General features: G+C 38.0%; 2 protein-coding genes across 4 annotated transcripts; both read right to left on the reverse strand.

Annotated features, from left to right (window-relative positions):
• Positions 1-9721: 9721 nt before the first annotated feature.
• On the reverse strand, positions 9722-47200 carry ATF2 (activating transcription factor 2; the record flags this gene model as incomplete). Of its 3 annotated transcripts, XM_079538832.1 has the most annotated exons (11): positions 9722-9948; positions 16525-16630; positions 23124-23330; positions 24341-24490; positions 33427-33513; positions 33679-33793; positions 34083-34261; positions 39989-40117; positions 42076-42194; positions 44691-44787; positions 47153-47200. In XM_079538832.1, 11 exons carry the CDS (start codon positions 47198-47200, stop codon positions 9722-9724), a joined length of 1464 nt encoding a protein of 487 aa, XP_079394958.1. The 3 variants fall into 3 exon arrangements, with proteins under 3 accessions (XP_079394958.1, XP_079394959.1, XP_079394960.1); XM_079538833.1 differs by lacking the exon at positions 33427-33513; XM_079538834.1 differs by lacking the exon at positions 44691-44787 and having other exon boundaries at positions 47153-47177.
• Positions 47201-60584: 13384 nt separating this feature from the next.
• Positions 60585-63595, reverse strand: ATP5MC3 (ATP synthase membrane subunit c locus 3). The gene is made up of 5 exons (XM_079538748.1): positions 63575-63595; positions 63421-63502; positions 62468-62545; positions 61917-62110; positions 60585-60821 (listed from the first exon to the last, which is right to left on the reverse strand). The coding sequence occupies exons 2-5, from the start codon at positions 63457-63459 to the stop codon at positions 60707-60709; spliced, it is 426 nt and encodes a 141-aa protein (XP_079394874.1). The 5' UTR covers positions 63460-63502; positions 63575-63595; the 3' UTR covers positions 60585-60706.
• Positions 63596-72089: the final 8494 nt, after the last annotated feature.

A 72089-nucleotide genomic window follows, 5' to 3' on the forward strand; every position in this document is an offset into this window, starting at 1 on the left:
ATAGCTTCTGTTAAACAAACAAGCTGTTTAAATCAAGTATTATTCCTAAAGAGGAGACAAACCACTCTTGGAAGTAATAGTGGGGGATTTAATTAGGATTGGAGATTTTCAGAATTTACTAACTGATCTCCCAGTCCCAAAATAGTTATAGTGAACTGCAAGTTTGCAGCAGTAAGATTCCTTATGAAGGGACAGAATTATCTGATCCCTTTGAAGCCCTTTTATCTGTGCCAGAAAGCATAATTTATTATGTGGTTTCCGTAACTGATGTCACCATTTTGCTGGGGAGAGGAGGGCAAGGAAAGGGGAAAAATGAATGTTATTTCCTTTTTCTTTAGTAATAAAATAGATGCATCCCTTGATCGTGAACATTTTGCTTATTGTCAGCTAAGACATGTGGAAAGTACCTCACAAAGCAGAAGTAAATTAGCAGATATCCAGGTCCTAAATTGGCAGTGCCAGAAACAATTACTAAGACTTGGCGTGTTATTGATTCTCTTGATAGGACTATAAAATGTATTGGTTATTTAGACAACTCTGTGCAGCATGAGAAAAGCAAGGTGGTTGTAAGACACAGGGAAAGCTGGCTTTTATTGTGATGGTTTGTGTGTGACCATAATTGCAAAAGAATGAGTGGGTTTCTGCTCCAAGAGGCCAAAGCAATGCACTATGCTACATGTAAGCCCTGTATCTAGCATCCTATACTCTGATCACCCTTGTTCACTCATAGAAGATGGAGTTGCATTAGAATTCTGGCCCTTACCTTCCAGGTGAAGTTCCTAGGGACTAACACAAGCCAGTGATGACCTCCCCAGTGCTGGCAGTGGCACCTGGATGAAGTTTAGCTCTGCAGCTGAAGCCTGCTGGACCTTTGCACTGTAATGGCAGAGCTCATGTGGGTACAAGACATGGCATGGAGCTTGGGCCCGCATCCCTTGGAGCTGAGGACTTTGGCTCTCACTAGCTGCTACTGCCAGGAGCCCAGCAAAGACCATTTGCCTGCTTTTTCTAATGTGGTTTCTTTTGTATCCACAAAATCTTTACCAGAGGCAAAGAAACAGATGAATATGAGCATAGAACAAGGAGGAAAAAGGAGGACAAAATGCCCTTTTAATGCAGAAAATCCTCTCTCTTCCTCCACCCCATTGCTTCAAATGAACTTTTCACCTCCCACACGGAACTCTGAGCCCTGGGCTACCTGCAGCCCTGCCAGCGACCAGGCCCCGCTCCTCTGCTACATGAGGAGACCTGAGCTCCTGCTGGGCACTCCCACCACATACCACAGATGAATAAACAAAAGTAGAAAAACCCTATCATGACATAGAGCAAAACCACCAGATGAATGGGAGTACCCCCTTGGGTGGGCTCAGGCAGAGTGTCACCGATGGGTCCAGCCCCCAGACTAGGGTCACAAATACATTTCAATATCGTTTGAGGAAAAAAGTATTCCTTGTTCTTGCTGTAATAGCAACGCTGTGGCTGGCTCATGGCAGAGACCTTTTCTGAGAGCTCCCTGCCCAGAGAGAGATGCAGAAGTGGCTTCCAGCATCTCCTCATATAGCATCAGCCACACCAGAAGTGCTGCATACTACCATTGGGTAACAGTGAGACGCAGCCTGCCAGCTATGCTTGGAAGCTTATCCGATCCTTAGCAGGGGAAAGCTCAGCTACTTGCAGAAGGACAGAGGAAGGGAGGGAGGGAGCTTTCCAGAAGCACCGAGACAGACAGTGCTGCCCCATACGTGTTGCTCCCCAGCCTCTTCTGCCCCTCTCAGGCACAGAAAAATACATAAAAACTTTTTGATAATAAAAAGAACGCATTTACTCAAAAATATTGAGCAGTTACCACTAGGTGGCATTTTGTTCCTGAGCAATTAGAAACTCCCACATTTTGAATTACTTGTTACAGACAGCAGGAAATAGCAGGAAATGAAATTACTTACCTCATTCGGTTAATAATTTATTATCCATCATCTTGTATAAGGAAGACATCACTAATACAAGATAATTTTACTTGCAAATTTATAAATCCCCTTTAACTACAGACTGCAGCTCCCCTCCGGCCCCCTCTGCTTGGTAGATGAGGAGCAGAGTCGCAGTCAGCACTTACCAAAAATCTTGACCACATTTTTAAATGAAACACAAATGTAAGCCAGCCCTCAGATTTGGAGCATGCCACAGACATCTGCCAGAAATGCTTTGCTCCAGTAACTGTGCGCTGCATTTCCTGTGTTATTTTTGGATAAAGCCTCAATACAAATTGCAGTACCAAAATCATTCCCACTTAGGACTAGAGCTGTTACAAGCCCCAGTTACAGACATGATACTTTGAGCCAGGTCATTTGAATTCCAACGAGGAGAAGCAAGCTGTGATGCACAGATGACATTTCCATTCTCCATCTTTGCATGGTAAAACACACCATGCTCAGAAGTGCAGTGCAGTTGTACTTTCCATACCGTGAAGTGGGGTGGGGGTGGTTTGTTCAGTGTCCACAAGCTGCTCAATACCAGATGAAAACAAAACATTTCCTTTAATGTACAGCAAAATGTAAGACTGAGAGGAGAACTACCAACTTTGAAGGAGAAAGACTAGTGTATTTAATTCTTACTTGTGGAATGTCAAAACAGCATCAATAAACATAATTTAATGTTGCTTACATGCAGGTCTACGCAATATCTTGGCGATGTTTTTTCTCACTAAATTGTCATAAGTACCACTGCACTACGTGCAATTTGTTCAACAGTTAATCACAGCACAACTCAGCAGCATGGATGCTGACTGCTGCTTAACTGAACGCGGATATGGCAACACCACAGAACCTGTGAAGCAAAGGAATGCTAGAGGGGACAGGAATGAAGGAAGGGCTGCCTGCTGGATGCCCAGTCAGCTAGGCTGCAATGAGTTCCCAGGGAAAATAAGGGAAAAAATAAAAGCAGTTTCTGGATGCAAGGCATTTCAGGTCAAAAGCAATCCCTGAACCAAACTCTTTTATCTTCTACATAAAGCATTTTCTATGGCAGAGAACAAAGTCTAAGCTCTCCACAATGCAAGACCTGCTCAGAGAGGACTGATACCCTTCTTCCATTCAATGTCTCTCCTCAGGATTCTACATTAGCCCTACAAAACTGCCTCCTAGTAAGCACTGTTTTTGCAATTAATTTAATTTTCCACTGGAATTCTGAAGGAAAAAACAATCTCAAAACCAAACCCCAAAGACATTCCACACATGCTGTTTGAAAACCAAACGTGGTGTAATCATAGCCACAGGATGGCTTAAGTTGGAAGGGACCTTAAAGATCATCTGGTTCCAAACCCCCAACCAAGTTTGTTCACTTTTGGAAGACACTCAGTGCATCTGAAGCAAACATTTCACACCAGCTCTTCAGCTCCAGCAGCCACAGCAATCAGTGCTGCTGCTGTCAAGGGAAGGTAGCAAAATCTTTAAGGATGGAGCCTTACGGCAGCACTCAACCCACAAGTGCTCATTTCATTGACTTTTGACCACCAGAAGGTCTAAATTGAGAAAATATTTAGGCAAAAGCTTCACTGCTGACAGTGAGCCGCTACGAGGCCTTAGGTATGTCAGTGGCTTCTGAGGAAAGAAGTGCAATTTTGAGTTACAAAGGAAGAAGAAACATGATCTGTGTGTCAGGAGCCACTGCAGTCCTTTACATTCAACTTTTCTTAAGATAGAAGAACAGATGGTGACTAGCAACTGGTTAAATCATGTTCTGATCTCTTGTTTGGGAAATGTTGATTACAGAAGTTGCTTTAGCTTAAGTTAAATAGTTTTTAAAACTGTACTGCAAAATTCTAAGTGTCTTTGTATTGGTTCAGAAAGAACATACTTTTTTTTTTTTTTTTAACCTTTACTCTTTTTTACACTATTACTCTTTTCTCAAGCAACATGTGCTGAACTGAAATAAATCAACAAATATCAAAAGAAAATTCTCTAAACGTTTGTGTTTATACCAATTTAACGTTTGTGTTTATACCAATTTAACTATACCAAAGCAGAGACATTTAGGCAGACAAGATCCCCAGTGTAGGAGGAGGCAATGCAACACCCCAGCACCCAGATCCCTGGATAACAACTTTTACACAGCATGCAGGAGACCGCTGTATAATTTACAGAAGAAAAAGGAGTTAAGTCCTATTAGAACAAAGGTTTGGGTAAACTGGAAGAGACAGCATAATGAAACCTTTTATGTATTCACAGACACGAGTCGCAAAATGTGACCTTACTACTTTGACATCAAGTGTTAAAAATGTTCCCATTGCACAGTGAAACATACAGCATCTGTTCTTCATTTACAAGGATTGTCTATTTCTTTTATTTCAGCAAAACATTAGCTCTTTAAAATAACTCTGGTGAAAGGGATACAGAAAACAGGAAAACTGAAATATTGGCTTGGTTTTGAAATCATAGCCATGCTGACTACAGTTTGTTGGCATTTTATGGATAACTAGAATATTATGTAACCTTTAAGAGCATCTTGCTCAGTGCAGTCACGAGCAATATGATGTTCTTACTACTTACCCCAAGTGAGATCAAAACATTTGATAACAACATTATAAACATTTTGAAATAACAAATAATCACAGAGTGTATCCTAGGATCAGAGGAAAAGGTTGGTATAAGAAGTAAAACATAGTATGTTTTCCACAGGAAATAGTTAACAAGTTGTAATGACTTTCTCTCCGTTTCATTTCTGCAATTTATTCAGAAAGGCAATTTGTTGTGTTTGCTGCTAATGCCAAAGGCTCATTCTCTCCACTTGTCTCCTTCTTCTCCTGATGAGAACCTGAGATGTATGACTTGGATGTGATTTTTCATTTCACTTTTAATGATAACAAAACAAATTAGCAGCTTTCTAAAAACTATCAGCCAGGGATTTATTAGACAGTACCTGCCTCTGTAATGGCCTAGGATGAGCGGTTCAGATCCGGGGAAAGAAATACTATTTACATACCAAGCAAATAGCAGCCTGCTGCAAAACAAGAGAAAGAACTTTTCAGGTAGCGAAAAGAAAACACAAGCTAACTTTTGCCTTATGAGTATCTCAAAAGACACACATCACAGTATTCAGGCCCCCTGGGGACAGACTGCAGTAGATGGATGTGTAACAGCTCACGCTTGCATTTGATACGTTAAGCTCACCACAGGCAGGAGTTACACGAGGAAAACTTCCTTCCCTGCAATTCTACTCCTCTGAAGCCATCTACATGACAGCTCCTGTTCCCAAAGCTCATCTGCTCAGTTGAGTGCTGACTGATCTCCCTGAGCTGCACAGTGCTATTCTTTAAGCTCATTAATCATAAGCTGGGAGCACCACCAGGCCTGTTGGCCAAAGCCAACAAATAGTACCAGCTCCCTACTTTGTGTGCTAGGGATATTTAAAATAATCACTACATTTTTCTGATTAAATATTCACTTCCAGATTAAATCTGCTACCTGTAGTTTATTTAAAAACTTTTTCCCTCCCCTTCCCTCAAAAACAAATAGGAAGAAGTGCTTGGAAAAACATGTTATTATAAAAATGACAACAGATGATGGACAGGACTTTGAGCAAGGTTTAAAGCTTGTTAGAGAGTTAATATAGCCAAGGAAGAATCAATGTGCAAAACCAAGAAATTCCACACTGAGTATATACATGTTCTTTCATGGGCTTATCATTCAGAAAAATATTTTGGAGAGAAAGAAAGTGAAAAGCAAGAAAGGTCATGGTTATAAATTTTGTGGGTTAGTTAAAAAAAAAGTCACACTGAAAACAGGAATTATAAGGACAAGAAATGTTCCCTTAATTAAATAATAAAAAACTTTGAAAATCGATTTTTTTTCATGATGGTGCCATCCATATCTACCCTATTCAGTGTTATATGAGGCTGGTTAAGTAAATCCTACCTACATGACTGTTGACACAGCGGATAAAAATAAATGTAAAAGGAAAATACTACTGTAAGCTATCTAACACTTCATGCTCTGCAATGTAAATGAGCACAGTCAAAATTATCTCTACTGAGGGAGGCAACAGGCAGCGCATAAATGCAAACAACCTTCATTAGACACATTGTCATGAGTATATTAATCATGTCAAGAAGCATTGCTGGAGTTTCCTTCAGCACAATTTAACATACCTTACTTTATTAGGATGCACTTAATTTCACCGTGTTTTCTCCTCATTATCATTTATGATGACCAATTAAAATGTTTGTATCTGCCTCTAGGCAAATTACTTCTGTAATTTCGGTAGCTGAAATCACCACTCATCCAACACTTGTCATCTACTTCCATCAGTGTAGTATCTTCATATCTTTATTCGCCCAGCCTATATTAGCATTTTAAAAAGAAAAAGCTTACTTGGATATTTACGTGTAAAATCAGAATAGATTTTTTTTTGTTTCTTCTTTTTTTTTTTTTACAGTGGAGACAGTAAAGAGTGGATATTTCTTTTTCCTCAGTTGCCCTCTGTCACAGTTTTCATGATTCTTCCTTGAAATGATGACCATAATTCATAGTTAAAGAAAAGAATCATAGAATGTTTTTGGTTGGCAGGGACCTGAAACATCATCTAGTTCCAACCACCTGCCATGGGCAAGGCTGCAGACATCTAGATCAAGAGGATGCCCTGTATGCTTCTCACAATGGGCTCAAAGTTACATGCAGTTTAATTTCATTTCCTTTGTTGAAAAGATGCGATAATTTCAAGTACATGGCAGTTTTACTTCCTTTTTTCCTCCAATGCTCCCACCACAGTCAAGAGCTTTTCAAACAATAACAGGATGTGGCACCCTGTCTATCATGTTTCCAACATTCATAAGTAAGATCAAACTACTTTTCATATCGTAGCAAACAAATACGAGGGTGTGATTTCTTCTCAACCTCCCACAACAAAACTGTGAGCAGTTCATCTGTTATTTCTTAGTTTCACGAGTATTAAGGTAAGATTAAGATACCTGAAATGTTAGCAGGAAATTCTAGTTGCACACAACACCTTCGCAGTGGCACTCACTGCGACCAGAGATGGCTGAGCAATGCCTCTGATCACCGAGCCGCTTGTGGACTCCTGTGGATTACTTAGGCTCCTAGAATTAAAGATATATGGCCAGCTCCTCAAAAGGTGCTGGGTGTCAACTTCAAAGCAATGAATTTGGTTTATTTCCAAAAGAACATTACGCATTCTTATTTTTGTAACGTTACTTTGACATTAGAGTAATAACTTCCAAATAAATGCTGATAAGTGTAGTGATAAAGAAATAAGTTCGAAGACGCTGCTGCCTTTTGGAACAATTATAATTTCATTAAAATAGGAACATAACTTAAAGATAGATTTTATTCTCTTTGATGATTTACTCATGCAAACTGCACATAAAAGAAAACAGTACAGTTTGTGAACATGTCAAATGTAAAGACCCAAAATGCTAAGTACAGAATTAGTGTGACATACGCCTCCAAACAGAATCCATGGTAGTACGGCTAATTACTGTTTTCTATTTGCTGAATACAGATTTTAATGGTTCTTTTTCCAGCCCCACTGTTAAACTCATTAACTGTTTACACGTCTCCTATACACTTATCAAGACTTACTTTTACAAGCGTGACAGCTGTTATAAAAAAAACTTCACTTATATAAATATGATTTAAAAAGCTTTTGTGTTTAGGAGAGCAAATTATAGCACAATCAATAAGGCCTTGCCTCGTCCACCAAAACTACAGTGAAAAGTGACTGTATAGCTTTCCTGCAGAATTCACATTTTGTGCCTTTGCAATCCATTTCCTTCTCACAAGATGTCCATTATAGGTTACCATCCCGGAAATGATCAATAACTTACTGTTTATTCCTGAAATTGGGAAAGTAAGACTTCTAAACGCATGAGGGTATCAACTCAACTTCCTTAGTTTACAATACAAAATACTTAGAATCCTTGTTATTTGCATGCTTAAAGCCCTGCAACGATAGATATATGACCTAGATATCTCTTTGTCCAGTTTCGTGGTAGTACGGTTGTATACATACTGTAGAAATCATGATTTTCCTGTGGATCAATCACATTTTTTAGATTTTAAACTGAATCAAATAGAAATCTGATGGCACTGACACTTAAAAACACGTAGTATAGTGTGGAGAAGGAAGAGCAAATGAACTACACAACCCATTATAAATGCATTAAATCTTTGTTATATACATAATGGAATCCTGCTTTACTGCCAGTTGCTACTATGCATCTGTTTTTGCTATTATACAAAGTTTTCCCACCTGAAAGCACACATCTATATTTTTTTTAAACAACTTAATCTATTGTAAAATATTGTACTGTATTTTGAACATGAATACAGAATCAAAATAGATAATGGCACATTTAAAAAACTCAATATCCTACAGATGATTGGATAATGAGAAAAAGTGTACCTACAATCATTTCATCAGAAACAAACTACATCATGGAATGTTAGTTATCCAAGTTTGCACAGTAAATAACATTTTAAAACTGCAATCACCTATCAGCCAGCATCACATTGAAGGCATCTTTAAACATTCAAGCAAAAGACTGCTGGCATTAACTACTGAACCATTCTCACGCACACACCACACACACCACATTATAATTACATTGTTTCCAAGATACGGTAGATACTGATTTTTTTTTTTTCCACAAGAAAGGTATCAAAATTTTTGCTACTAAAAGATGACAGTGCTTACACAAGAATTAAGTACAAGTTAGCTTGCAAATACAAGACAATGACAAAAAAAAGTCTTGAGTTGTCTGAAGGATTTTAGGCTATTCAGGCATCCAAAACCATGAGTAAACTCTGTCTGCGACTCAAAAATCCACCAAATATCATCTTACTTTGGAATACTAAGTATTCCATACTTGATAACCCCGTACTTTACAATATGCTTACTGGTTTCAGCCAAACAACAAAGGGTAGTTACAGATATCTATGCTTACTGAAGAAATAAAGCTCTCCTCCCCTCATAATGAAAGTGTTGGAGAGGGGAAAAAAAAAAAAAAAACAAAAAAAAAACACCTGACAAATTGAAAAAAAAAATCTATTTAGTTACGATCCTCATTTAGGACAGGTATGTGCATAAGAGTACTGTATTTCATATACTGTACTGGCCCTATTAAACAAATTAAAAACCCAACGGTTAAAAAGCCAACCAAAATGCTATACATAAAATAACCCAAACATTTTTCTCCCAATGTTCTTCCTCTCATAATGTGCAAAACAACAAAAAGGCAAAAAGACTAAAAGCAAATTTACTGTTACGGTCTTTCTCTTGCCTAGTGCTTTATGACCTTGCTCGTGTTACAAAGTCAATAGGGACTATGCAGAACTTTGGTATAAAATGTCACATAATATTACTATCACAGTCTGGGGGATGAACTTTAGTAACTCACCCCAATGTTTGTTGAAATAATACCAAATTAAAAATGAAATAAACCACGTTGTACTGTACATACACTTTACACATTAAGCACAAAAATAACTAGTAAACCTAACACTTAAGAGAAAAAAAGTCTTTTACAAAGAGACTTGTAACTGGTGTTCTGTCTCACCTTCACCTGCCAATCGTTAAAGCCAAATTTAGGTTTGAATTTTAAAACCGAGTAATTTTAAGCTACAATTTCTCCTAGCTGGAGACTGGTCTTTCATCGATTTCCCTTTAAAGTCACAAACGAATACCTAAGAAAAGGATGCAACCAAGTTCCTAATCAACTCCCCGAGGGCTGCGCCTGGGAGGGCGGCACCACACCGACCTGGGGAAGCCCGGGCTCCGAGCTCTGGTCCGCCAGCTGCGTGAGCACCGAGGTGGCCACCGCCTCTGCCTTGGAAGTGGAGCTTACACCGTTGGAAGTGCTGACGGAGCTGTGCTGAATAGCTTCCGTGTGTGGGCTGCTTGGCACTGAGACGTCTTCTGAGCTGTCATCTTTATCTGCAGCTTCAGAAGAGAAACTGGTTTAGTTTTCTTTTCCCTCTTAACACAAAACCACTTCCCACGCGACAGCAGTTCCCTCCTAAACAATCAGCATTCATGGTATCACTTAGCACAGCAAACTGCAAAACAATCTAATTTTCATTGCTTTTTTCTTTTTTAGACAACACTACTTCACATAAGCAAAGATGTGGATTGCATTATGGAGTATTCAGCAAACAAGAACATTTTCACATCTTCAAAACCATGATCAGTGCCATCTGATTCCCCACCTAGTAAATCAACTGCTGGGTACGGTGCTCACGCTGTGTCAATAAGCAGCACCAATAGATTGAAGGTGCTACCAGCTCTGCTGCTGCTATACGAATTTTTAATGGGTGCCATTTACTTCATTTGCTCAGTAGTGAAGAGACTGGTTCTGTGATCAATGATCATGATATCCTCTCTGAAAAAGGTGACATTTATAACCTCATACGTTAGACAATATTTCCACAAGTTTTCAGACCTCATTCTTTTAACATATTAAAGTTCAGTGACTTCTTTAGTGCACAGATGTCTCTCATTAGGATTTAAAATTATTTTTAAAATAAAAGTTCCAATATCTTTAGAAGTATTTATTCTTAGTATCTTTAAGAATAATTCACTTTGACTGAAGTGAGTTTGCCACACAGTTGCCTCATTTTTATCTCATGACAAAGGGTAAAGATTCAAAAAAATCTTACTATGCAAAATTAGAACTTACAAAATGAGCATGATTTAAAATGTCTCACAAAGATGTCCTAGCCATGCTAAAATTATCCTTCTTTTCCCCAGAATTTCAAGTTAGCCAAAGCATGATGCAAACACCATCAAATAAAAAGCTGAGTTAAAGGCTAAAAATCAAAAAGAAAATAAATCTACTGTTGTTCACACATCTAATTTTGAGTGAAGATCAAATTTAATTATAACTCTTCTGTAGCACTTTGTGCTATTTATTGTTCTTCAAGTCACTGCATAAAGCTTTTGTGAAAAATACTTAAAGTGAACATACAAATGAAAGACTGGGAAGTCATTTTAAAACACTACTGACCATTGTGTCATCTAACAACATAGACCTACACAGACAGAAGAAGCAAGAACCATTGTGGGTGGCACAACAATTGAACAAAGCTCGATTTTCCCTAGATTTGCTTTTGTAATCCTCTTCAGATTGCTTGAGATTGGCCTACAAAGTTGAGCTACACAGGGTAGAAGAGATAGGAAAAAATGACACAATAAAAGATACCATAGCCCCATTACCACACAAAACCAGGATAACAGCAGTAACCGAAATGAAAACAAAGCATGAAAAAACAATAATGAAGTTTATGATGCACTGGCGTTTATACGACATACTAGAAAATTCAGTAAATTAGCAAGTCCAGTCCACAACATAAACATCTTTGAAGCAACCCTATGCATACTAAGAACCCGCTCCTCACCACTGTTTATTACCAAGCACTTTCAGAAAAGAATGGTAAGGTCAAAGAAGATATGTTAGTAAGCAAAACAGCTGTATTCCTTTGCAGGAACTGTTGCCTGGTTGATGAACAAGGAAACAATTTCTCTTATACCCCTTCTACAAGTACAAGTTCATAATCATTCGAAAGCATCACAAAGTTCTTAATCACAAGATTACCTATGTTACAGATGGTGACTTTTTTTTTTTCTCCAGAAACTGATTTTTCTAATGTCCAAAGCATTAGATAGACAACATTGAGTTACCTCTGCTGACAATTACTACATCGTAAGATTACATGGCAGCTGAATACAGCAAGAAAATAATTATAGTACTTCTGAAATGTGTTATGATCTTTAATAGGATTTGTCCATGCAAGAAAAGGAAGAACACGAGTGAGTGCCAATTTAGTTCATACTATTGAACAGGATTTAATCTTTGCTACACTTAGCTGAGACTTGCAGGATCTGATGCAAAAACAAATAAAAAGGAGCACACGCAAACTTCCTTAAGAACAGAAAGGAATTCTTGTGCTACCTCCTGAAAAATACTGAATTACTAGTTATGAGAGCAGCACGTTTTTCCCTTCAGACAAAATGGAACAGCCATGAGCTGGACACTTGTGGATAAAGCCTCCCCACTATCACACCTGATACTCCTCTTCAGACTGTTGTTTCTTCTACGAATATCAACTTTCCCATCACCTTTTCTTTTTTGCTGATCCCTGATTTTCCTGGTGGCAAAATCCTCCTTATCCTCAAAAAAACCATGAGATTTAAACACTACAAGCCAGAGATAGAGCATGAAGATAATCTTTCAGTCAGAAGGAAGATCTTCCATTGTTCTGTACCTCTTAATATGTATGGTCTTAATGCAAAATTAACGTTTGTAATAACATCACAACAAGAAAAAACGTGAAGAGTTGACTTTCTAATTTTGGTTGGAAGATGATCTGAAGTGCAATGAAAGAACCAGTTAGGGTAACACTTATGACTACCACTGCACAACAGAAACTTCAGTATAGATGAGAAGATGAATATACTGCAGTGAAGAGATAAAAGGAGGTCATTCAGATATTTTCAGACACTGTGGATGTGGCAGGGAGATTACAACAGTCAGATGACTATGTGAGATACAGATCTAATGCTTGCTTATACTAATGACTTCCACTGGAGGTGTAAGTCCTTGCAATAACTGCAAAACAGTATTTTGCAATGAGGTACTACCCTGAAGAAGAACTTCTTTCATAGTCCTAAGTTGACAGGCACAGCAGCCAAAAACTGAACACAGAAGTCCATTTGAAGAACCAAAACAAAGCAAGAAAATGTATGCAATGAATACAGAGTATCCTCAGAGTCACCTCATTACAGATATTATTTGTCACCTTAAGCTCAAAGATAGATAATTAAAAAACAAAGACTTTCAGAAGAACAATGGACGATAAATTTAAATTCAGACAGATTTTCCTCCCTCATGCACTGGAGAATTTTCTTGCACAGCGTTGAAATTGAAGGGTGCAACTGATACATACCAAAATCATAACGTAGATAACAATGTAGAAGAGAGCCTGGACATTTTAATGTCTCCCCTGGTTTTGCCTCAAACCAAGGAAAATGCAAGATCCAAAGTAGAAGTGAATCTACAGAAATAACATTTGCAGCGTATTATAAGGCTTAAACTTTACAGACCTACATCACATGAACATTCCTGAAGGTTACACAGTTCCTAGACAGGAACTCTGTCTCACAAAAAGGAGCAAGTATTTCAGTAATGCGCTGCAAGGAGGGCTGGGCTGAGCTGCAGACAAGATTTTAAATAATACCAAACAGAACACATAGAAAACTTACAAGGATATGTAAAGCACCCTTGCACAATAATCAAAACTTGCTACCATTTACTTCTTACCATTGCTTACAGGCAGCTTTCAGCAACATAAGCAAAGAAGGAGTTGCAACTTCAGAATAAAAACCCAAATAATAATTCCCATATCCAGATCTAGTCCTCTGACATTCTCCAGAAAGGAAACCTTATGGTAATTGTCAACTACAGAGAGACTACAGAGGAACTCACTGGAAAATTATCATTTCTAGACTTGAGTTTGCTGCATCACTGCAAGGGCACATTCACAATTTTCTGAAGGATTGTTGCTTGCTTACACAGAACGGGCTGTAGAAACACCTGAATAGTTTGGGTTATCCAAGGTCTGAAACTGGCTAGTTACCCTCTACTGTTACTTTAAAACTAACTTGAAAAAGAATGCACAAAAAATTTCATTTTCTACCACCTGCCTTACAGTCTCTATCTTCTTTTACATTCAGTTTCATATAACTGATCCTGAAGACTATGACATCCTTTTGAAAAATATCTGAAACTTTTTTTTTTTCCTCCAACAGGAATTTTCACATTTTCTTTTCACAAGTTTTAGCTTTCTTGCTTTAAGTCCAGAAAAAAATAAAATAGAAAATACCTGCAAGTTGCAGAATACTTTTAGAAATAATCTGGTTTTGAAGAAGTAAAATGAAAAATAAATGGACCGTATTTAAATTCTTTGTATACACTACAATACCCCAGTGTTTAAAGATACATTCAAAAGCAGTACTATTTTTCATTAGGGAAAAAAAAAAACCCAAAAACTTAAACCATCTGAAAACACAAAAATTGAAACAATTTTGTCCACAATACCTTGAAGCACCATAATAATAATACTTTTTTTTTTTTTTTTTTTTTTTTGACCTTCTGTTTTTGGAAGTAGGCACAAGGCTTTTTAAATAATGAAAATATGCATTCAGAAGCAATTTTCAGAAGGGACATCTTCACTGTTACGCTTTCCTCACTTGTCATGAGGCAAAAAGGCAAAAATGTGCCTGAACAATCGGAGGATCTTGTAAGATATGTAAGTAGGTGTCAAAAACATCCTGCAAAGCAATAGATTATTTCTGCCTATACTACATCATAGGTGAAACCCTATTAAATTGTAGGCTTAGCTGTTAAAATACAGTCTACCCGGTATAAAATAGCACCATCTCAGCAGTGTGCAATACTCAGCACTGCAGGAGCAGTGTAATCTGGTGTCTTCAGTTTCTTCCACAGAGATCCTGTTAAACCGTTCAATACGTTCTTAAGCAATTGAACTTAATTTGTTTATTTAAAAATACTTTGCCAACACTGTTTTCAGGAACATGTAAGTTAGCTGAAACTATTTTTTCCACCCATGAATTATACTGTGGGTAAATCAGTTAGCCAACATGTTTTCCTAACAGTATGCACATGAAGATGATGTGACAACATTCTGTCAGAGGGATGTCATTACAGCCATCCTTTGTGCTGAACGCTGACTTTCAAAAAAATTAAAAAACAAAACTGAACAAAGACAAACAAAAAAACCCAGAAAAACCAAGGAAGTGAGCTATGCTGCCATTTTTCTCCTATTATTAGTTTTTTCTAAACTGTGGTCTTTTTTACACTGATCAGTGTTGTAGCACATATTCATTTTGTTTTCTTTAATAAATCAGGAATCTTATAATCCTTTTTCAGAGGACAGAGAGCATACAGTATCACTAAGAAGTCTGTCATTAGTATTTCACCAAAGAAATCCTTAGCATATAATTAGCTTGCCAGTCTAAGACTTATATTTCTGAATTTGCATTAAAAATATTTGAACGTGTATCCTCAAAACATCAAAATTCAAGAAACCTACAGTTGCTGCTCTTTTTGGGGCTTGGGGAGGGGATTGTTAGTTTTGGTTTGTTTTTTTTTTCCCAGAAAATCTTGCATGCATAATGTTATTCCCTAGTAGCTTCTGTATGAAATTATGTTGTGCTGTCAGATGGGAGCCATAATGGCCTCATCCCTGCAGCAATCATTGTTAATATAAATCCCAAACATATTTCCATACTGTTCCAATTTGCTCCAAGATGCTATTTTCTGCCTTGTCAAAATGACTGGAGATCAAAGGACCAAGATTTATAAGCTCAAAACTGACAAAATCAGTATTCCAAGTATACGTGGCAAGAGAGAGTTGCTAAATCTCCTGAATCTTTTAAATTAAAAAATATTGCCCATTCTGATGAAACTGCTTACAATGACTACAAGTAAAGATGGTGGCCATTAAGTTTTATCGCAAGCACCTGAGGATCTGTTTGCATGCAATACAAAATGTTCCTTTATTCTCCTGAATTACTGACACTGGCAAATTAAAATGAAGTGGCTACATATGGCAGAAACAATCTTCACATTTACAAATATCCTGAAATATCACTAAATCATAAAAACGAAAGCTGTGGGTTATATATTATGAATGTTGCCTAATGCATTCCCGGCTCAGTTACTTGTAACAAATTTGTGTACAATGGACAAAATTGGCCATTTATTCTACAGCAGCGGCAGCAGCTGGTTCTGGCACTGCGTATCATATCCAAAAATGAAGTTACAAGTCAGGAAAGCATAATTAACCTTTAAAATGCTGGAAGGATAAAAATCAAATAAGCAGCTTACAGTGAAAATATGTATTAGAAAATAAACGCTAACTAAAGCATTTGGTATTCCCTTCATATTTCCTTTTTAAAATGCCCCGTTAAAAGAGGTTGTTTAATGTGGAAATCAAAACAGCCTAGAAGACATTGTACAGTAGGAGGCACAAACCTGCATCTGATTACTTTAACAGCTTGACTGATCCTGGATGTTATGGTAAATGAGGACAGCTGTTGTATTACCTTTTCTGAAATCTCATTACTATAAAGAAAAAATCCACAAGGACCTTTCTCTGTACTAGGCTAAGATAAAGTATAAAGAAATGGTTTATCATGTGCTCTTAATACTTTAATTATATTTTCCAAAGCAGGTGTAGTAGCCTACAGTCCATATATGCTAATTACCACGTGCATTTATTAAACCAACATAAAACCCTGAATGATATGCAACAATTCAACTGAGAGGACCTAAATATTCCATATACATTCCTGCCTTATAATAACCTTTGAGATTAAAAAAGAAAATCTTTAGTATAATATTAGAAACGCACTTCTTATTTTTAATGTTGATTCAGTTCACTTTGGCAGTATTTCACTGCCGCAGACTAAGGCTATAGGTAATGGAACATTACTCACTATGATAGCCAGATTTCTTCTGCATGGCGGTTACAGGGCAATCTTTATGAGCCAGAAGAAGCTGTTTCAGCTGTGCCACTTCATTTCTCAGCAGGGTGACTTCATTCTAAAGGAGAAGAAAGTTATGTACTTTACCAGGCTCAAACTACACGCATTTTGAAAGTCAGTATTAAGTTTTATAGGATTTTCAGTTGATCATTTAAGGGTAAACAAAATACAAGAATTTTCCATTTGGTGTATGTACAGCAAAAATGTATGCTTTTTTTTTTTTTTAATCTTACAATACTTCTTATCTGAAACTTGATTAACTTTATGATTTCCTTAAATAGGAAACTCTTTTATGGAAAATACATGTTATTCAGTTTGCAGATGCAGAATCTACGTATACTCTTATTCACATGATCCTCTACTGTAAGACTCTCCTACAGATTTTTATGAATTCTAACCAGAGTAAATCTACATTTAGCTACCCTCGTTCAACAGATGCTACAAACAAGAATACACTTTTTTTTTAAGAAGCCTATGCAGCATTGATTTTGGCAACTACATTTGTACTTGGACTTCAAAAATCTCACATAATGGAAAATAATTTAGAAAATGTCTGTTGATTTTCACGTTTCTCCTTAACGATCATGTATAAAGCAAGTACTGTATGAAGCAGTAATTAAGAATGATGACAAAACCTAAGTGTCAGTCTATACCGCCAAAGAGGAGCATAATCTAGGAGACAGCACTTGCAGAATCTAGTGACAGTGCTCGTTCCCAGGCTGTGCCTTTCCACTACTGGGTGACCTTGAGGAAGGTCATTTTTCTTCTTTGTGCTGCAATTTCCCCATTTGTAAGATGGAGGACAATACTTACCTTCTCTGTAAAAGAATTTGATATCTATGAATGAGAAACAGTACATAACTATACCGACACTCCAAATTAAGAACAGTGTGGCATGGTGAGAGATTCATTTTCACTTAGAACATTAGAAAAACCAGTAGGTATCTACAGACTCAGGTTATCTGCAGTGCTTTATGAGCCTCACATCCTGATATGCAATATCTTTTCAGGGGTTAGTTTATTTTAAATGCAAGTCCTTTCCACTGATATGAAATACTTGAAGTTATTTAAACCATACAAATCTGCACACATAAGTAAAAAATGTATTACCCATGAATGCATGTGTTTATGCATTTGGAAGCAATTTAAAGAAAAGCAAACATAGAAAATTAGATTACAAATAAAATTATGTGGAAAAAAAACCCATGCAAATGTCGATCTGTCTGTGTAAGCTAAGGTAGTCCAGTCAGAAGAGATGAATGATAACTAAAAGGATTCTAAAATAATGAAAACATATTCAAGAATAGAATTTATTTGGTATACTTACACTAGGTAATATAATTTAAAAATACTGTAGCTAAAATATCAGATTCGGATGACACAGCTTTTCTCCGTGCCCTCTCCCTCTAATTAGAAGACCAATTTTATATCCGCAAAATATTCTTTAAAAAATTAAGGACTAATTTTCTGTTCAGTCATTTTACTGTGCCAAATATCCTTTGCAGGAATTTTAAAGCAAAAAGAAGAGCTGAGAGAAATTTGACTTCACTGATGTTTCTAATACAAGAGAACTGTGATTACAAAGAAAAAGGTTGTAAAGAAAAAAAACCAAAACCCACATCACCTACAAAGCTCTACCATCTGGAATTGTATGTCCTGAAATCCTGGGCTGTTAAGGGAGCACTCTACTTGTGCCTCCAGCTTTCAGTTCTCAGTTCACCATGTTATTTACTGTGGCTCCACATGTCTGGATGCCAACCAGGCAGCTGCACAGAGTTGATACAGCAAAGTGCTGATGCAGTTTTGAGATACTTCTTGATAATGTACAGAAGCAGCAATGTCCAAGAATATGAATCATACTTCCGTTAGTTTAAAGGAACACTGGCAAAATAAACTATCAAATCAAATTATTATTGATTTATTTGATAATTATTATCAAAAAAATATTCTGAAAGTTTCTACCTTCATCTCCCCCATTTAAGGAAGAATTTTATACATGAATAGCATATATAAAAATGAAGCAGCTGTTTACTAGTGTAAATAAATGTAGTATTCATGAAAAACAGTTGAAAAGGCAGTGCCTACCTAAAAGGAATATAGAAAAGCAAATACCTTATTTTAAAGCAGATTTGGAAAAAAAAAAAAAAGCAAAAAAAAAAGCAAAAAAAAAAAAAAAGCATTCCTATACTAACTTAAAAACTTGAGGCACGCTTCCTGAAAACAGAGCTAGCACTGTTAGTAACATCAACACTGTGCCAACAGCATCATATTCCACTTACAAACCATTCCTGAAAGCAGGAGAGAGTAAGTCCCAGACACACTTGGTATGTGGAATGTGAAAGAGAGACAAATCAATAGCTGTCATTTACATGCTACTAGTAACAGCCACTTTGGACTGATAATAAAAGTGGTTATTAGAATCAACGTCTATATACCTTGCAGTTTTCTTATCATGCATCTGACAATATGACATCCTTCCAGCTCTTTCAAAATATGTTAACAGGTGGCCTTTATGGAAAATAGGCTAACAAGAAGAAACACACAGAACAAACAATTCAACAGTTGGCACGAAGACACACTGAAACTTTTTGCACACAGAAGATGAACAGCCCTCTTCGTTTATTACGTCAAGAGCAGGTATCAGCCTTTCTTTAAACAAGCATGAAATATACTTCACATTCTACCTAGAAGAATTCTTATGTTCACATTTAAAAAGCATGCTAATATGGGAAAGCAGGATTCTGGGGGAAAGCACATCTATTTCCACCTGTATTCCATTTTTCAAGAGATATTTTCCCTTCTGTACATCACAGTACATTGCACTGTGTACAATATGTTCTTCTGCATCTGCCTATTTTCTCTACATTCGAAACACACGTGTAATAATGGGACCAGATTAACCCTTATTAAGCTGGGTGCTGGGCAACATTTGTGAGGTGTATTTACCAGGCCTATTACCAGAGACAGGCAAATGTGGCAGTTATGGGGATAATGGACTGTGCATTTATTTTTTATATAGCCTTCCTAAAGCAGCTTCTGTAGTACTAGCACAAACCATCAACTGATAAGGAATGTCTCCTAAAGCCCAGAAGGACCTCCTAAGGAAGACAGACCATTCTTCTACTAACAGAAGTAACACAAACTCACTAATTATTTGTCCTTTGGAGTTTTTAAAGTGGTAGGGATCAAATAGGGAACATGCTACAGACTTTGGAATCAGACACTGCAATACCACTGAGCAGCCACTGGGCACACATGGTCAACAGCTCCTTAAGAACATGTTACATAGCATACCATATTCAGGACAGGCACAGAGGCAACACAACAAAGTTTAACAATTCTCAGATCATTAAATGAGTCAACATATGAGTAGAAAACACAAAAAAGAAAACAATAAATATATTTCAAAAAGTTGGAGGCATGAAATAACATATGTAGCCCGTAGTATAGATTGATAAAGGCCAATCTAATATATGCTATTGACATGATTTCATAATATGAAAATATTTCATAATAATGAAATCTTCATTACAGTAAAAAAAAAAAAAAAGCTTGAATAAATTACATTCTCATACACAAATTCAACTAAGAAAGCAAAAAACTGTGGAACAAAAGAATATGTATCAACCCACTATAGCTCTTCAAATCTGTATGTACTGCTAGAGAGCTCCCAGTTTTAAAAACGTTGACATTAGAATCTGTGACACAAATATAAGATGAGAACTACTGTGTTGAAAGAAGTTGAAAGTGTTATGCGAAGCACTGCAATGCAATTCCTAGTCATTTTGGTATTAACTTATTTTTGTAATTATGACATCTCAGCAGGTCACTTAGATATTAAACAAGCACTACTAAACCCTGCCCACTCAGGCCACGAAGCTGTACTAAGGAAAAACTCCAAATGTAACAAGTTTACTATTAAATATAATGTAAGTGACCATTTCTGCCCACTGCGCTGATCAGCTATGTTAGATTATTAAGTAAAACATCACTATGGAAATTCAGGATGGATGAATGCTTTCACATAATAGTTTGTTTCTCTGACATTCAGTACTCTTCAAATCATTCTGTTCTTCATAGTTAACAGTTTTGCTTTTGGCAAATTAAGGAATCCCTTTTTCTTGAGTTATTACAGAATTATTGCTTGGAAATCCGGAAATGTTTTGGTTTCCAGATATGTAAACATATAAGTAAAAACCATAATCAAGATTTAGATGCAACTATAGGCCTAAGCAATGCATACAAATAAATACAGCAATATTTTACATGGGCAGCCACAGTTATTCTAACCGTTTAGGAGACATTAAGATCACTGACAAAGTCCCAGGATGAAACATGTTTTAGCATTTGCCATAAAACAAAGTGTAAAACATGATTTCCCTTCTGACTTTAGATTCTACTCTCACTCTGTATTTGTAACAAGAATTACATTGCGCTACAAACATCAATTTAGAAAAACTGCAACTGTTAAAGAAGAGAAAACCTGTGGCCTTCTCAACGAGACAAAGCTTTTTAATTTTTTTTCCCTAGATCATTACTGCTGCTATGGAGCACTTCTTAAACAGAGCATTAGCTTTCTTCCGTATTATTATCAGGTAGTATATTTGCATGCCTTTATATGGATGTGTTATTTTGATTAAAATACCTGCAAACAAGTCTGATTCTGCATTTTATCTATTATAGGATGTTTGAACATGCACAGAACGAAACCAGGATTGCTCTCTCTCTAATAAGCAAAAGACTACTATGTTATTTTGTAACTGTACAATACTAATGTTGCCGTTACAGTAGCACCTATAGCACCTACAGTAAATAAGGTGTGTGTGTATATAACTGTACAACAACTTTCATTATTGGTTTCAAACCCACTATGACAATTTGTTACCAACAAATGATGATAGGGTACTTTCATAGTTTTCAATTATAAAAATGGATACATACAAGTTAAAGGTAGTTTTGTACCAAAAACTACTTTCATTAAGACAACTGAAATACAGCCAATTGTTTTTGTTGTTTTTCTTCCTGCGAGAAAAGTACGCTATACCTTCACTTGTTCCTTAGATTCTTTAATCTATAGTGCTACATGTCATTTTGCAATTAGTGGATGTACAGCAAGGGCTATGACTACATTAAAGTCAGATTGTGAACAGGTATGAGAAGATTATATACTTGCAAGTAAGTTAAGTAACGCCATGATATCAGGCAGTGTTTCTAGAACACGATTAATAGTTTCACATTATATGCTTAGCTCTGAATTTCTTATATTTTACAATCTGATGCTGAAAATTTTTTAAGACAGACTAGATACGTTTTTTATTTTTAGGAAAAATTTCTTTAAGGTTGGACAAACACTGGAACAGGCTTCGTAGTGAGGTGACTGGTGCTCCATGCCTGTCAGTGTTCAAGCAGCATGTGGATAATGCCCTCAGTAACGTGCTTTGGTTTCATTTGGACTCAATGATCTTTGAAGGTCCCTTCTAAATGCACTCTTCTGTTCTAGTCAGGAAACTGAAGGTGGCCAATATTTTCTAATGCTGATTACAAGATAAAACATGCTCTACTATTCTGTGGTTGAGCTGGGACATCTTCATCAATAGCACCAAATGAGGGTTTTAATAGGAAAGATCTGTGAATTTGACTCACTGAACAACTCTAAGGAAATGAGACAAACTTTAAAATATCAAAATACTTTTTGTTGCATTTTCTAAACAAATGCTTTATTTAGGAAACAATATCAAGCTTTCCTTTCCATAATTCTTAAAATGATGCTTTCAGACTTTTTATTTTGAAACAATACTTCCTGCCAATTCTTGTGTGCTGTGGTAAAAAATTAAGAAAGCATATTTTAGTAGTAGTAGCAATTTAAACAAAAGGGTCACGGATTGTTTAAGGGGGAAAAATGCGTCAATGTGACAACTTTCCAATGAAACCTCTGATGGTGTGGAGAAATAACTGGTAATATATACTAGGCTACCCTCTTACAGTATACATCTCTCCCTCTCAGAGTTATGCACACTGGGAGGGCAGCGTGGTGAAATTTGCACTGACACTGCCTGTGCTGTACCTGTTCTGTGGACAAAAGAGGCCTTCAGTTTCCAGTGATGTCAATCAGGCACCTTTCACGAGCACTACATTCACTTTAAAGGAAAAAACAGTGAAGTTAAAAAGAACCAAAGGAAATAAAAGAAATATTATTTAAATAACTCAGACTGTGATAGAAATCGATAAGTCCAAGGCATTTTTTAAGGTAAGGCTATTAAGCCTTTACTCCAACATATCAAGTCACTTAGTATCACTGTCTGAAAGTTATTTAAAATGGAACAAAGGACAAATGGGAATGATCCTAAGTTTACACATCTTAAAATCAGAACACTCTTTTATATTCTTACTTTGCTGGAATATGCAATTCAATACTGGATTTTCAATTCTGACCTGAGACATCATTTAAAAGTAGCTTACATCTCTGATTTCATGCAAAGTTTAAGTTCCATCGATGCAGAATCACTGTCCAAGAGTGATTTAACCATCTTTACTCAAAATAGAAAGTATACCTGTAACTGGCCATTTAGCGAGCTCAGGTCCTCAGCCTTTTTCTCCAATGACTGTACCCAGACTTTCCGTTTCTGTCGGCACCTGGAAGCAGCAGCTCGGTTTCGCTCAAGAAACTTCCTTCTTTTTTCATCAGGGTCTTCATTAGCAGCTCTTCTTCGCCGACCACCTGTATTTGGTGTTTGTTGTGTAGGCTGAGCTGGTGATGCCTGAAAACAGCACGAAGCGTTAAAGAAGTTATCAGTGTAATAATAAGTCTTCAAGAGCACGGGGAAACAACCCAAAAACACATCGAAGCCTTACAGTAAACCTTGCTTTTATCTCACTGACCCTCTATTTAGGGACAGTGACTGTTTCCACTGCCATCTATCAATGTTTTCTTAAGAAACTGCTCTTCTGACAGGTTTCTTAGAAGCAGAATGGCAGTTGTCCAGGATTCACTTTGGAAACACCTCTTCCAGCAGCACCTCTAGCCTGACTTGGAGCTTTTGTCCCTTAGTTTCCTGTTTTCACCTGCCACCCCACAGGAAAACACTACCACTTCTAAGCTCACTAACCTCCTTTCAGTGCTCAGAAAGACACAGTACTGAAACTCTTCTTGTGGAAGCCCAAAAAGGACCTTAAAGCAATTAACACAAGTGTTATCCTTGATGCAGTTAAGAAGTTCAGAAAAGTGCTTATGATGTGAAATGCAGTAGACAGATGTAATATAAATGCAAAACAAAGTAAGCTGTTCTTTTTGATTATACAAAATCAGTGGTATAATTTTCACTTACTGCAAAAATTCCTGCTAGCACACTCCAAAAATCAGGAGTTAGTTTTAAATCTAAACAGACAGATAATACCTATTTTGAAATTATCACCTTGAATAATGCATTGCAGAAAGAACATTATAAACTCTTCATTACTACACAAATACTGATACGACAGCAAAATACATACTGTACCGACATAGCAATCTGGCAAAATTACATATAATCATCTAGAAAAGGCAGTCTGCTGCATAACTATATCTATCTATCTATCTATATATCTACCTATCTATATAAAAGGTGTTGCCAGCATTGCACCAGAGCAGTCAATTTCTCCCTCAAACCTCTAATTCTGAGAGTATTCCATAGAACTTGTTAAGCTCTGCTTTGTAAATCAACAGTAAAGAAAAAAGTTTTTATGTAACAAGGAACGGGGCAGGAAATGCATTTCCACTTTGTTGTCATACCGGTGTTTCAGTTGTTGAAGTTGCAGGTTGCTGTAGAGACTGTGGTCGCGGCTCATCTGACTGAGTCCTCACCAACCCACTCGGATGTCCCTTGGCAGTATCTCCATTTGTTACCTGAGGGTGCTGCTGGGTCAAGGCTGCTTTCAGTCTCTGAAAGAAAACAAAATTTCTTTTTCCCCTCAACATAATGGAAATATGGTAACATAATTACATAATCATAGGATAACTTGAGGACTTATGAATGATTTATATTAGTTACTTCCACTCCGCTTGGCAAACAGGAACTCCAACTCTATCACTACTGGATTTTTTGCTTGTTTTTCACAGGCTTTCAACAGCAATGTAGACATATATCTACTTGCAATCATAACTTCTTGCAATCATCATAACAACATCTCAGAAAGGACTGCAAGCTGCATGGAGAAATAAACAAAAGAACCTCCTTGGTGATGAACAGTTTCCATGCAGAGATGACTTGAAAGCATGAAGAAATAGTTGTTGTAACTGGTATTGTATTGCACTTGCAATGACACATGCAGAACCAGGAATACTGGCACAGTACTCAGCTGCAATATTTAGGTCTGAAGCTGGCTCATATATTTCCATTTGGAGTCCTTATTTTAAATATTGACAATTTCATAACAGTAACAATTTTCTATCACATTCCTTATACCAAACACATTTGTGTATAATATTAACAACATTTAGTTATTGTCTTTTTAATTAATTCTTGTTTCAAGGTGGTTTAGAATATGAAGTAAATGTCAATAAAGTACTAATTATTTAAAAAATGTCTTAAAAATGCTGGAGCTGGGCTGCATTTGGTCAGTCCAAAAAAACAAAGGATTTTGCATCCAGTCATGCAGACAGATACTCCATATCAGCTATCATACAGTATCCAGTGCCTCTCAGGATTAAGCCATTGGAATATAATGATAGCTCTCTTCTTCCCTGATAGGATTTCCTGGCTCCTGTTTTACATTTAAGCAACAGATTGCAGATCCACCTCTGCCAAAACTGCAAAAAATCTTTGTGATACGGCAAATTGACCCTCTAAGTAGTTGATTGTAGCCTCTAACCACCAGCAGCAGACATCCTGTTTGAAGACCATACAGAGAACTGAGAAGAATGAGAAGGTCCTAACATTAATTTGCTGGCTTCCTATTAGAGAAGCTTCAGTGACTTCTATTTACCAACGCAGTAAGCTTCTCTAGTAGCCTCTTTGATAGGAACTGCTCTATATAGAGTGTGACAGCACACATCACCCCACTCAAATTCTAAATGCACTTCTCGAAAACAAGAATGTAAGAGATCCCCAACAGCTCTGTATGGACACTCTGTATACCTTTACACATTATTCCTTCAGATAAATATTTGGCTTCTAACAGCCTAGCTCTGCCTGGTAATCCACGAACTGGAATCATTAAGCGGGACCTTTCAAGCACTTCCATCTTTTTAAGATCCACTACACTAGCAAAACACGAGTTAAATGATTCAAAACCTTTACACTGCAAAATAACAGTTGCACACAAATTCACTATGCATTGTGGTAGCTTCAAATTATAAACAGTCTGACTTTTGAGCTATTAATTAAAGAGTAGGAACAACAAACAGAGCCATACAGAGATACAGAGACAGTAAGTTTTGGGTTGGTTTAATTTATTGTGGTAAAATTACTGAAATAAGATGTCAGTTTGTCAACAGATCTGCCAAAGCTTTCTTAATGCTGGTTGGTAGTTAACATACTTTGGAAAAGGGAACAGATGAACTTATGTGTGTAACTCACAATGATGCAGGCTTTAGGGCAGGATGACACCATTTTTAAAGATAACATGCCCACAACTCTTAGTATGTATACTAAGATTTCCTGTACTCTGGAAATCCTAAGTCCTTTACAATAGTAAAGCAAACTGACAACTTGTACCTTCCCAATTCACCATGGAAACACAGGCTACCAAAAAAACTCAGTCTATGCCTCCATTTAAACAAGAATAGAATGGCCCCAGTACTTTCTAACTGAAACTACTGAAGCAAACTCCATGATCTAAGTATAAAAATGTTGATTTGAGGATCTTCTTCATCAAGCCACAAGATCAGGATACTGAGATCCCCATCTAACCTGGCTTTGCACATCTCCAGAGATGGGGCATTCAAAGCTTCGCTGGGCAAAATGTTCCAGGTGTTACCATCTATTAATAATTATTCAACCACAACGTAGTAACTTACCATACAAAGGCATTCTCCTCTTCCACTGTGATTAGATTTCATCCATCTCAACTGTCTGGATATGTAAGTTCAACAACAACAAGCTAAATTCTAATGTTTAAGGCAGTGTAGCATAAAACTTAAATAGTATGTGGATGGTCAGTGTGCCTGTTCAATTCTGTTTGTGGTTGTATGAGCAAATTTTGATGCAAGCATCCACCACACATACAAAAAAAAACCAACCACCAAAAAACTCTGTGAACTGTTGGAAATGCTTTGTAGCATTTGCAAAAAGCCAGCTCCTTAAATAAGTTTCACTGAACATATCCACTCTAGTAAAAGACTGGCTAAGGTCAGAAAACGTGGGAGATTAAATAAAAGTAATGAGTATTTGAGTAGGCTTTGAGTTTTGATGACTGTTTTTTGCGGTTTTTCTCACATAAGGCAAATAACTTATTATTGTCCAGGTTCATATTTTAACTCTTCATTTCTGTGTTACAGACATATTTACAAAGTTAGACTAAAAGTTGATGCTATTACATTTGTATGTTGCCCATTTAATTTGAAAATGGCAAAAGTAAAGTAAATATAAAGTACTACTTATAAAACATATAAGCATAGGGATATACGAATAAAGGAGAGCTTTCCATGTTGTAATGCTAACATTCAAATATTATTGTTTTGTATGTTAGTAAATACACTTCTTTTGAAAATTACATTGTTAAATCAAATTAGAAGCTTTTGGAAAAAAAAATGCAAAATCACTGGCTTTAGCTTTATATCACATTTTCAAAGTTGAAATAGTAGTTCATAAAAAAGTGAGAAATAACGTGGAAAGTATTATTACACATTCTCCAAGGATATTCAATTTAAGCATTTCATATCTCAGCAGGTAGTGCTGGAACAAAATACTGTGTGGATGTTGTACTTCCTGTGAATAGTGAGACATCAAACATTATGGGAATCTTGGGAATCTCAGTTTGAAAAATCCAGTATATTGAAACAAATATTAGCATAAACATACATCAGCATTAATGTGTGAGGAAAGTTGATAAAAAACTCAGTTTAACATTTTTTTTTGCTTACTATGGGCAACCTAGAAGTGGTATTTTCAAATAGCTTAATAGCCTTTAAAGTCTTGATTAGCAAGGTTTTATTGTTTATGTACATCTTTGAAAACAAATCCTCACTGCATTTGTCAAAATTTGGTAGGACTATAGATCACTCCATCAAGAGCTCATGGAAACAAGATAATATTCTCCAGAAACAATTCATGAAAACTCAGATCCATATTTCATATCTGCCACAAAAGCTCATCAGAGTAATAACCCTCCTTCTCCTGGGTGTTATCCTACCATCTGCTGCTCTATTACTTATCTTTATTTTGCAACTAATTAACAGCATAATCTTCTAAATTCAGCAAGTTAATTATCATTATTGTGGTCTTTGCAGCATCATCAGTCCTTATGAAGACTTGTCTCTCCACCCCCAGAGAACATATGAAAATGAAGTAGGTTGTGAGAGGGTCTGTTTCTTTAGAGTAGGCTCATTAGGTGTTTGCTGATTAGCTCGGCATGCAGAGAGACAGGTCAGAAGAATTCTGCTGAACACGGGGTCCCATACCGGGCTCAAGCAAGTTAATGCAGGCTTCTGAACATTTGCCAAGCTGCCCTGTCAATTCTCAGTAGAAACCTCCTGCAGAAAGCCCACTGGCTGCCCACTGCGTGCAAGCCATTTCTCAGTTTGTGACAAAAGATTTTACATGATGAGGGGAAGGAGGCAGGGGAATTGTTAGTGTAAAAGTTAGAACAACTTTTCTTTCACTGAGAAACTTCTGCAACCCACGCAGAAGGGTATGAACATTAGGTTTGCAGCCACAATCCATACACTCAGGAAAAAGGGATGCACTACAACTAGGAACAGCTCACGGCTCAGATTTAATCTCTGAAAGCATACAGTTTCAGATCTTCTCACAAACAGATCAGAAGCAACTATGCAGTACTTAGAATTACAAATTCTTATCATAGAATGGTCTGTGTTGGAAGGAACCTTTAAACACCATCTTGTTAACATCCAAGCACCCTTTACCTGAGAAGCTTCTTTGTTTTTGTAACAGCTATTACATCTAATTCTAACATTTTCTAAAATATTACAAGATTAATCTGTACATTTTATTTTACTAAACTATGTAGCATTTAGTTTGCTCTGCACAACTAATATGAAATCATGTTATAAAAGTGGACAATTTATTTTCAGAGCACTGCAGAAATGTGAAACCCATTTTCATTCCTACTGTCACTCCCAGTACAACAAGGATACACTCAAAAGAATACCAGCAGAAGACAAAAGGTTGTTCTTGAATGAAATCTCTAGTCATATTTCAATCAACTCTGCAGGCAACAAGAGTTACAGGTTCCAATCATACTCAAACTGCAGTAACAGTGCCTGTTACAGGTGCGAACGGAACACATATTTGCTACAGTAGCTTAACAGTGTACAATGAAATAAAAATGCAATCCAACTGTGCACAATTATCCCATAGCACTGACACACATATGGCATTGCATATGTAACACTGTATAGGTTGCAGTGATGAAGCACACACACAAGACTGTACTTAAAACATTCTTCCTCCACTATATTTTAGCTGTTTGAGTTGAGAACAGTATGCAACAAGGTCACCAACTGTCGGGATGTGGATTGTTACATAGACAATATAATATTTTTGTCTCGTGGCTTTTATCTTATCTGCTTTGTAGTTGCATTATTTGCAGTTGGTTGTTTTTTTTTTTCTATCTGCTATTACACTCAGTGAACCTGTTTTCATACGCAGCTGCTCCTCCACAGAATTCATGTGATTATTTAACGTCCAGCAACTTTAACAAAGAGAGAGCAGTGTTCCCAAAGTCATGACTCAATAACTCTCTTCACACGAAAAAATCAAAACTGTCTTTCTGAAGGAGTCTGATATCAGATTGAAAACATTTTGATCAAATTTTGATCAGAATTTTGATTATTGTGCGCTAAGCTGGGACACTATAATACAATGAAGAGAGCCTACTTAGAAACTGACTTCAAAAAGCTGTTCATTTTGGGGCTGGAGTGGGGGAGTTACTCAGCAACTATATTAGGTCTCTTAAGGGTTATAAACTCCCAGGACAGATGAAGGAAAGCCTTAATCGTGTTCCAGGAAGGCACCCTACACCAATTATGAAACAAGACTTCTGCAAGTGTTCTAAAAGCCTTTAGCTTTTAGAAGTCAGAAACTCAATTTGTTTTTACTGTAGTTGACTCATGATTTTATAAAAATAAATGTATGATGTTGTATATACAATTCGGTATATGCAGTTCACAAGTAGTTCACAAAAATAGGTATTCATAAAATAATAAGAAAATTTGGATATTTTAACATCAATCAATAGAAATTAAATTAAATATTAAATTCATATTTAAATGCCAAATCTCTACAATCATTGAAAGTAACAAAAATACAAATACAAAAATATATATATTTTTAAAGGTCAAAATTCTCACCTTCACTTTAAGGCAAAAATATAAATATCTGTAACTGTATCCTTTTGTAAACACTTAAGAGAGAAATGAAGAATTGAGATGAGGAATGAAATCAGAGCACAACAAGCTTTCTGATCATACTCTAACATATCTCAGCTGCTTGAAACATCATGCAAAAAAAAAGAATGGCAGAAATAACCTCTGTAAAGAATGGCACAAAGTATAAATGAAGGGAAGCTCCCGGTTCCCATCTTCAAGTGAAAAGCTGCTTCTAACATTTCTTCAAGAATTTTACCCCGAATCTCTGAAGCAGGTAGATCTGTGTTAAGAACACCTTGAAACAGTATTGTCATACATACGGACAGTAGAAAATGCAGACTATTGCATTAGGAAACGATGGGCTTTAAGGAAAAGTAAGGTTTGAACAATTATGGCCAAAAGCTTACATGACAAAACCCTCTGGAGCTGCACTGAACCTATGAACTTCTCCCATCTTGCAACTCATACATTATAAAACTTACCTTCGTATCTGCAGAGCAGATGCAATGTTACGAAGACAACTGAGCATTTATTTATTTTTTAAATATTTGCTACATATTCTGTTCCTACATTTTACAATGCAGTATGAAAAAAAATTTGTGAGAGATTGCAACATTTGTCTGTAAAGTACAAAAAATCTCCAACTAATAGACAATTAAAAAAGGAAAAAACCAACAGAAAATCCTGACTCCTATGCCCCGATTGCTGAGAGAGCAACATCACAGCTGTCCCTCTTCATTCAGTATTCCATTTAAAAATGCAGTAAGAATATCAGGCTGACAGGCTTCATCCCAGAGAAGTGGATGCAGTAACTGCTCCCTACCTTCTGCTTAAACATACCAATAAATCCATAAATTGCAGTCTACTGTTAGTAGATGAAACACACATCATTTGATCAGTGATTAAATTTAACTCAATAGAATAGTTTATATTTCACCTTTCAGGAGAACTATCAATAAAGTGAAAAGAAAACAAGTAGTTGCAAAAATAGGTAAGATTTCTTGTCTTAGCCCAGAACACAAATGAAAAATAGAACTGATACTATACCTTCGAAGAATTGGATCTGTTGCAAGCAAAAATATTTTTCAAGAGATATAAGAAAAAATTAAATAGAAGAAAGTACTTGGCATCACAAAAGGTTTGGATTTTTAAAATTAAATGGAACTTTACAGTTAATAAACCATAACATATCTGTCAACAATGCATCACATGGCAGAGTGAGTTAGTCTTCCTTTTGGAAGCTTTTCTGCAGAAACGTTAAAATTCTCATTAAGTTGCCTTTACTTGAGGAGCAATAAGAAATTAAGGTTTTTATTTTCATGAATAGGCACTATATAAAAGTATATGAGCATAAGAAACATACATAATTCTGATATTCTTGAATTCTGCTCATGCTTTGTATTAGGAAACAAGGAAAGAAAGAAGAAATAACTGCAAATATACTTTTTACAGTCTCATTTAAAAAAAAATATAGGCAATCACTGAAGTGCATATATTAGCTAAATTCTAACGAGAAGACTAACGAGACTATTAAATTTTAAGTCTAATGATCTTTGTTGTTCTTTGCATCCAAGTGATTGCTTCTTCCAGTGAGAGATCAAAATCTCCACTGCATACGTGTATTTTCTCCCCTGCTTTAAAGCTTCATAAGGACAGATCGCTCAAGAGTAATCTGCTTAAGAACCTAAATTCCAGCCCAACAATGAGAAATGCATATTAGATGATAATTTATCCTTATTTCACAAAACAAAACTTCACACGAGTCTCCTAATAACTACAAACGTGCAACATCTGTGGGCAAAACCAAATCTCATTTTCACTTTTTTAGCTTCTTCTCTCCTATATTTAAGATAAATTTCATCCCATCAGACCTGGTTACACTGAAGTTATTACCAGGCCCGGGGCCCCCAGCATAAGGAAGAAGCAGATTGAGAATAGGACACAAAGATGAACAGAGGGCTGAAGCAGCTCTCCTCTGAAGAAAGGTTGAGGGAGCTGGGCTTGTTCAGCCTGGAGAAGAGTATTTAAGTTATTGAAGGGAGATTATAAACAAAGGGAGAACAACTTTCTACACAGCCTGATATAAGACAAGGGCAAATTCTTTTAACCAAAAAGAGGGCAGATTTAGGTTAGACATTAAGAAGAAATTCTTCACTGAAAGGGTGGTATAGGAGGCTGCCCAGAGCGGTTCTGTATGCCCCATGTCTGTAGATGTTTCAAGGCCAGGTTGGACAGGGGCCGGGGCTCTGATCTGCTATCCACTCTGATGGGGGGTAGCAACCATGCCCACTTATGGAATTGGATGGGCTTTAAGATTCCTTCCCAGCCAAGCAATTCTGTGATTCCACATTCCTAGTGGGATAAGGATGAACAGAAAGAGACCTCTATCCTTTCTGTTCCTCTCTACACTATTTTAATGAAACTGAAAGGATAACCTGACAGAATTAAGAAAAGTTTGGGAAGGAGAATGGCTAAGAAAAGGTAAAGAGAAATAAGACAAAGAATGCTAAGATCATCCTCCCACTCAACAATATTGCTGTTCAAAATTAAAAAAAAATCTAGCAGGTATTCTTGATTCTTTTTTAGTTCCTCAAAAGAGGAACACTGCTTCACAAGACAAAAGCATTTTACATTTCTGTTGATACCTAGATAAGTGGGTTAATTGTTACTAATAATATGTTATTAAAATAGTTGGGGCAATAAGAAAAAGCCAGCAAAAACAGCAAAGCAACTGATAGTTTTTAATTCAAACTACCAGCATAACTTGATTACTAATATTTTTTTCTTTTTAAATCTCTGCCTGTTTTACTCACAATTTCCCCATACAATACCCCCTGAACAAAACAGCCCACACACAACCGAAAACATACAATACAACTTCTAAAGTATGTCAGCAGCATATTACAAAAAAATTTGTCAACTGGATTATATTTGAGAGTCTGAAAACATTGTTAACACAGCACTTTCTTTTCCTAGATTTTTTTTTTTTAAACCAAGAAACATCACATCTTACAGGAAGAACTACATTCTTCGAAGATGATGTTCACCATCGACAAGCTACTGTATTTGTCTTTCTTTTAACTACTAACATTTCTAATCCTCCAATGCAAGAAGCAAGAAAGAGTTCATTTGAAGACCATTTAAAAGAAAGACATACACCGGAATTTAAAATAATTATAATCCAAATGCAGCTATTCTTCAGTTTCATTAAATTTGTAGTTGCAGATTTTAGACTAACAAAAGAAAACTAAAGCCATTCTAAAAAGCAATAAAATTTAATCAATTTCTCAAGTTAGTCTTCTTGAGGAATAATGGAGTTTTTCACTTACCAATTTAGCCTCAGACTGCACTGGCTGTGGGGAGGAAGGCCCTGGGATTCCTGGGATACTAGGCACCATGGTGACAGGTCTAACAAGCTGACCAGATAAAGTATAAAAATGAAGAAAGCCTGAGTATGTTATCATAACACAGAGTATTTGACACCACTACCCTCTGAAACCAAAACAGCTGTTTCAAGTTCTATGCTGCACTTATGCAAACCTGCTACACTTTCAAATTAATGTAACATCATGCTTACTTACTGGAACTGCAGCAGGGACATGTACATTAGAATTTGTAATAGATGCAGGAATAGCAACAGGCATGGTTTGTCCATTAGGAAGATGTAACAGCAGTGGAAACGGGCCTGGAACTGGACTGAAAAAGGAATTACATGTATTAGAGAAAACTTACCCAGAGAAGAGAACAACCTTATACATTGTATAAATATATGCCTATATGAACAGTTTTAATGTAATATTTAGAGACTAAACATGAACTTGGTGACGTGAAGAACACGGAATAGCATTTCACATGTACAGAAGCACCACTTTCACCCAACTGTCTCTAAGTTGTATAATAACCAAAGAAACAGTAACTGACAGTTAGCAAGACAATCTTTCTGGAAACTGCAAGAAAGCATTACACCAAGTTTTATGTGACTTACACTATTGGTCTGTTAGAGGATGGAGCCTGGGTAATAACAGTACTGGACGTTGGTGACGGTATTGCCTGCTGAATAATAACGCTGGAGTCAGAACTCGTAAGTAGAACATTAGGAACCTGTAGCGATGCTGGACGAACTATCGTTGATGTGGGCTGTGCAGTCTGCTGCAGTGACACTTCCTGAGGAGAAACAAAAGATTTTGTTTGAAAAATACAGTTATGCACCATGAATTCAGATCATAAAAGGAATTTAATTTAAAAGAACGTATCAGAAGTTCTCCAGCATCTGAATCAGCAAGAAGAATCAGTTGTACATTTAAAAAAAAATTAAAAATCTTCAGATTAATTATTTTAATCACAAAAATGAAATATTAGCGTTATTTTTGTTTTATGACCAATCTTGGCTCCATTTATGATAAAGTTACAGTTAATATCCGATCAAATCTAATTATTAGTTAAATATTTTTATAGCAAGAAACTCACTGGTGCTATCTGCACCATTGCACCCACAACAAATAAAATATTTCATGGTGTTCTTACGAACATTTCAAATTCAGCTATTGTATCATCTTTAAACAAAAACAAAATAGGTTTATTTTCTAGAAAAAAGGAAAAAAAACAATTTATGCTACTTTATACGTGACTTGTATATGCTTTATAAGTACAGCGTTATGCAGTAACAGCTCCCTGGAATGTTACATGGAGAGTACTATGACAAATATTTGGATATCCTGACACAGAGAAAAGGATCTGAGCGCAGGAATTGAATTTCCTGGCTACAACTATGTAACAGACAACACTCACTGCAATTCTTAGCTTAGCAATCAGGTAGCACACATTATGAGGCGCAACATAGTACAAGTAACCCAGTGAAACCAGAAATGCCTTACCAAAACCAGTACCTTCCTTCTCAAGAAAGCTTTCATATGGTCAGACTTCAGATTGTCTTTACATGGGACTTTTTTGAAGTTATTTGGTATTTTCACACTAACTCTACAGTCCAGGGCACAAAGCTACACTCTTGAGACCAGCTTATTTTAGTTGCTCTGCTGTGAGACATTATTTCAAATAGAACTTCTCACACAGATGTCACACAATGTGTATTGACGGGAATTCAACTCAAGTTATTAATATTTATTAACAAAGCTTGAAGTACCGTGTCTTAGCCATCTTAGTTTTTTTGTTTGGTTTTGTTCTTTGTGTACATTCCCTGGAAAATAAGCATCCAAGTACTTTACAGAACTGTATATGGGCTAGCAAAATGTGGGCTTTAAAAAAAAAACAAAAAAACTTCAGATAATGAAATTTCCTCCCCTTTGAAATACACAGGCTAGATTTGACATCAGGGTTCATTAATTCATTCATCTTTTTCCCCCAGGGACCTAAAAGAGCCTATTCACGGTGAGAGAGTTTTGGGAGAACAACAGAAATACAGCAAGGAAGACAACAATACATAATTTTATTTATTTTTTTTTTTTAGCATCAATATCAATCTAGTGAAATGATACATTATAAAACTTGAACACAGTACCTAAGGTTATGGACGAGTGCCCAAAGAAAACAGAAGTACAGTATGGAATTACAGAAAAAGAAAAGAAATAGGAAGAGGCATATTCTTAGGACAGGGTTGAACACTTCTTCACAAATGAGGAATTTGATGTAACAGCTGTGCAGATCTTACTCTCTGAGAAGGGCCACAGAAAGCAGACTAGCTTCTTGACTGTAAGAAATTAGAGGAAGGCAGAAGGGGAGAACACTTGCCCTGAATCTAGCAAGAGTTAACTGAAAATATAGCATTGTGCCATTCTTCACTTGTTTCTGTTTCATTTTCTCCTACCTGCTGTTTGCCACTACTACCAGCATTGTTACTGCAACCAAGTAGGTTAGCAGAGTCACCACAAAGTGTATTCCTACTGTAGGACTTGAACACAGGAACACCCATCTTTGCCATATGTAGCAGAACCAACAGCTTTAAGAAGCTTGGTTTTTTTTTGCTTTTTCACCAGAAACATCTTTATATACAGCAACCACAAATATATACACATATAAATATAAATGCAGATATATGAGCACCACAGAGTGAATACTCATGACAAAGTAATGACTACTTTCTAAAAAAAGGTGAAAAATAACAAACAGGTAGCTACAGCCACAGAGCCATGGTGCGTTACAACTTTAAGACAAAAATGCACTCATGCAGATATTCATACCTTCTCAGTAACAGTACTGCCAGAACAGACCCTTTTCTGTATGGGTCTGTGTTGTCAGCAACTGCGAGACCCCCCCACGGCAATGCAACAGGTCTGGGGGAGTTTTTTTTAAGTACCTGTGTGAACAGATGGGGCAATAGCTCTAGAAAACAACGGTCTAAGGAGAGAAACGTGCTCAAAGGCAGCATGTGAAAAACTGATAAGCTCCAGAGAAAAACAGCCCTGATGAATTTGTAAAAATGGATAAACTCAGAAGAGCAGCTGAATCTGCACATGGTCACCAGGGTGTGCACAGCACCCATGTCAACATGCTGTATGATTCAGGTAATGTCCACAAACTTGGTGGCTGCTATGAGCAAGCAACGACTACAGGATGATATGGGCTTGATGAAAGAATGGACCCCCTAAAAGACTTACCAAACAGCCACCTAACCTTCCATCACTACAACCTTCCACTTATGAGCAAGCAGCTGAGACTGGCCTCCCAACTTCAGCTTCAACTATGCAATGCTGTAAGTTACAGCACTGTGTGAACACTGGCTATTGATAACAGCTTAACTGGTGAGCATCCTAATAAAGATTGACTGTAAACTGAATCTCTTCCTGGAGCATCTACCTGGAGAAAGGTAATTTGCAACTTTCACACCAAGTACTCCATGGTACATGTATTTCAGCAACCAAAGATCAATCTAGTAACATAACTTAATTCTATGAAATTCTGAGAACAGAAACCTCATGTGAACGCAACTCTATTAAATACAGCCTATCTTAAATACGGTGCTTTGTTTAGAAGAACAGAAATGATCACCAAACATTCAAAGAATAACATGTCTATTCAGTTGAAAACAAAGTATTTTCAATTTCCTCTTCTCACACTAACACACATTAAGTTTAACTCTGGAAAACATAAACGTGCTAATTACTTAAACAATGCTGCAATAATGTAAGCGGGAGATGCATTGGATCTACAAGAAACTGTCATTTTAGCAACATATAAAAACCCATAGGCACACCACTCCAATAAAGATACTCACTAGCCAAAGAATTGTTCTTATGAAGTGTAAATTTTGTCTAAAATAGGGTAGTCTGTAAATTCTGCTAAAGAACAAGGACAAAAAAAATAAAAAAGATAAATTGGCAGAATCACGACCTTAAGAGATTTTACCCACCTGTAAAAGAAAAAGAAGTTTAAGTATATTCAAAGATACTGAAGATTTATTGAAAGGACCTCTCCCATCCTTTTATTCTTGAAACTAAAAACCACTGAAGTTCAGAAAACATTTTACAGAGGATGATAATTATATTTTTACATTTGTTTTCAATACTTGCATATTTGCAAGTATTTTGACTCTAAAAGCAAATATGCAAAAACTTCCTGATACAATCAATGAACACTTGGAATTCTTTATACAGAAAGGCAGATGGCCAGAACTATTGCTGTAATTGATTAACACTAAGAAAACAAATGGCTTTGAAATAATTAGTTTAGGGAATTAGCTACCTGTCAACAACAACAACAACTTGAGAAACTCTGTTGAGGGTCTCCTTCTAAAATATCGTTAATAAGAAACTATAATGAGCTTGGAAACTCTGAAATAAGAAGTTAATCTTTATTTGCTTATTATTTTATGGCTAAAAGGCTTTAGGTACTTATAATGGTATCTTAGTCTATTCTACATAGAATAACAACTGCTACTGAAGCTTCGTGGAACTAAGAAAACTCTCCTAGAATACTAAAAATAGGATGAAGCATAATTTTCAGGAGTGCCTAAGAAATTCCTTTGACAACTACAAAGAAAATGAGAACCTCCTTCCACATACATTAACTGTGACCGTTTAAGACTACTGAAACATATTCAGCCAAGGGGATGGTTACGATGGCATAATTTAATAAAATAATAATTTTAAAACCAGCTATGCCCTGAAGAAAAGCAACAAACCTGCCCTCCTTCAACACACCTATAGAAGGAGAATATAAAAATCTAACTGAGAAAACAGCAACACTCTGCTCACATTTCTCAACTTCTGCAGGCCACATTCAGCAGCAGCACACTCCAAGCAGCACCCTCATCCTTGCTCAGCTTGTCTCTACAATCAGACATCAAAACAACATTAAGCTGCAGCAGCTTTTCACTTCAGCACTGTTACAGTGACAACACTGAAATTACATAATGAATAAGTTTATAAGCACTGCCAGGCATTTAGATACAATTTGCACTTGTAATGATGCTAATGAGATACTGAACCACTACTGTAAAATAAGACGTTAATATTTTTTCCTGCCAAGACTTGAGCACTTAGAATAATTATTTGCAGACAAAAACAAACTAACCTCTCCAAACTATGTAACAAAGAAGAAGATTTAAGATTTGGACTATGATATGCTTGATCAAAGCAGCTCTTACGTGTATTCTTTTAAACCAGTTTTACTATTTTTGACTACATGATTGCTTCAATAAGCCACAATTACTCATCTTTCCTAATTTATAAAACTCAGCATAGCCTTCTGAAGACAATTCTCTACTGGAATTCTCTTGACTTTCTGTCACGTACACTGTCTGTTGGGAGGATAAGAGAAGTGGTGCAAGTGGAAGAGGTAAGCTGGATACAAAGAATAACATTACCTTCACAAGGACAGTCTGGCACTGGAATGTATTAAGCAGAGACATTGTGCATTCTCCCTTCCTGGAAGTTTCAAGATTGGACTGCATAAAGTCCTGAGTCTCTTGGTCTGGTCTCAGATCTAAACTCTGCTTTGAGCAGGAAGTTGGAATAGAAATGCCTTATGGCCCCTTTCAACATGAATTATCTCGTAATCCCAAATAAGTCCACTAATTTTTGGAAACAAGGTATTTAAGTCCCTCAAATGCAGACTGCCCACCAGTGATGTGCATAGAAAACCTGCTTACTATGCTTTCCTCCTTATATTTTTATTTCCATTCCTACTTGATTAAATAATTAATTCATTCCATTAATTTTGCTCAAATTCGTGCGCTCCAAGAGAACTTCATATGATGAAAACACTGCAAGTTACATATCAATCTTATTATCAAAGTACTTCTTTTTAGTACTGCCAGAGCAGCAGTTCTGAAATGGATTTAATTACAACATTCTCTTGAGACAGACAATACCTCACAAATCCAGCCTTCAGGTAAACACTAAACAAGCAACTGCCCCACATCACTGTTTTTAAACATACTGGTAGAGCTGAAAGGGTATGGATTTTGAAATACAGTTTTCCTGCTTAATTTTGAAAGACCACCCATTTGACCCCTGTACATTTTTATGGAACACCCCATGCTGCTGCACAAAACTAGTCATGAGAAAACACAGAATAAATACAAAAACGTACACACAGAGTCTCAAGCTACACTTCATTTGCTTTTTCAGGACTGCTGCCTGATGATGCATAAAAAAAGGATAAAGAGCCCAGTTAAGACTTTTTTAACGTAGCAGCAATACTAAATCTGATTTCCTTTGTAGTTTTACTGAATGATCAGTGTGAGGCAAATAGAAAATTGTGCTGAGCAAAGCTAACTAAAGAATTGAACAAATTAAGTATGTATCCAGAAAATGTGGTTAACAAAGTCTTTTACTTTCAGCCAGTTAAGTAGTATGGGTATCAACATGTACAAGAAGCCTAAAGACCATCAGAAGATTCAGATAACGAATTCCAATAATAAAAAGCAATCCTGACCTTTTCATCATTGGTAGTAGACTCTGGATGAGGTAAAGGACTATCTTGATGAGTTGTCTCTACAACAGAAGGTTCTTCAATTTTGTTTCTTATAATTGGTGTTGCAAGAGGAGACAGATCTAGAGGCATCTAAAAGTAATAGTGTAAAAAAAAAATCACTAAAAAATAAAATATGTAAGAAAATACAAGCATCTAAGGAGAAATATTAGCTTTATTATAATAATAACAGTGAGGTGCTAATGTCTGGAAGATCTTGATGCAGATGTGTCAGCAGTCAAGCCTACTTTTTCCAGCATCTATATAAACACCAATTTTCACTAAGACTTTGTGTTTCAATTTCCATTGCCAGATTAAACACTTTTCTGAAGTTCTTCTTTCCCAAGATTCACAGGAGAGTTATAATTGAGGAAGGACAGCACTAAACTTAAAGGCTACGCTTACGATACAATCCCTCTATAAATGACATCACACGCCGCTAAGTGTAAAATCTTAACTTCATTTTCAAAGTAGAAAAAAAGCTATGACGGATGGACTTGTCATTTCAAACTTGGTGCAGATAATAATTACTGAAAAAGTTTTATATTGCTACACACAAAGTCCACCAGAACATCTGAAATGCTGCAAAGAAATTCAGTTATAAAAATACTTAAAGCAGCGTATTGACTCGAAAACCCGTACTACCATCTAACCTGTTGTCCAAACACATTTGAAAGAGAATTTCCCCAGAGCTCATACTCCCCTTATTATTCTTCTAGGTGCTTTTTTTTCTATTTCATTTTTATTTTTTTTACTGAATAGGTTATTAAAAAGAAGGAAAAACTGCTAAAGGTGGAACCTTTTTGCACATTACAGCTGAATGTGAAACACTACAGAAAAAGCAAAACTACTTTAAAAAATCCTTAGGAAGAATTGCTATTAGGGTAATTTTTTCTACCCCTTGCCATTCTTGTTTATTTATGTTATCAAAGATACACAGCACAACTGTATTTCTTCTTGTCAGCTTGGAAAACAATTATCAATTTTAAAAGTTGTTGAAATGTTTTAAATACTCTGCAATAACTGTAACCTCCTCCAAGAAAGTGGTCAATTACAAAGAAAGTCAAGTCAGAATCAAAAACAGAATTTGTTTTATCATTCACATGATTTCAAGAAAGTTACCGTACACCAATTAAAAAAGATTTGGCACAGTTGTGAGCTCAAAGCAAAGGTGAGTTTTCATCAAGAACACGCAGAAATGAGTCCTGTTCACAAGTGCCTACTAAAATCTTTACTGAAACAGAGAGTAACCAGACACTGATTCTGTAAAGTCTACATACATGTGTATAAAAGAAACTTTACTTATTTTTTAATGTCACTGTCTGTGGAAGTTAAAGCATACAATCAGGCAAAGGTAAAATCATTCAAAGGGGACACAAAAATTTTCATTTGCAGAAGAGTTTATACGTTTGGGCCCTAAACTAGTTAGGGCTAGCAAGTTATAGAAGAAATAGGAGAAAGCATGTTTAAACTTAAGGACAGTTCCTCACGAAAGAACATTAAATGCTGAACAGAAACTGTAAATTCTGCTTAGATTTTAGTGTACTGTAAAAAAAAGCAATGTAGATGTTTAGGTTGTGATCAGTAATTTCTAGGTAAAAATGATAATTTAACTGACAAAGCAAACACAATTGTTATCAAATTACTGACATTTCCAAATTTAGTGGTTGTGCTGAATTGTTAAAGTATTTAATATTATTGTTTTCACTTCTTTCTTCTCAAATGTCTTTCTGCAAAATTCATTAATTTTCTGACTTTTAAAAATTATTTGGAGCCTAATGAAATTTCAATCAAGCTAATGGTGAACTTCAACAGATACACAGGCAAATACTTAGAGAATTCAGACAAAATCAGTGTGTTCCAGTGCCCATTCTTCTCATGTAAACTAACCTGCAGAAAAGTAATCTTAACCTCTGTATTCTCCCCATGGAAGATTATACACGGGCAGCTGGCCAACAGCTTCTGGTATAGTTTAAAAGACAACATATAAACTCAGGTTTGCTTTTCTCAGTTGAACAGCAGGACTGAAAAGAAAATTTACATGAACTTACTTTCTTAATGTCATCTTCGGAAGCCTTTTTAAACTCATTTTCAAAAGGGCTTGCTAATTCATTGAATAAGCCAACTTCTTCACAGTTCTTCAAGAATCTAGTTGGTGTTGGTGTCTGATCTGAAATTAAGTTTACATAAACCACACAATTTTACTTTTAAAATACTATTTGAGAACATACACTTTGTAAATAATTTTCAAAGTAAAAGGAGACAGCACCAAAATATCAAGATATTGATTTGTAATTATAAAAACACACAACTTTTACTAAAAACTAGCCCAGGCTAACTAAATTACATTCAAAAAAATCTCAATTTATTCAGATAACTATTCATAAGCCTTAGTGAGTTTTATGCTACAAAGGATTTCTTCTATCTTAAAATCGATATGATACCAAGGAAATTTATACATTTAAGAAATCTGTATTTTGCCTACATAAAGATGATATCAATGGGGTTATTTACTTTAACTATCTTTATAGTTGATGAATGTATTAATACTTCAAGCCATTTAGCAATTCACTTCAAAATTACTTCCCTTTTGTTCAGAAAACTAAATACATGAAAAGCAAGGGTATTTTTGTATGTTTAGGATGCTCTTAGTCAGTTGCCTGTTAACTGTCAATTAAGTATTTATTTTGAAGACTGGTTAAAAGAACAAAACCTTAAAGATTTGTGCTGATTTTCTGATCACGTATACTCTAGTAACACTCTCAAAAGATGCAGCATATAACAAAAAGAATGGCCAAAGAAGTGCTTTGATACCAAGTATTTTGGTGCATCTATTGGGAATGAAAGTATAAACCCAAAATCTCATGGTTGTAACTGTACAGCAGTTCTTTTTTCCTATCAGCCTTTCACAGAATTTGCTCATTTCAGACAGAATTATCTTCTCATTCCTTGCCAGCCAGCACCACACAGATATTGATAAAAAGCAGTTGCATTACAAAACATAGCAACATATGGGATTTACATTAATATGCTTGATTTTTGTAAGCCAACACTGTCATTTTCATAGAAAACTAGACTCTTGATTAGAAACAGAGAAAATTGTTTCATTCTGAAAAACACAGATGAGGGAAAGGAATAGATGATGTGATTAAAAACACTGTTTTGCCTTGAAAGCACGCTCCTTTCTGTCCTGCAGGAAAACCAGCCACAAGGCATACTCCACCTGCTGGAGACAAGTAGTTCGAGTTTGCAGACCGCTAACCCCTTACAGCGCTGGAAGGATATCAAAGATTTCTTCTGTCCACGTCCATCAACCACAGGGAGTTTTTCTCAAGAGCCAGTCAACTACAGCACATCACTTTGGTGAGCTAGCAGCCTCTAGTTTCAAAGGCAAGACCTACACAAAGGCTTCAATTTTTTTAAAAAAGTGCATTCACAGCTCACAGACAGTTTCTTTCTTTCTTCTAATGTTGTGAAAATGAGAGTAATCAATTCCAAGTGTGTGAAACACGATAACAGGAGATATGATATTGTACAAAAGACTTCGTTGGATCTTGTAATTGTAGAATTGAGCTGCAGTTCTAAGACTTCTGGCACCCTGCTTACTACTGCCTGAGGCAGTCCCAAAAGAGGTTTTCTATAAATTTACTATGTAAATTCCTCTATTTCACTACTATCACTGGGTCATCTGTTACAAAGTAACTTAATCTGAAATACCATTAGTATTATTATGTACATCTTCACTAATGTAACCAAGCAGTTATAACTACAGTTCACGTACTGAAATGTAGTTGCAAAGAGACAGAATGGCATCACAGTTTCGTTCTCACACACCTGATCAGGAACAGGCCTTCTTTCTTATGGTTTAATAGTTGAGAACTGTGTCTAGAATATCAAAATGTAACTGCCATTGTAACAATAACTTCTTTTTGTCTCCATGTCCTAGTAAGTTAGCTTCTTAAAACAAAGACACTCTGTAAATGTCTGAAAGTCTTCGCAACATCCATTTACACTGTTCTACCACCGAAAAAAACGTTCTGACTATAACTTTGCAATTAGCACGTGCTGTCTTCATTGAAGAGCTTTAAAGTACATTATGATCCCTTGGTGATTACTTCTGAGCCTGAACAAACAAAAAAGTTACTTACCACCATGAATTCAGAGGTGGAAATACAATAACAGTAGTTGGAATTGAAAAAAACCTTAAAATAATTATTGTTATCTTCCTTGTAGTTACTAACTCACTCTCCTAATGTCACCACAGCATGTAAAAACATAACATATTTTAAATTTCAGGGACAAGCAATCCCAATTAAACTGTAAGCCTTAAATATGGTACAACCAAGTGACAGACCTGTTAGGCACAGCCTTTGTTAGTGTTGGTTCTTATTGAACACTTACTACACAATTTAATCAATTATTAAAGTATTGATATCCGGAAAAAAATTTATCATGTATCAGATCTAAATAAAAGTTAAAAAGCAGATTTTAAGAAAATTTAATAATACAGGAAAGCATTTACAAAACACTTTGCAGACGACTACAATGAAGAAAATATTTCAGTCTCACAACGCACATCTACTCATTAAGTACAGAAAACAGACCAAAATGAACACACATTCCTCCAGGAAAAATGAACAAACTAGTTATGAAATTCTATACTAACCAGCCACGATGACACTATCATTACGAGCCGGACCAAATTTCAGTGTCATCTCATGTTTATGTTTATGGACAGCCAAATGATCCTCATTGGTAAAACGCTGCGGCAGAAAATGTTAAGAAATGTAATTTTGAATACAAAAACAGTAAATACAGTTCTACAGAAAGTCACTTTCATAACATGTAAAACAGTTGTTACTAACTTAATAGACAACTCTCTGGAATATCTTACTTTGTTGGTCAACAGTACCAGCAAAAATATGACAAAACTCAAATAATGTTCACAGTACCCAAACAGCATCAACATCAGCAAAATGGCAGAGTAAGTACCTGCAGTCATCAAAAGTCCACAGTAACATTTCAGAGTACTGCAGACTCCATCCACCATTAGCAAACAACCATTCTCTATGCTAACAGATCTTGGCAATGTTTAGCAATTATCACTATTTGATATTATTGTTTGGTTTATCACAATTATGAGAATTGATCTGTAATCACAAACACAGACTTACTGTATTTAATAGTGTAATAACTGAATAAAATGTAACTCCTGCCCCTTACAGGTTTCTAACATGAAGCAGACAGAATGGGAAATACTGCTATATCATCAAACCACTGAAAGGCTGTAAATTATTAAAACTTATCAGCATTTAAAAAGCTCCCAACTTTTCAGAAGTATCCCAGCAGTGTTTTGCATACTCTTCCACAATTTAGTGTACACTCTATGAAGGAAGCAGCAAGCAGACAAACTATGTACTGTACAATATATGTATATATATATATATTTTTTTTTTAACTTGAAACTTGCTATGCCTCTTTGATTGCGAATAAAGATAGTGATTTAGCTGAGAAAAGTCTAAGAAAAGTCTTCCCAAAATGTATATTTCTACATTCAATGAAATATTCTAATTCTTACTTTTCTTTATGAATATCTGGAGCCTACATAGAATGGCCTGAGTTGAAAAGGACCTCAAAGGTCATCTAGTTTCAACCGTCCTGCTGTGGGCAGAGTCACCAACCACCAGACCAGGCTGCCCACAGCCACATCCAGCCTGGCCTTGAATGCCTCCAGGGATGGGGCATCCACAACCTCTCTGGGCAAGCTGTTCCACTGCGTCACCATTCTCCAAGTGAAAAACTTCATCCATAACATTTCTGATTTTTCCCCAGTCACTTAAGTCACTCCACATATAACTTGTAAGAGATACCGACCAAGCACCACCTCTCAGAAAACCATATAGAAAGCTTAACTGACCTCCAAGCATTGTCTTTAGAATATTTATGTGAGAAGGAACATGCATACGTGGAGTCGAGAGGAGATTTAAAAATGCGAGATTACTGAAAAACAGTGCAATACAGGCCAGGCTCTTCTGTTAGGACTCTGCTTGCCAAGGATTCCAAATGCCACTATCCACAGCTCCCGTGTCTTATCTCTAGATACACCCTAAGGCAGGGATACCGTTATTCTATCACACTACAACTCAAACACACCTCTACGTCCTACTACATGACACAGACTTATTTGGAAGGAACAGGATCTCTATTCTACAGCATGATCTGGCATCTGGAGAAGCTTTGCCCATTCTCTGAGACACAAATTTCACTTTCCTCCTTCACTTCAATAAAGGATTGTTGTAGCCCCACGATGCATCTTCTATGAGATTTAGTTCTGACAGCTTACATCAAAATTGGATTCAGACAGGGTGGGGAAAAACATGTTGCTTAGAAGAAGGTATTCAACTCCTACTAATTCTGATGTCTCTGAACATACAAGACATGGTAAGAAATCTGAGTCCTTTCCCACTCTAAATACAAAATGCTTCATTAATGTAACATTAATGCTGTCAGTCATCATAAAAAGCTATCTTTTCAGAACAAGAATGAAAATATTTTGACCTCAAAATCAAATCAATTCAAGTGCATCACTAGAATGGAAAAAAAAAATGCAGCCAGTTTAAGGAATTGGTTCTATACAAAGGCAGCAGGAATGTCAACCTCACGCAGCAGATAATGTAAACTCACTCATTTTCAGGTTACTGAATTAAAAGTGGTAAGACAAATTTTAAGTGACCATGTATTAAAGCATTCGTTAACTATTTTTGTTGTTGTTGTTTTCTGCTCATTTAGTGCTACTAAACACAAATCCTGCAAGTCTCACTGTGAGCTCCTCATTAATGTTGAAATATACTGAAAAATGTAGGTTACCTGCACAACTATTGCACACATTTTTTCATGAAAACATAAGACTGGGCAAAAAAGGAAATTGTCTTCATTATATGGTTAGTATTTTTCTGAATAAACTGAGAATTTAAATGCTAGAAATTCTTGCTGCCACCAGCTTTTCAGCAGAACTGGAAAGATGGGTACTTCCTACCAATTAAGTTTCTTCTCTTCATTCTCTGGAAACATGTTTCACTGTTTCACTTTTACTCAATCAATGTTAATAACTTCAAGTCAGACCATTACCTGGCCACATCCAGGGGCAGTGCATAAAAAGGGTTTGTCATCACTCATATTCCACAGGTCGTTGTGCTACCTGTATTAAAATGACAGTGGGAAGCATTTTACAAACACTGCAGCAAATTATCAATATATCAATATCCATGGGAAATTTTAATATTCTACAAGCAAGAACTTCTGCCTTCTAACAGCACTAAGAATCTAAATACCCAGCATATGAGTAGCATCTGGACTACAAACTCTCTAAGTTTGTAGCCAAAATCAAATTGAGATAGATTTTAAATGTGCAACTCAGTTGGAAAGACAAGTGTTTGTACGTAATGTCACCAATTGCAAAACATTTATGAAAACACAGTAAGACCATTTGTTTCTGAAACAAAAATATCTTGTAATAATTACCCAATTCCTTCCACCCCCTGCCAAGAAAAGAACAAAGCAGCAGATAAATAATGAGGACTGAGTGCCAACAAATGAAAGTGGTTGGTTAGATAGTTTTTTTCATAATCACGTAAACTTTTTCATAATCATCTTTTTTTTTTTTCCTCACTCAAAGCAAAGCTACCACATAGCCCATTATGGACTCTTTTAAAAACATAACTGCAAAACACACATATACTTTAATAACATCTCAGCCATATAACTGTATCACCAGGAAGCTAAAAAATATTTAAGAAAGAATTAATGGACATTATTCTATTTTATGCTGTTTTGCTTCCTCATCAAGCATGCTGAAACACGTACCTGTCAGATTTCACACATAAATCTGTTTCATAGGGCAAACTATCATATCCTCCTTTTCATGGCAATGAACTGTAATTGAAAGAAGATATTAATTACCATGCTTGTTAAGTATACAATAAACCATGATTTTGTAAAGATACATGATATAACGTCCATCCTTCATAACTCAAACAAAAAACACTACAGCTTTGCCAAATGAATTGTTTACCTCAACAGATCCACTTCTTTAATTTTACTTGTCTCAGACATTAAAAGCTGCTTCTACAATTAAATTTTTTGGACAAACTTCATGATTGATATTTTTCTTGTAAAAAAAAAAAAAACAACCCAGAATCCTCTATTTTTTTAAGTGAGAACTCCAACACTAAAAGAAAAATCAGTCCACAAATTAACCTTAAAGCTACAAAAATCCTAATAGTTTCAGACACTTGCTGAGGAGAATTAAAATACCGAAGAACTAACACTTTTTCCAATTAATTTTTTCATAGCTGGAGGCATGCAATACATTTTTTTCTTCAAATAAGCAAAGATGATCTTCACATTTCAGATGCTCTAAGATAAGGTATTCTAAAGCATGCAGTGAAGTTTTAGGTAAAGAGAATAAAGAGAAACACGTTGTTTGCACTCACATCAGAGCAAGGGAAACAATTTCAGACAGATCTGCTGTCAGACACTCCTTTCCACCTTGCTAAGAGCAAGACATTTCTACCCCATACTTGGAAATAAGTGTGGTCATCTACTTGAGTCTTTCATGATACCAGTACAAAGAAGAATTATAATTCCATCAAGCATCAACAATGCTGTATTAACTTATTAGAAAATGTGGTCAAGGTAAATCTGATAAGCTGTGGACAGCAGGTGTAACTGTCCTTCATCTCATCATTATCAACTCTCTGCTCCTGAACCATTTGGCTGGAAGTTCTCTCAAGTTCATTCTGGGCTCGGCTACTTTTTATGCTTTCCTGGCTATTGGTCCTTAGCACAAACTTTTCCTTCAACCTCTTCCTTTCTGGTTCTAGCAAACCAAAATTAATCCACTGGCATGGTATGCCTGCTCTGATTGTGTTCTGTGTTAGGGAAGAACACAACTGGGTGGGATAAGAGAAAGGAGAGTACATTTCTCAACTACATTTCTCAACAGGCAAGGTGGTATCGCTCTACTTTGGGAAAAAGGGAAACAGATGGGATTGGGTCAACCTGTGTTGGACAGTGCACAAGATCTGCACATGGATGCTGTAACATCAATGACTCAAAATAACAACAGTTCAGGGACAATGCACATGTAAAAACATTATATTGTCACATCAGAGATAAGTGTTGAGCAACTAATCCCATTATTGAAGTTATCTCATTTTAAGTTCAAGTAACAGGAGGAGAAGAAAAAAAAAAAAGAAAAGAAAGCACCAATGCAGCTAACTAGCCAGGAGATGACAAGCCCTGTTAGCCCCTCTGTGGGTTCCCCCCAAAAGGAAACACATTCATCTTTAAGTATGGATATTTATATAAGTATCTAACAATGTTAGTTCCGACCTGCGCTTGGCTTGATGAATAAATATGTCTTTGTGATTAACGATCACAAACAAAACAAATTCATGACCACTCTTCAGGGGGAGAGATGAAAAGGTGCAAGGCTTCGGAGGCTGCTTAACTATCTTAAGAACACCATTTACCACTAGAGACAAAGCAGTTCAAGTAAGCCTAAGCAAATCATCTAAGACATAATACCTGAGAAATTTGTATGTGTAGAGGACACATTATCTGATCCTTTTGTCTAAGATGAACAGTAAAAACTACTGCATAGAATTTTGGATATTACTTTAAGGAGGAGAGCCCAGTGTCCTTGGCTATGGGCACCAAATAGCAAAGAAGCAAATCTTGGAGAGAGAGAGAAAGAGAGATTCCAGTGTCACTTCTAAATATATACATTCAACAAAATGAGGATTCTGAGACTGAGATCACAAGCCAAGAAGAGACGAACGGCTGCCAGAAGCTTTAGATTCCTTGGCACTAACAACTCAGGGAAACATTTATGTCCTACAGACAAGATGCCAAAGCAAATCAAGGAGAGAGATTGCTCCACCAGTCTTTGCAAAGAATTCATAACCTGTCTCAAGGTTCTGAAGAGGTGAAATATTTATTGCACTGTTACAACTGTGAACATGGTACTATCAACACTAAAGAGTATTAAGAATGTCATGGGCAAGTTCAGTATTCACGACTTAGGCTTCATGACTAAGGTTGTTCTCAATGAAGCCTTAGGATTCCACCTTTATATTATCTGGAATTTAAATAGACACTGAGAGGTCATCCCCCTGAACACCGTACCTTTGTTCAGCTATGTAAAGCAGATGTTTTTATTATGGGTTCATACAGGCAGGGACAGACTCCTTGAGGTCTCAAAAGGAATTAGCTTTGTTAAATCTTGATCGTGAGGCAGCACATACTTAAATGCAACTGCAATATACACACAATTACATATTATAAACAAAAAGTTATTTCTTTAACAAACCAAAGGTGTATTATTTTTCTCCTAAAAGACGAAGATTTTGATCAACTAAGGGGCACATACAACACTCTAACTGTTAATACAGCTTACACGAATCTTTGAAAGTGCACAGTATTAGTCACAAAAAATCTACTACACCCACACTGTTAGCATTTTTTTTCCCTTAGGTCATAAACTGTAAAGATTAATTTTTTTCCTGTCTGCCCATTGACTCTTTTAAAGGAATATTACCAAAATATGCATTTGCATATTAAGCAGTCACCAGGTTTCACACTTTAGGAAGCACATTTTGGGAAGCCTGAAATTTTTGACACCCTGCTTATAAAGAAAAAGAAAACAAAGTGGTGTCCTCTTCAATAACTTCATGGAGAGAAATTGAAAACAAATTCATATTCTGAACTTTCTGTTACTTGTTTGCAAACTACAAGGCATTCTGAGAGATAATGCCTTGTAAAGAGATTCTAATTAACATCTAAAGAAAAAAAAAAAGTCTCTTGAAGTGCTAAATTTTTGGAACTTAAAAGAGAAAAGAAGTTCACTCACCCATTCCAGCAAGACCTTGGACATTATAAATCTAAACAGAAACCAGATCTGACAGGATGGGAAAACAAAGGGCTCACATTCATTAGTCTAGCCACACCAGTAAGGATTGTATTTACCTATTACAGAGACAAATGCAAAGCTCACACCTAGAACAAAATTATTCCATGCTACACTGCAGGCTGAGGGCAAGCAGCCTTGTCAAGCAGCCTTGGGGCAGAACTTGGATCTCATGGTGGACAACAAACTGAATACAATTTATCAGCAAATCACTTGCAGCACCAAAAGCTACCAGCACACTGGGCTGAATTAGAAAAAGCATAGCAAGCAGATCAAGGGAAGTGACTGTTCTCCTTCACTTGGCATTCAGGGAGCTGCAGCTGGAGTACTGTGTCCAGTTTTGAGCCCTCAAAACAAAAAAGATAATCAACTTGAAGAGAAACCAGTAGGGGCCCACCAAAACACTTATGGGGTTGGATTACTACGTTCAAGAACAGTAAACAGGAGCCAAACTTGTCCAGCCTAGAAAAGGAAGGCTAAGGAAAAATCTACTTTCCTTCTAATGCTACCTACTGTGCTACTATAGAGAGAACAGATTCAGATTCTTGGTAGTGTACAACAAAAGAATGAGACTCAACATCTTTGGAACAGCTTTAGAAAACTCCAGGTGGTTAAGTTTATGGCCCACCACCTGAAACTGTAGATGCTATGCTAAAACAAACAAACAAGAAACAAACAGACATCAACAAAAACCAACACAAAAAACATCCTTTGCCTGCCTCCTCTCTTTCTTCTGCATTTTTGCGTGCTCTGGTTTCAAAAGGCTATTGGAGACTGACTGCCCTAAGAGAGAACACCACAACAAAAAAAAAGAATTAAAAAAATACGTTCTCCCTAAATACCAAAAGAATAATCCTACATGCCATCTTGACAAAAATGTTCCCCATCCAACACAATGAGAAATAAAGTATGTAAGCTTCAAACCTAATGGCCAGAGATGAATTATAGGCACTTTTGTTTGCTAGCCAGGTAACAAGCAAAAAAACCTTGTTGCATAGAAAAAAAGAAGACAGCTCTTGAAGTGATTCAATTTGAATTTGAACCTCCAGCCTCAACTTTAATTCTTCAGATGATCCAAATACTCCAATTAAAGAATTCTTATTATAGTCCACTGAAGTACAACATTCTTCTACAAGCCTTGCTACCCTGCCTTCTCTCAGAAAGACAGAGAAACCTGTAGATTCTCAGCGTAATTCTCAGGGAGAAACAGTATCAGAGATGAACATGGGAACAGCATCAAATAATCTCAGCAGTACAGACAACTTTAATCACAATACAATCTCTCATTTTTGCTGTTCATTTGCTCCACATTTCAACACAAAGATAAACCAGAATGGTGTGAAAGCATTTAAATGTCTTAAGTCTCATCACTTTTGGAAAGCAAGCAATGAAGTAAATTATATATACTTGTAAATAAATACAATTGGTTAAAATGCATTTAATATAAAGCAAAATAAGTACAGTAGCATTTACAAATAATTTACTGACATCTAAATAAGCACAGACAGCGTGCTTATTTAAAAAATAAAGGTGTTCCCATAAAACATCAAACCAGGATTAATCTAAACGTCACAAAACAGCTTCAACAATCATTTGTATATTTTTAATCAGGTTTCAAGTAAATACCTCAAGTACACTTTCAAGAAGCTATTACTGCTTCTTCTGAAGCTTGCCTGTAAAATACCTTCCTGTAGACAGCTTGTAAGAAAAGGCAACCACAGACCTGACCAATGTCTCGATGGCTTATTTTAGTGGTAAAGGTTCTTTTGTTTTCTCTCTTAATTCCCCCATACAGCAGAAGCACAGAAATCTCAACTGACACCTCAATTCAATTTTTTTCTATTAAACATTTAAATAGTTGTTTAAAACGTATACATGTACATTAACAATCCCTGCAAAAATACCTCCAAATTTGCTGAGCAAAGTCATTCACACATGTCTACAAAGATTTGTCAGACTTGCTGCTGCTAAAGCCTCTCAACATTACCAAGCATGCTGGATGCCAAAAGACCCTTATGCCCTAATTTGCTCATCAGCTATGCAAACTTATCCTGCAATTTCTTATTCTAAACCCTGTAGCAATAGACTGCTCTCTTGTAATTTCAAAGCTGACACAAACAGCATGGAAGAAGACACCCTTAAAGTGAATCTAAGATAGGATCTGCTGAGAAGACAACTGTAAACAAACAAAATCTGGTAGGCAAAAAAACCAACAACGCTACTTCACCATTCCTCTGCTGCGCAGAAAGTAAGAACAAACGCACATTCCGGCAGGTGTCAACCCATTCCTCAATTGGACAGCCCACAGAGGACAATCTGAGCCTACCAGCTACTGTAAGAGCTGATTGATCTACCATTGCTTGCATGTGTTGCAAACCCAAGTCTTGCAGCTTGGTGACCCTTGCATACGGCTCCATCTCAAGAAACAGCTATACATTCTTGTTCAAAAAAAATGAGAAAGTGGGATAAAACACAAACTGGGCTTTTGTCACGAAGTAGAGTTACGGTAGCCTATCAGCATTAAGGATCTCCTAAGTGTGTACCTCACAAAGTGCTTAAGTCAAAGCATCAGAGATGTATTTTCCTACAGATGTTTGCATTTTCTCAAGACTAATCACGCACACTAAACATTTCTTCTTATTCTTTACATTTGATCTGGGATTGCACCCCTTTTTATCGCACAATAAACTCTGACTGTATATAGAGTTATTAACTCTTAGTAGCCTTTAATGTAGATCTCATCGTAGTAAGTAATTGCTTTCACATTAGGCTTTTAAGATCTTACTTTAAAGTTCCTATAAAAGAAAAGAGAAGCATAAAAGAGCAAGGGCAAAAATTATCGAAGTCTTTATCGACTCATGAGTTCTACTTGAGGTGTGTAAGTTCTTCATCTCCTTGTTTGCATTTAAGGTCAAGTGGACTGACTTAATTCGTGCATTAAAGAATAACATTCTCTGAACAGGTATTGAAGAGAGAATTTAATAATTTGCTTGGCCTACACAAAAATTTTAGTAGAGATGCTTCTTTAGATAAAAAAAGAAATAGTTGTTTTTCTTTTCCAAACTTAACAACTGCAAAATAAAAAGAGCTGGCTCTTATGCAGCCAAGCAAGGCAATGCAAATCAAAATAAACAACGGGTTCTTCTTATACTTTTGATACCTGACAACAGCATCAAATTCCATATATCTTAATCATCTCTAATGTTTAATACTAAGTTCTAAAATTTTCTACAGGGGCACTCAGACTTGCAGATTTTGCTTTCAGGAGAAACCAAAAGTTTGTGTGTAGAATTTACCACTTAGTAAAAAGTTAAAGTCAGCATTTGGATTTTAGAATAAAAGCCATCACTTCACTTACCTAGAAGGACTGGAACAACTTCTTTTTTTTTTTTTCTTTTCAGTTTCCTGTATGCAAAAAAAGAAAAGTGAAGCAGAAGTGGTATAATTAATATTCACCATTACAGACCACTTTCAGAAGCGTTCTGACTGACTGCATTTCTGTCACGCCACCACAGAATTTAACATTTCTAACAAACGAAAGCTGAAAAATGAACAGACTGAAGGAGGAAAAAATCGGGAAAAAAAATATAAAAAAACAATCCTCCTTAAAAAGGAAGTAGAATCACTAGCAAGCAGATTCTGTAACAGAATCAGTAGATTCTGGAAGATAACTACAGGCTGTAGTGCCGAGTTTTTAAAGGACGCGAACCTCAAGAACTGGCCAAGAGGAAAACGGGAGCTCCTTCTTCAATACTGCCACTCTACTGCTTAGTAGAGCAGTTGTTCCACTTCCTTGAAGTCACGGGGTCTCTTTCAGAGAGTTCTGGGGAGGAAGAAGGCAATGCCTGTTGCAATAATGTTTCTTCTTTTAAAAACAGGCCTAATGTTGACGCTGCCAGTTACCTGTCTATAACTGACGTCTAAGACAAACTGAGGAAGGTATAGAATTCGATTCAAATATCTAAGAGGGAGAACATATGGATAAGAGGAAAAATGTGTGAGAAGTGAAGATGACTGACTTAACAATCTCAAATGAGAACAAGAAATCCACTGGCCAGCTAGTCACATGCACGGAAACAAACCAATGAAGTTACTTTGGTTCTGAAGAAGGAGCAAGCTTTTTGCATAAGAAAGGACAATTCTGGTAAACCAGGAGCACTGATGGAATAAAAGAGACATGACTAGACCTAACAATTCCTGCTGGCTGAATACAGCAGCTCCAATGTCAGCTGCCTGGCTTCGATATTTCTCAGAGGGCTTGGATTAGTGGAAGCTTGTGCTATGTGAATACAGCTCTTACAGACAAGTAGAAAGTCAGGGAACCCTCAGAAAGGAAATATATAGGAATTAATATTCCCCAGATCTTTCTGCAACTTGTTTAGCAAGATATTAGCTTTTACGCCTTCACCAGCTCAATTACCTAAGTGTGAAAGCTTTAATACTGTCCATCACCTAACAGACATTATAAATCTAGTTTTTGCAACTTTATTTTCAGCAAATTAAAAAAAAATCTTAACAAAGGTACTTCATTTTTACAGATCGTATCCTTTGGGTACCTAACTGCACACAATAATTAAGGGTTTGGTTTAAAATCCTTAAATATACCAAGGACTACACCACTGAAGCACTCTCATAGCTCATTAAAACAGTGATGTATTTTTTTCCTATAAGCAACAAGGTAAATGACCACTGGCATTCACCCAGAAATGGAAACGCTACACTGTTCCCATTAACTTACCCAAGACAATCTCCAGTCTGAACTAGAGCTAATAGAAAAGTTCTGAGGTCGAGCTCCTGCTGAACAGCAACTGACACAAAAATCAATCAGATACAGTGCGGCACCAACTTGAAACAAAAATATGAGCTATTGCATAGTTATAAAGTATCGACTTGTATTTCTATCACTAGCTACATTCAGGGTCTCAGAGTGCACACTATTGATTTGAAACAAACACACTTAAGTTATGCAGGACATGATAACTTGAAGTCTATTCATTATTACAGAGAGAAGTTAATGCTACTGAATCATGTTTACTCCTCTAAAAACAGTCAGTGCATTATTTTAATACAGAAATTCCAAATCATTTTTAAATGTTGCAGAAATAAGAGAAATTTTGAATGTTTGTAAAGTTTCTCAGAGCTTTAAACGTGCATTTGTAAGTTTAAAAAAATTGATGGTGGGGGGAAAGAAAGAATAGCTGATGAAAGGAATTTCAGGCAGTAGATGGCCCCAATTAATAAGATTAAAAGAATACCTTATTTCAGTCTGCTCAATGCTGTCACAAAAACACAAGAGAAGTAGCATGAAAACAAAAATTATTCATCAAGCATGATTAATTCAGGACCTGAAAGCACTTTGTTTTACACTGCACAGTTAAGAATCTTCTGGAAAAAGATGTACCGATATTTGTATTTCTAAAATTCAAGTGAGGATGGAAATCCGACTACACACAGAAAAAGATCAAAGACCCAACTAGCTGCTTAGGTGTCAGCATGCACTATCAACTGCAAAACAAACTCATCACTGAGTTTTTTTGAAAGCAACTTCACCCCATGTGCACACAAAGTTTTTTTTAATTTATTTCTTTAGATGCATGATAAAAAGCAGTTTATAACAAAGCTGCTGGTTTTTTTTTGTTTTTTGCTTTTTTTTCAATAAGGCTTCAATTGGCAAGTAAGTAAAAGAGAATCCGAGTGAACACCACTAGTTTGTGCCTCTGAAATGATGCCTGTAACCAGGCTTTCATTAACAGAGAATAACTGATGGTTCATTAGGAGCCTGAAGACACATCTACCACACTGAAAATGAAGGACCACAAAGTTTTCCTCATCCTATGATCCAAAGTTGAACAGAGCATCTAACGCACACACAGCGGTTACTCAACCCTAACTTCAGACACACTTGCTTTTTTCCTTTTTATCTTTTTATCTTTTTGTCTTTTCTCTTAATCAAGTGTATGTGACTTTACACTCAGCAAGAGCTTGAGAGAAGAGATTCACAGCTCTGAGTACAGCATGACAAGGTGACAACAAAGACATTCTAAAAGGCATAAGAGAAAGGAGAGGTGGGAGAAAATTCACTTCGCATTAGCTGTTTGCAAAGCAGCAGATGATTCACAATTTCCTGCTCTAGTAGAGTATTTTATCCCACTACGAAGCAAGTGACAGCACCTTTATTTGAAGAGAAGGAAACTCGCCGATGGAACCCCCACCTAACACCGGGGTGCAGGAAGACTGCAGCACGAACAAAGCTACACGATGCCACCCGTACCCCAAACCCACAATCACACGGCACGGGGGCACGAACATCTGTGCCCGAAACACCGTGCAGCTATCAGTGCCTGAAGGCCCGCGCCGTGCCGCTTGTTTTTAATCCGCTGACACCTCCGGTGCCCTTTCATTAGGATAACCCCGGAGGCACAGGCCGCGGCACCGCCCGCACAAGAGCCGCTCGCCCCCGCTCCCCACCGCTGAGCTCGAGGCCCCCCCCGGAGCCGCGAACGGACGCGCAGAGGCCTCCCCTCGGGGCCGGGGCTCAGGCCGAGCCCGGGGCCGCCGCAGGCGAGGGGAAAGCCGGCGCAGCCTCCGCCCCACCGCCCCCGCCCGCTCGGGCCCTACCTGCGGCGGCGCCGGCGCCCTCCCGCCCGGCTCTTGGGGCGGCGGGAGCCTCAGGCCGCGTTGGGGGAGGGGGCTGCGGCGGCGCGGAGCCGCGGCGCCATGTTACCGCCTCCCGGGAACCCCCGCCTACCGCTCGGCGGGGTCGCTCCCTCCCTTCCGCCCTCGGGGCGCTCCCCGCGGCCCAGACCCGGGCGCGGCCGGCGCCTCTCCCGGCCGCGCCGCGCTCCTGTTTACAAACTCACCCGGGAACGCGGGCCGCGCCGCACATGAAAGGCCGGGTCCCCCGCAGGCTTCCGTCACTTCTCGCGAGAGCGCCGCCGACATCTCCGCGGGCCCAGTGGAACGCAGGTCACGTGGTGCAGAGGGGCGGGGTGAAGGGCGGAGACGCCGCGGGTTTGGTGCCGCCGGCGGGGCGGGCGCGGCTGCCTGTGTGGCCGGAAGCGGCCGGTGTCCGGGTGTGGCCGCGGCTAAGCGGGTGCCGCTCGGTGCGCGCGCGGATGGGTGACCGCACCGAGCACGGCGGCGGCTCCGAGGCAGAGATAGGCGCGACTCTTCCGTCCGGCGTTCAGAGCAGTTACAGCCCTACTCCTTCTTGCTAAGGATGTTCGCGTTCCAGTGTCCGCATCCAGGCAGCACACGTGCCAGGACAGCCAAGCCGAACAGCGCCCGGCCCACCCGGCAACACGGCTCAGAGGACTTCCACAGAAACTCACCCTCGAAGTCTGTCCTGCAGGGAGCTGCTGCAGAGACTGTGCTCGGTCACATTGCTCCAAGCACATCACAGCCAAGCCTTGGGATAACCAGACCTTGCAGGAGCTCTATTCAACATATGGCATCTAACACTACGAATAACAAAAAAGCTTCTTTAAAAGGAAGTATTTGTACCAGTAGCATAATCGAATTCTACAACATTTAATTACATTGTTTCCCTGAATTTGGACAAGAAAATACAGGATACTTCATTTTTTGTAATTGCTTTGTTGGCCCTGTACTGCACTGGAAATTTTTTTGAGATACAGTAGGATAGAAAAATCCCCACAACACCACTTAATTTAAGGCAGAATTACTCCTAAGTAAGCATTGTAAATGGCTCAAATGTGAGATGCTACAGAAAGGAATAGATCTTGCTCCTCTATGCAGCTAAAAGTTTCCCTCACAAAGCACCTAAGAGGACAATACTGCCAATGAGGAAGATAACTTCCTGCATGAAGGCTTGTTTCAGTGTTTTGTAAAACCATTATTTGTCTAACAATGAGATCCAATTAATCCAAATTTGACATTACTTTACTTTTACAATTAGCAATTTTGGACCGTGTTCAGCAGCATAAGAGCTATTAAAAAAAAAAAAAATAAGTCAAACCTGGAGAGATGCTACTACTAGGACAGGTCACACACGTGAAGTACATGCTGCCTTTCAGACAAAGCTTATCATAGGGATCACACTGACAGCGTGAGCCACAATGGAAAAGATAGGATGTTCTTTCAGTAATTGCCATGATTTGGGCAGCTTCCTTATTGAAGTTCCAGAATAGCTAGCCAGAACTTCCCCCTATACTAACCACACAGCTAAACCTCAAGAAAGTCTCATCATACACAAAGATGAGCTTTAGGCTAGAATTCTAGTTGTTTACTGCCTTTCATCCAAGGCAGATGACACTGCATGTCATCTCTGTAACAGCTTATGAGAATAAATTATAATAAGTGCATTAAAAAAAGGATCAACACTGTGTTAGCACAACCACAGATGATAGCTACAACATGCTTTACCTCCTACTATCCCCTCCAAACCAAATCATTTCCAGACCTAGTCATACAGGGTAGTACTACTAACACTATGCTAGATCTGAGTGTTTGAAGGTGCTACATGCTTTACTCTCAAACCTGAGTAAAATCAGCAGTTGCTTTCCATACTTACAAAGCAGCTTTTAATCTTTCCACAAGGATGACTATTTCCTCTGAAGAACATACAGAGGAAGAAGCCTCTTATGCTGCGTTCAAGTTAGGCTAAGCAGATACATATTTGGTATTTAAGTTCAAATTGAAACAAAGAATTTACCTGCGTACTGCACCCATCAGAGCCACAAGTGAAGGACAGGCTAGTTACAGCTCATAGTAGGTAAGATAGGAAAGCAAAGCTCATACGCTTGTTCACCTTATTCCAAAGGTCAGTTTATAGTTGTTGAATGATCAGATTTATTATTTAATATTCAAAGCCACCCAACCAATTAGTATACAGTAGCACACAGTACGTTGCTGTAAATGCAAACAACACCTTAAATGCACTAAGGTTGTTAGAAGATAGAAACCATGAGAAGCAAAGCTTGCAGTGCAGACATTTTGTTACTAGAAGAGCTTGGATTCTAGTATTAAAAAATTAGATAGAAAACATTTCTTTACTATATCAGGAAGCTGGACATTCCCCCTTTTAGTTAGGGAATGCCAAGAATGCTGTAATTAAGTAAGAGTATAATGCCCATGTGCCACAACTAAAGGCTTTGGAACAATGTCAACCAATAGCTTAGTTCAACCTGGATACTGATCAGAACCAAGCAGAAAGCTTTTACTAGAGTGATCAAAATTCGTAGTGGAACAGACAACAGATACAAACAGAACTTCCTTATTGCTGTTTGAGGATTGTTTAGCTCATTCTACCATGGGGTGCCAAAACTCCATGTGCCAGCAAACTGGGGGATAGGGGGTGGAGAACACCACAAAATTGTGCACAGAAACAGCTCTGGATAAATTTGATATAGGTTAAGGAACAAGGCCAGAAGTATAACTCCTCACACTTTGTCAATGCATCCTTCGATTTTCCTAGGATAAGTCATATTGACTTCACCAAACAAGTGACGTTCCAACAAATATTATTCTTGACTTGAAGTCACTGTTGTGACATGGTACGTCATAATCGCAACATAAAGTCATGCCCTAATAAGAAAGATAATAAATGCAAGCAACAGGTTGACAGTTAAAGTTGTTATCTTTAATGAAATGACTTTGGAAATAGCATTAATTTCCACGACACCAACATTTTGGGAGTCCCATAAAATATGCAGGATTACATTCCAATGCCAATATTACAGGCAGATCTCCTTTCACATGGCAAATAGGATCAAGAAAGCAACCATCAGACAGAAGAGACCCATAGCTTCAGACAGGGCGAATCCCAGGATAGCATATGAGAACAGCTGCTGCTTCAGAGAAGGATTTCTAGAAGAAAATAAAGGTGTAAGATCTTTTCATCTTCAAGAAGTTTTTCATACTCAGCTTAATGTTTCTCACAGATTTAGAATCTCATACTCCCCTTGCACAGATTCTATAACAGAAAATTCAGTAAATCCAAGCATAAGCTTTCTATAAGCAAGGATTTCATGGAAGAAAAGTGACTTAGTTATTAAGGTTAGATTCAAATTATGCAGATTACATATGTCTTTTCTAAGTAAGTATAGACTACATTCATTCTCTGCATCTACTTTCTTCCCATATGGGAACTATTAGCACTTTAAGTTTACTTCATATCTTTCACATTACAACTGTACTCTAAGGAAGCCGAAAACATTATGTAGCTCACAGAAAAATCCAGGAACTGAAACCATCTAGACAAAGGAAATTAGTATGCAATGGTTTGTTATTAAAAAAAAAAAAAAAAAAAAAAAAAAAAGCAATGCATTATTCCAGGGCAAGGGGAGGACTCTTCAGCATAGCAATATGCAGTAATACTCCAAAAACTTACTGACGTTCATGCCTATGACAAAAGAGGAGACGTTTATTTTGTATGAAAAACCTCTCATGTTTCTTAAATCACAGCTGAACTTCCTTGCCTTCAGTAGGGTTTTTTAAAAAACCTTTATTAAGACAAAAGACTTAGGTCTTAACTGCTAGAAAGAATAATGAAATAAATATTTCCTTAATGTCTGTTTTATTAAGTTCCTCTTTAGGACGTCTCCCTTCTTCTAGGGGAGAATCTAGGCTAGATTTTGAATTCAGTTCTGGAAGTGAATGCTGCGACACTGAACTTCAGTGACAAAAGCACTGACCAAGACTAACAATCTCTTTTCTTTCATGTCTCTTGTCCATGCAGACAGTTCTGGATCAATGTGAAACGAAGTTCTGAATTGATCCAGAGAGCCATCCTGTTGAATATACTGCAGCTTCACAGTATTCCATTTAGCCATGTTTAACACTAGCAATATTAACAGAACCTAATACACCTCCATCATTCTTACTACAACTTAGCTTACTGGGAATGCTGCATCAAGATACAACTGCAAGTAATTCAACACTTGTTTGAGGGAGATTGATTACCTGGCGTAGCCAATGATTAGACTACCGAAGACTGTTCCAATACCAGCACCAGATCCAGCCACACCTACTGTGGCAGCACCAGCACCAATGAATTTGGCAGCAGTGTCAATGTCCCTGCTGACAGCACTAGTCTGGAATTCCCTAAGTGCTAGTTGAGAGACAGTGTTTTGGGCCCCATTAAGCGTCGATTTGCCCTAAGAAAACAAGACATGAAAAAAACATTATATTCAGACACAGACTATTTCTGGTGATACAGCACTACTTCATAGTTACAAAAGTTGCATTAGAACCAGAGTCTAGTTACTCTTGCAGGTGATGAGATTATAAGAGATAAGGACTTCAGAATGTTACCTGTTCACCTGAAAGCAACCAACATAAAATGCAAGGGACTTTTCTTAAGTGAAACAGCAGGACAGCAACAAGTATTATTAAAGGTTTGATCTAAAGCAAGCTTCAGAGCATATTTGTGTTAGTACAAGTGAACTCTAGGTTGAGAACATATAGGCTCACCAGGTACTTTAAGAAGATACAGAATTTTGTTTATAAGGTACCTCTCCAGTCCTTGCCTCTGGCCTAGAAAACACAGATGCTGAAATTGGTCTGTACAAGATTCTTGATCCAACACGGATCTGCAAGAGGAGGAAAAAAATTAAAGAGAAGTACTTAGCTACAACTGTCCTCATAAGATCTTCTTTAAGTTATTAAGGCTATTATTTACTAAACCACTTGCCTTATTAGAATGATAACAATTTTTGCATAGCCAGATATACAGAACACCATACAGAAACAAACTCCACACGCAATTCAATAGCACCGTTTTCCAAAGCCATTACAGCAAACAGCAAGACCATTCAGCGAGCCTGTGCATGCGGTACACTGACAGGAAAGGGAACAAATGGGCAGCCACGTAAGAGCCAAACAGGCTGGCAGGCAGCGACGTACATTTTACAACGTAAAAATAAAAGCCACCATAATTAATTCCCGAGCCGCTAAACGCACAGACGCGGCCCGGACTGGGAAACGCCGCGAGGCATAAATGAATGAAGGCTGTCTCACAAGAGGCCTGCGCGTGCCCTTGGGCTGCCAGCACTCTAAGGTCACAGCGCACAAAGCTCTTCCTGCAGGGAGAGCCTTGCGCGCAACACGCGAGCGGCGACGTTCTGCAGCGCGAAAGGACATCGGGAAGGAGAAGAGCCCCTTGCCTCCCAAGGACAAGAAGCCCAGCCCCGTGCGGGCCGAACCACGACCCGCAGTTTGACCTACAGCAGCGCTCCGGGCCCGGCTGCACCGCGGCCCCCCCTCGCGCTCCTCACCTCGGCCAAGGGCCCCACCAAGGATGCGGGAAGGAGACCGCGGCCCGGCGCCCGGGAAGCCCCCGCCTCGCCTCACCCCACGGGGCCCGCCCGGCTCGGGCGCCCGGCGGCAGACCCGCCACCCCGCGGCGGTGCCGGCGGCGGGGAGGAGCGAGCGAGCCCGCCCGCGGGGCCGGGAGCGACCCACTCACCAGGGCGGGCGAAGCGGCGAGCTTGGCGCAGGCGAACATCTCGGCGGGCGGGCGGCGTCCCCGGGGCCACGATCCGGAGTCTCTGCGGAGAGAGCGAAAGGGTGAGCGGGCCGCGACGGCGGCGATGGGGGCGGATGCCCCGGCCGACGCTCACCCTCTGCGGCTGCCGCTCCTCGGGGCCGACGGGCTGAGCGCGGCTGTGCGCAGGCGCGGCGGGACCGGCGGCGGGAACCCGGATGCGGCGTGGCGGAAGAGGAGGAAACGGCGCCAAGGTCACTTTATGCCGACGCCATTGGCGGCGGCGGGGGGCGCGAGCCTCGACACGCCCCATCAGTGGCCACGCCCCCAGCCGTGGCCACGCCCCTCCTTAGCCACGCCCGCGCTCGGACGCCCCCTCCTTCGACCACGCCCGCCCGCCCGCTCTCTGGTCTCCCGGCAGCCTCGGCAATGGAATAGCACGCTTCGTATTTGCTTATTGCATCCTTGCTGGGGTGTTCTGCCATCCTCCAGCTGACACCGTGCCTTCTCACATTGCGCATTTTTCTGTCAGCTCCCACAACCAAGCCGCAGTCTCATCGGTGCTATATGTTTTCTATTATGATTCCCACTCTGGAATGCTGTGCAAAAACACATTCACAAGCTGCTCGGTCTGAGCAGCATCGACACCGCCATTAAGCACCTGTTAATTGTTGCACTTAAGGTATAACAGCTGATACTACATTTTACATCCAGCTCAGCTGTTGCTTTAAGGAGGGGTCAGGAGAGCAGTTACTGATCTCCAGGGACCCTACTCAGCTTAATTCAAGCAGGTCTCCTTTAAGAAAGACTTCTGTTAACCTCACAGTTTTTTATCTGCATAAAACGCTGCTCGGTCCACTGGTGTGCCAGAGAATGGCGCAATTCCTGTTTGTTCAGCATGTGTTTAAACCCTTAAGTTCTACAGGGAGTTGGATCTTGTGTATACACTGTACCTGTAAGCAGGCATTTCTGGCTGGAGTTTGTGGGCTGGTTTTCATCCAGATACAGACAAACACTGGCAGCTGTAGAGTGGGTCAGAAGAATGCATTTAGAAGTTCAGCAAGTCACATGCTGTACAATGTCAAATAAATGGCTGTGTCCAGGGTGCTTTGCACCAAAGGCTCTGTCAGTATCCTACATTCATTATTAATAACTTACAAGAGATGAATGTCTGTTCTGTATCTGCTGAAGGGGAAATCTTATCTAGTCAGGAGAAATCCCACTGTCCAAAGTCTAAGTAGATAGCTCTCTTAGATCAAAACCTATTCCTTCAGGTTAATTTTTATCTGCCAGCAGGTGATTAGTACCTCCAAGCATGTCACACACTCACACTAGTCTTAAAAACAAACAAACAAACAAACAAACAAAAAAATAACCCAGCTCTTTTGAAGAAGAGATGTGTTTGGAAAACCACTGTATTTTGATAGCCCTTACCAGCTGGTAGGACACCTGAGAGTAAAATGGGATCAAAAGCCTCCTGAGAAAGTCCTAATGTGTGTGAAAATGTAGAAATGGTGTTACTGCCTCTGGGTTAGCTGTCCAGAGCTTCTGTATTTATGCAGGGCATTGATTGCTACTGATGTACAAAGTCAGGGTTTGTCACTGTCTGGCCCACATTTCAGCACAGACTATCTCACACCTCTCCCATTCACTGCTGTGTGGTTGACTCTTACCAATCACAGTTAATGGATAACTGGAACAATAGCTTGTGGGAGGAAGCTATATAGAGCAGAATTAATATGCTGTGGGATATTTAGAATGACTTAGATCCAGAAAGAAGGAATTAAGCCATTATTATAAGGCTCTGCTTTAACTAGGATTTCTCTTGGTAGTATGCTGTTCAGATCCACTTGCTTTATTTATTATCAGTAGTTGGCAAATCTTGCCATTAGCAGTTCTGGAAATTTTAATTGCTAACTTGGCTGGATTGGAAGTGATGTTTCACAGGAAAGCAGACAATAGAGTTTTGGGTTTTTTCTTTCTTCTCATCATAGTAAAGTTCTCTTTAACACAGAAAAGGGAGAATCTGCTTCCTGAGTGATCTTTGTGCCTCAGAGTACTTACCCAAGCTGCTTTTTGCTTAGATTCATTTTCTTTTAGTCTCAACAGCTCTGTTCAGTGAAGAATTGAAGGCAATTAATAACATAAAACTAATTCAGGCTATAGAGCATTCTGCTCAACTATTCATCGATTATTTTAACACCGGAGTCCTAGAAACTGATGGCATGAACTAAAAAACAAAACAGCACACCATGTCTGTACTTAGTAAGACTCTGGATATACAAATCCTATTAAGAGCTCTAGTACAATTTGAATAAAAAAATCACAATAATCCCAGCTATGTCATTTTTGGGTTTCTAAGATCTGCTTTAAATTACAGAATGATTATATGTATATATACAATAGCCATTACAATCTAAATAAAGAGTTGTCAGGAAAAAAACTACTACAACAGAAACTGAGCAAAGGAAGGTGTTCTCACCTTCATCCTGGCTATTGGATTCTGTTGGAAAGTGAGACCAAGGCTCCAGAGCAGCCAGAAAGAGGTGTAGAATCACTTTCACCCTGGATAACAAAGCGATAAGAAAGCTCTGTTGTCCAGCATTCATGTCCTGCTGGTTGGTTTCAGTATGCTCTACGTCAGTAAATATATTCAGTAATGCAGCCACAATTTTATAAAGCCCATCATGGCATGTGACCTCAAAAATTCGTTTTCTATGTCAAGAAAAATTATGGTTTTTCTAAAATAATGAACATAATCTGATTACATATTTGTATTTGCATCATAAAATTCTTAACGGGTTGACAAACAGTTTTATTTTGTTTCCTACCTATTAGTCCACATGTGTCATGGTCGCCACCTTCAGGTCACATTTTCATGTGTTTAAACGTTGCTATTAGGCATCTACCCAGAATTTTTTTGGAATTTGTTTTGTTACTGCATTTCATCAAAAATAATCTACTGATGTTTAATCGCTTTTTTTTTTTTTTTTTAATAAATACAAAGACAATTCAAAACCTACAGAATTAAAGTATCTCTTAGAACAAGAACTCCCATAAGTCAAGTGCTTTCCTCAGATGGTTTATATGTTTCCCATGCCTGGTTCCGTCTGCCTCTGTGCTGTGCTGCAAAAAAAGCCCAGCTGATACCTGAAATGGCCACTGAAATGGTGATTGGATAGTACACACAGATACATTGCTAGTTTGCAGCATGTCACTAAGATTATATTAGAATAAGTCCAGCAATGCACTGAACATCTTTTCTAACAGAAAACACAGTTCAGCTGTAAGTTGGCAACATTAAGTGCATGGTTTAGAATGCAAAGCTGGCAACAAAATTACACCACAGATCCAGGGAACAGCACAGGCAGCCAAGATTTTGGCTGTAGTAGAGGCACTGAGTCCAAAAGTTTCCGGCTGCTGAAGTTGAAGACACCATAAGCAAAGGAAAGTTTCACCAGGGAGTATGGCAACACCAGATTCATAGTTTTTAAACAGTAGTATCTAAGCTGTTTGTGAGATTTTTTACTTGGTGTTTCTCAGAATCATTTGGCTCTGGGCATGTGTTTGTGGGATCTGTATTTTAGTTGTTGATAAGGTAGTAAGAGAAACACATAATGTAGCTGCCCAGTTCTCAGAAACATAAGCATTACCAATTTCCACTTAGGGATTAAATCAGCTTTTGAGTAACTTATAATGTATCTAATAAGTGACTCTGGGCTGTTTCTCCCTCTCTGCAGTGTGTAGATCCAGTTTATAGTCCCTGGTGGGAGGGAAGATGGGATCACAGCCATTAATGTATGCAAGATTCACCTGCTTAATTGTAAATGACATATCTCGCAAGTACGAGTCTCAATTCTCTCACGCTCGCAGACTGCTTTAGGATGAGTGCCCAAAAAGAAGTGATAAAGACAGAACATCCGTTAACATCCCAAAGCCCTCCGTCAGATGGCCCAGCAGAAAGCCTGCAGGATGGCACTGAGCCTGAGCCCGGCCCTGCCACGCTGCTGCCAGTCTGAGCCTGTGGAAATAGTTGTTCACTTCAGCTGGCAACTGCCGTGCTTTGCATGGCTCAGGCGGGCTATTTTTAAATTGCTGTAATTAATTTTGCTCACAGCTACAAAATAGATCATATATTGTTATGTCCTGTACCTAAAGCACAGGAATTCAGACAGCCCACCCTGCCTGCATCCTGTCCCAAGTGCTTAGACTCAAGGCACACGCCAGTCCCTGGCATGCCTGCATTCAGCCCCATCTGCCGTGCTGGCCCTGTGCCCACTCAGAATTAGCTATGCCAATTTCAGCAGGGCAGAGGTGCTAACCAAACATGGTTTTAGAGGGACAGCTTTCAGAGCACAGTGAGAGCCATCTCTTTTGCCAGCAGATCCTGCTGTTTGTAAATAATTCCAGCTTAAGGCCACATGCTTCATTACATAGGATCACATCTCTAGATGCTTGGAGGCATTATTAAAAAAAAAATAATAAAAATCAACAAATGCCTTCTGTATTTCTCTTACAGTTTGGTGTGGTGCTTGGTATTCTTCATGTGGAGAGTGACTGCTCTGCTCCTTGTTAACAGGAGAGAGCCATCAGCTCTATGTACTGCAAGCCATCTTAGCAGAAACCATCTCGCATCTTAGCTATGAAACCATCTCGGCAGCAAGGCAGAGGCAGCAAACTGCAGGAGCTTAGCAGAGCTGCACTGCTCTTTCCAGCAGCTCTCAATTGCTTTGTGCCTGAGGTCAGGATGACAGAGCATTGCCTTTTTGCACTTTCCTGATTCTGGACAAATTTGCAGAAAGCATATCTGAGTCCCACCCAATTCCAAAGCAGCATGCATACAAGACAAAATTAATGCTGCTCAGTAAACTGTTTATTATAATGAGGAGTCTGTATATGATCTATAAATACTATAATAATATAACATTGACACCGTTGTAGTATATTATAGCTGCACCTGACTCCACTCCCGCCCCCCCCAAACAGGTTACTTGTGTTTGCAGAATTACTCTATGAAACCAGAAATGCCTTAGGAGAGTGCAAAATCTGTTCCCAAGCTTCACCTCCACAGATCACTGTGCTCAAATTTAAGATGCAACCTTATAGCTAAGAATGTTTTGCCCAGAGTTCTCCAAAAATAATTTCCAGAATAAAATAAGATTTGGTGCAGGTAATCTACAGGCAGACTTCTTTAGTTCTAAGTACTGAGTTCTAAACATTTTGCTGTCTAGACAGGATCCGTGGCAATGAAACCCAAAAGCCCACCTCCCCTAATGCTATCAAAGAACCTAAGGCTATTTTAAACCTATATTTAACATCTCCCTGAAATAAAACTGCATTTAAGAAAATGTAGAAGAGTTAAATTTTTGAAGGTCTTGTGCTTTTCAAGGGTTAGAGTAACAAGAAGACACTAGAATTTGAAAAATCTATCAAGAATCAAGGTCTAGACTTATAAAATACTTGTACTAAGTGTACATTTCAGGTATATTTCTGGTCCTATTTTCTTTGATGTAGGTTTATGAAATCAGGTACAGTTAATAAGATTTCATAGGTTTTTAAGCATACTTAACATATATTTCCTATGATATTGAAAAGTCAATCTTCAAAATACTATACTGATCTCAAGAAATGAAAATAGTTAGTCTAATTTCAGAGCACATTAGCACATTGCTGTATCATTTGCTCCCAACATCTCTCCCTCTCACTTGTCTTCTTGCCTTAGTTTTAACAGTTTTTAGCTGGCATTCTAGAGCAGAGTACTGTTTTGTTTTCAATACCACTTGATCTCAGAGGCACTCCTCTTTTTCTTCTTTCCCCTAGCTCCTAAAAGCATTCCCTCATAGTTCTATTAATGGCCTGGCTTCCACACAGCTGTTAGCATTTCCAATTGCCTCGCATACCGGTCAAATCTGTGCTCTTTTTGAGAGACAATAAAGATATTATGACCAGAAAGTGATCTTCCCAGCAGTGCCCCATCCAGGATCTTGGTTACTGTGTTCCTTGGAGATCACCTGCACAATGTGGGAGATCTGGCTCCTGGGGGCTCTTGCAGTTTGGGGAGAGCTGTAATTTGATAGATAAATACCAATCACAGGGTATTCAAATATATCAAAGGGCGAATGTTATTGCTGCGTGGTAAAATGTCAGCTGTGAGGGCTGCAGTGAGCAACTAGCTCGTTATCCCTCCATCCAAACCTCATCTTCTTCACTAGAACCGAGGTGGTCTGTGGCACTCAGCCAGAGTGCACCAAAGAGCAGCACAACTCAGGGTAGGAGGGGAGCTGCCTGGAGAAGTGACCTGTGTTCCTACAGCTCACAAGCTTCACCTCGTTGAAACTACTATCTCAGGAACACCAATAATTAGAGATGCATATGCTTGCTAATTTGAAAAAGACATGGCGGGCATGCATAGGTTCATGTCTGGATAGTTCTTTTAATGCCTCTAAAATGACTAATAGTGTGTATATATAGTGACATCCAGTGTTCAGTCAGATCAACCACAGGTCTGTACTCTGTAAGGTCATTCAATTAAAAGATTTATTACATATCCTATTTAAAATGCCTGTGTAAAGATACCAGGCTAATCTGAATATTAACTACCTGCCAACTTCAACACACCTCCACAATAAAAGTTTCCTTCCTGGCTTGTTGGGGAACAAAAATGGTGTGGCTCTTGTATAATGCTTTAACTTTCTCTTTTTATGACAGCAAGCGGCTGATTATTCCCAGGTGCTCCTGATTTCTTCTTTCTCTGCTTCTGTTGCTGTGAATGTGGCCATTAAAGCAACAGTCATAAAGGATGTGTTCACCACTTCCTTCTCTGCCTGTCTCTTAACATAGCCACAAGTTCACCGTCTTCCATCCACATTAATTCCCTGAGGTATCCACACAGTATTTGTGTTGACTGCCTTAATTTTGATCTTCTCTAATCATTCCCTGCCAGATGGTAGTTAAAGTTTAATGGTCCCTGTAAAAATAGTTCCCTTTCTTCTTTTAATCAGTCACGTGTGTTTGCTTAGCTAACTGTTAGATGTTCAGAAAGCACGAAGGGACCACCAACACAATTACTTCAAAATATACATCCGTGCTGTGATTTCAGCGTTATGCAAAAGTAAAGAGTTACAGAATAGGCGAGGTTTCTTGAAATCAGCATGGGCTACATAGCTCTGTTTTTTTCTATGTTTCTTTAGATGTATTAAAAAAAAAAAAAAAAAAAAAAAAAGAAGTACTAATTTGTGACATTTTGTATAAACAAATGCAAATCACCTTTGGTGTTTTCTAGGCTGTTTTGTTTATATGTGCTGTGCTAGATAGCATGGGGGTTGTGTTTTTAGGGATTGCTTGAGCAATGCATTTACGCACGTACCCGTCTTGGAGCGGATGGGTATGACTAAATGTCTCCAACAAGGTGCTTGGCATGTACTTCCCATTAGGTCCCCAAGGAGTTCCCATGAAGTTATTTACCTCCTCTGTGTTTCAGAGTACATGTCCACGCTTGTTGACACACAGCCTGAAATTCACCAGTATATATTTACTTGACTTAAGCCCATTGGAAGTTTGGGCATTTTGCTCAATCAAGAATTTAATTCAATTACACATTCATGCTCTGTCTAAGTAGCAAATTGCTTTACAAGAAAATGGTCTAAGTCGTATCAGATACCTATAGAGTGCACAGGTAGTACTGCACTACTGAGGAATGTAGAGAGCCTGGAAAAGCGATGGGCTAAAAGCTGAATCCAGCTCACAGTGCTGCCAGTGGAAGGATTGCTGTTGAATTAAGTGGGGGCTGGATCAGCTCCCGAGTGTCTTGCCTAAAGCGATACAGGAAATATGTAGCAGAGGCCACTAACAGAACCCAGATCTCCTGATTCAAATTAGGCTTCTTTTCTATCCAGCATCTGTGTATACTGCAAACTGGGTGTCATTGTGGCCAGCACAGGGGACATCCTGGATTAGGGCTCTTGTGAGGACACCTGCAGGCTGCAGGCTTCATTGCTGCTGATGCACCTCAGGAACATGAGTCCAGAGAAAGTGAAGAGCATCTTGCAGTTGGTTGCAGTTGTCCCCAGTGGACAACAGAGCAAACTGGGGCCCTTGCATCTTCTGCCAAAGAGTATATGAACAGCCACCTCCAAAATAAGGCACCAGATATGACAAAGTATAGTGCAATTAGTGTTTTAAATGAGAGTGAGGGAATTCAATTGTAAGAACTTTCTGATCACCTTAGTGCCAATTGCTTGGAAGCTGGACAACAAAGGGAGTTGCTTTGGCTTTCAGTTCTTCCTGAACTGAAGTCCAGTTACATCTTAATTAGCAGTGAGTAATGTAGTTCTAACATAGTAGAAATAGCTATGACATTTTTACTTTAAAAATTGACCCAAAAGGAAAAATTTCTGTTCTGTAGATAAATGTTTTTCCTTGATTCCTTTTTACATGCAGCTTCTTCGGGAAAGATCTAAGCCAGAGAGTTGAGGAGTAGATGGTGCTGTGTCACGATAATGACCATTATCTCACTGAGATCAGTGCCTCGAGGTACCAGATGCTGGAAAAAAAGTGTCATAAAAGCAAGTCCCTGTGCAGAGGAACGTGAAGTCTAAATACTCAAGCTATTTTGTAAATCTGGGACACAAGAGGTTGATTTGCCCAGTGTT

Source organism: Tetrao urogallus (assembly GCF_951394365.1).
Source record: "Tetrao urogallus genome assembly, chromosome: 8".
NCBI lineage: Eukaryota > Metazoa > Chordata > Aves > Galliformes > Phasianidae > Tetrao > Tetrao urogallus.

What these genes read in the sequence shown, in the direction of transcription:
- ATP5MC3 (XM_079538748.1), bottom strand. Translation starts at nt 63,459, where the DNA reads ATGTTCGCCTGCGCCAAGCTCGCCGCTTCGCCCGCCCTG. An exon ending in CAGAGGCAAGGACTGGAGAG is followed by an intron (nt 62,111 to 62,467) that starts GTACCTTATAAA and finishes TTGTTTTCTTAG; the next exon opens with GGCAAATCGACGCTTAATGG. An exon ending in CTAATCATTGGCTACGCCAG is followed by an intron (nt 60,822 to 61,916) that starts GTAATCAATCTC and finishes ATTTTCTTCTAG; the next exon opens with AAATCCTTCTCTGAAGCAGC.